At 40.8% G+C, this 72089-nt stretch overlaps 2 pseudogenes and 5 gene segments (V, D, J or C); all 7 read left to right on the top strand.

Annotated features, from left to right (window-relative positions):
• Positions 1–365, top strand: part of LOC129013261 (probable non-functional immunoglobulin heavy variable 3-35) — a 9403-nt pseudogene extending 9038 nt beyond the window's left edge.
• A 13470-nt stretch (positions 366–13835) lies between these two features.
• On the top strand, positions 13836–14312 carry LOC129012405 (immunoglobulin heavy variable 7-4-1-like; annotated as a pseudogene).
• Positions 14313–15276: 964 nt separating this feature from the next.
• LOC129013260 (immunoglobulin heavy variable 4-59-like) lies at positions 15277–20606 on the top strand. The segment is given in 2 exon segments: positions 15277–17523; positions 17607–20606. Coding segments are annotated over 2 exon segments (402 nt in total).
• Positions 20607–32803: 12197 nt separating this feature from the next.
• LOC129012403 (immunoglobulin heavy variable 3-33-like) lies at positions 32804–33535 on the top strand. The segment is given in 2 exon segments: positions 32804–32915; positions 33018–33535. Coding segments are annotated over 2 exon segments (564 nt in total).
• A 9855-nt stretch (positions 33536–43390) lies between these two features.
• On the top strand, positions 43391–43980 carry LOC129012402 (immunoglobulin heavy variable 4-30-4-like). The segment is given in 2 exon segments: positions 43391–43469; positions 43553–43980. Coding segments are annotated over 2 exon segments (495 nt in total).
• A 12657-nt stretch (positions 43981–56637) lies between these two features.
• Positions 56638–57085, top strand: LOC134738098 (immunoglobulin heavy variable 1-3-like). The segment is given in 2 exon segments: positions 56638–56683; positions 56769–57085. Coding segments are annotated over 2 exon segments (363 nt in total).
• A 7523-nt stretch (positions 57086–64608) lies between these two features.
• On the top strand, positions 64609–65088 carry LOC129012401 (immunoglobulin heavy variable 7-4-1-like). The segment is given in 2 exon segments: positions 64609–64654; positions 64739–65088. Coding segments are annotated over 2 exon segments (396 nt in total).
• Positions 65089–72089: the final 7001 nt, after the last annotated feature.

Genomic DNA, 72089 nt, shown 5'->3' with positions numbered 1-72089 from the left:
CAGTAACACTGACATGAACTGGGTCCGCGAGGCTTCAGGAAAGGGGCTGGAGTGGGTCTTGGGTATTAGTTGGAATGGTGGTAGGATGCACTATGCAGACTCTGTGAAGGGCCGATTCATCATCTCCAGAGACATTTCCAGGAACTTCCTGTATCTGCAAACGAATAGCCTGAGGGCCGAGGACACGGCTGTGTATTACTGTGTGAGAAACACTGTGAGAGGACAGAAGTGTGAGCCCAGACACAAACCTCCTGCAGGAACGTTGGGGGAAATCAGCTGCAGGGGGCGTTCAGGACCCACTCATCAGAGTCAACCCCAGAGCACGTGCCCATGGAGGCTGGGGTTTGCTTCCTGTCAGGATTTGGGACTTCCTCTGCTTCTGACAGTTTCTCTAGGGAAACTCTTTAATAGATTTCTGTGCCCACCAATGTCATCTCTACATTTTTTTAATCATTGTAATATAAGGACTCATTCTCACATGCACAATATGTATATTGCCACATACAGGAATGAAAGGTCCTCAACCATGGTCACCAGCATCAGAGTTGTGAGGAAGCTCAGGGGTGCCTGGTGAGTCTTCTCCAGTCAGACTCAGGACAGTAACCTCAATGGGATTCCCTTGTGAGAACTCACACACTTTCATGAGAACGGCACCAGGAGTCAGTTCTAAACCATTCATGAAAGACCCACTCCATGACCCAGTCACCTCCCACCAGGTCACCCCTTCACAGTTGAGGATTATAATACAACATGAGATTTGGGGCAGGACACAGATCCAAACCGTATCAGATACACATTGTGAAATACTCATGATGGTCAGGTAATTTGTATTTCTATCACCTCACAGCGTTACCATTGTATTATTTTTTTAATTTACTGCATGAGTGAGTGATGAGAACACCTAAGATCTACCCTTTCAGCAACAATCATTTTTGCAATACAGTATTAACTATAGGAACATTGCTGTACGTTAGATCTCCAGAACTCATCCAACCTGCACAACTGAAACTCTGTACGATTTAATACACATCACCCAATTTCCCTCTCCTCCCAGGTCCTGAGACCCACTGTTCTACTCTCTGCTTTCAAGAGCTTGGATATTTTAGATCCCACACGTAAATGAGATAATGCAGCATTTGTCTTTCTGCATCTGGCTTATTCCACTTAGCATCATGTCCTCCAGGTCCATTCGTGTTGTTGCAAATGTCAGAATTTCTCTCTTTTCAAAGCCAAATAAAATACAGATGTATGTATACACATTTTCTTTATACATTCATCCATTTACAGTCATTATTTTACAAATCTACACTATTATTAATAATCTTGCAATGAACATGTCTTTGGCAAAGTAATTTTATTTCCTTTGCATATATAACAAGAAGTGGGATCACCAGATTATATGATAGCTTTATTTTCAACTTATCGAGTAACCAATCCTACCACAGCATATTCCCTTTCCCCCACATTCTTGCCATCATTTGTCATCTGTTACATTTCTGATAATAGCCATATTAACTGGTGTGAGTTGATATTGCATTGGGCTTTTCATTTGAATTCCTCTGATAATTAGGAATGTTGAGAACCTTTTCATTTTCTGTTTGCCATGCATGTGTCTTCTGAAAAAAATTATCCAGGTTTTTGCCCTTTTTTATCAGTTCATTTGTTATTTGCTATTGAGGTGTATGGGTTATTTATACATTTGGATAGAACTTCTTGTCAGATACATAATTGCACATAGTTTTTCCTGTGCTTTGTTATTAAATTCAAAGAAATCAGTTCTGAATTAATGGCAGGAATTTTTTTTCCTCCATGTCATTTATGAGTTTATGGCTTCAGGTATTATGTCCATTTTTAGTTGATTTTTTTTTTTTTTTTGGAGACGGAGTCTTGCTCTGTAGCCCAGGCTGGAGTGCAGTGGCGCAATCTCGGCTCACTGCAAGCTCCGCCTCCAGGTTCACGCCATTCTCCTGCCTCAGCCTCCCAAGTAGCTGGGACTACAGGCACCAGCCACTGCACGCAGCTAATTTTTTTTGTATTTTTAGTAGAGACAGAGTTTTACTGTGGTCTCAATCTCCTGACCTTGTGATCTGCCCGCCTCGGCCTCCCAAAGTGCTGGGATTACGAGCATGAGCCACCGCACCCGGCCTATTAGTTGATTTTTTATATGGAGTTAGAGAAGGCCTAATTTTATTTCTTTTGCATATGAATGCCAGTTTTACACCATTATTGAAAAGACTGTCCTTTCCCTACTGTGTGCTCTTGGCACACAAAATCAGGAGAGACATAATGACAAAAGAAAATATGAGATCAATAGTCCTGCTGAACATAGACCTGAAAGTCCTCAACAAAATACCATCAAATAGAATCCAGAAGCACTTTAAAATGTAATACATCATGGTCAAGTGGGGTTTACCCCTGGGATGCAAGGCTAATTCAATATCCATAGTAACTCTGATTCACAATGTAAACAGAGTAAAAGCAAGAAGCATATGATTATGTCAATAGATGCTCAGAAAGCTTCTGATAGGATCTAACATCCACTCATGATAAAAACCCTCAACAGACTAGACATCAAAGAAACATACTTCAGAATAAGAGCCATCTACAACAAACCCACAGTTAACATCATACTAAATGAGCCAATTAAAACACTTGTCTTTATAAATGACCCAGTCTCAGGTGTTTCTTTACAGTGTGAGAATGGACTAAGACAGCATCAAAATAGGAAAGGAAGTCAATCCGTCCATCTTCACTGATGATATAATTCTATATCTAGAAAATCCTAAAAACTCTGCCAAAATAATTCTACAATAAACAACTTTAGTAAAGTGTCAGGATACAAAATCAATGGACAAAAATTACCAGCATTTCTATAAGCCAACCACATCCAAGCTGAGAGTATAATCAAGATCACAGTCCTATCCAACACAGTATCCACAAAGAAAATGAAATGCCCGGGAATACAGATAACAAGGTGAAAGATCCCTACAAGGAGAACTGTAAAACACAGCATAAATAAATCATAAATGATACAAATAAATGGGAAAACATTTCATGCTCATGGATTGGAAGAATCAATATTGTAAACATTGTCATAATGCCCAAAGGAATTCACAGATTCAATGCTATTTACATAAAACTATCATCATCATTCTTCACAGAATTAGAAAAAAATTATTCTAAAATTTATATGGAACCAAAAAAGACCCTGAATAGCCAAATAGTTCTTTTTCCTAAGGAAAAAGAACAATGCCAGAGGCATCATGATACTGACCTTAAACTACACCATAATGTCTTGCTAACAAAAGCAGCTTGTACTGGTATGAGAGCAGACCTGCAGAAAAAAAAAATAGATCAAAATAGAAGACAGAAATAAAGTTGCACACCTGCAACCCTTTGATCTTTGACAGAGCTGACAAAAACAAGCAATGGAAAAAAAATACTGTGTATTCAGTAAATGGTGCTGGGATAACTGGATTCTGGCAGATATGCAGAATGCAAGAATGAAGGAGCCTGTGCAGCTTCTACCTAGATTTCAGATGTGTAGAGAGCCCTGCGTGCCTAGGAAGAAGCCTGCTGCAGGAGTGGATCCACCACAGAAAGCCTCTGCTAGAGCAGTGCCAAAGATGGGGAGAGATGGAGGTGGAGCCCCCATTCAGAGTCCCCACTAGGGCGCTTCATAGTAAAGTTGTGGGAATGTGGCCACAACCCTCAAGACCCCAGAATGGCAGAGCTACAGGCAGCTTGCACCCTCAGCCTAGAAAAGCTTCCAGCACTTGACTCCCACTTGTGAAGGCAGCCCCGTGGTCTGTGCCTAGCAAAGCTATAGGGATTGGCGGCCTGAGGTTTTGGGGACCCAATCCTTGTTCCAGTGTGCCCTGGTTGAAGTACATAAAGTCAAGAGAGATTATTTTTTAGCGTTAGGATTTAATATCTGCAGTGCTGGGTTTTATATCTGTGTGGGGCCTGTTGGTTGTTCCTTTGGCCAATTTATCCCTTTGGGATTGGAATTATTTACCCAATGCCTGCATCATCATTGCACCTTGGAAGTAAACAACTTTCATTTTTTAAATTTGCAGGCTCACAGCTGGAGGGACATTGCCTTAAGACTCAGATGAGACTTTGGACATTTGAGTTGGAGGTTGATCAAGTTAAGCTTTTGGGAACTATTGAAAAAAGGTGATTATATTTTGCAATGTAAGAAGAATATGAGAACTTTGGGTCCGAGAGTGCAATGATATAATTTAGGGGTTTTCCCCTCCATATGTCATGGTGAAATGTGACCCACAATGTTGGAGGTGGGGCCAACTGGGTGGTTTTGGGTCATGGGGAAAGATTTTTCAGGACTGGCTTGGCATCCACCCCATGGTAATTAGTGAATTCTTGCTGTATTAGCTACTGTGAGATCTGATTGTTCAAAAGAGTCTTGGAATCCTGCCACCCTCTCATGTACCCCTCCTCACAATATGACACAGCCTCCTCCCCCTTTGCCTTCCACCATGACCGTAAGCTTCCTGAGGCCCTCACAAGAAGCAGATGCTGGTGCCATGCTTCTCACACAACCTGCAGATCTGTAAGCCAAATAAGCCTCTTGTCTTTGTAAATCACTTGGCCTCAGGTATTAATTTATAGCAGTGTAAAATAGACTAATACACTGCCCAAAGCAATATACAGAGTCTATGCAATTTCTATGGAGTAACTAATTAATTACGTATTTTTAAAAATCCTAAAATTCATATAGAACCGAAAAACAGTCTGAATAGCAAAAGCAATCCTAACCAAAAAGAACAAAGCTGGAAGTACCACATTCCCTGACTTCAAATTACACAACACAAATATAATAAGAAAGGCAGCATGGTATAGGTAGAAAAAAAATCAAGAGCCCAGACATATAGCCACATATCTGCAACCAACAGTTCTTTGACAAAACCGACAAAAATATACACTGGAGAAACAACCCTCTATTCAATAAGTAGTGCTGGGAGAATTAGATAGCCTTATGTAGAAGAATAAAATGAGACTTCTATATCATCATAGACACAAATTAACTGAATATAGATTCAGTGTTTAAATTTATAAACTCAAAATATAAAAATACTTGAAAAAAATCTAAAAAAAATCTTCTGGACGTTGGCCTAAGCAAATAAAATATGACTAAGACTTCAAAAGCAAATGCAATGAAAACAAAATTAGACAAACAGGATTAATTGAACCAAAGATCATCTACACATCAAAAGAAATAACCAATATGGTGAACAGACAACCTGTGAATGGTAAAAAAAAAAAATGTGCAGTCTATTCATCAAATATATAGAATCTACAAGTAACTCAAATAAGTCAACTAGAAATAACAACTTCATTAAAGAGTGAGCAAAAACAAGATATTTCTCAGAAGACACAGAAGTGTTCAACACAAATAAGAAAACATGCTCAGCATCACAAATCATCTGATAAATGTAAATTACAGACAACATGATATAGCATCTTCCACCAGTCAGAATGGCTATTAAAAATAAAACAGATGTTTGCAGAAAAGCATAGGAAAAATAATGCTTTTTATATGCTTGATGAGAATACAAATTGGTAAAACCTCTATGAAAAACAATACAGAAATTTCTCAAAGAACTAAAATTAGAATTACCATTTGACCCAGTAATCCCTCCTGGTGGGTATGTTTCTCTCAAAAGGAAACTTTTATATAAGAAAAAGTCGCCTGCATTCCTATTATTATTGCAACACTATTTTCAATAGAAAAGTCAAGTAATCTCTCTAAGTGTCAATCAGTGGATGATTAGATAAAATATGATAGATGTAAATCATGGAATACTATGCAGCCATAAAAAATGAAATTATGTCTTTCACAGCAACATGAATAGAGTTGAAGGACATTATCCTAAATAAAATAACTCAAAAAAATTCTCTCTTATAATTGGAAAGTAAACAATGGGTACACATGTACATAGAGAAAAACAATAGACACTGGGTACTGCAAAAGAAGGCAAGGTGAGAGGAAAGTGAGGGTTAAAAAATCAGCTATTGGCTCCAGTGTTCACTATGGGGTAACAGTTACATCAGAAGCACAAACCTCACCTTTATGAAATATGTTCATGTTACAGCTCTGCACATGTGCACCCTGATTCTATGAAAAACAGAAATAAAACATGAACAGAATTGTTAGACTGCTAGCTAGATTGACCAACAAACAAGAAAAATGCAAAAGTAGCACTTCTTTGTTTTGGAACCCTTTCTCATTTTCTGGTACTATAAGAAATTGTAGACTATCATCCTATATTCTTTTCCAAAGTGCTACCATTAGCCATTTTGCAAAGAAATTCTGGTTCCTTTTTTCTTCTTTCTTTTTTCTTTTCTTTTCTTTTCTTTCATTTTTTTTTTAGACAGAGTCTGCAATGTCCACCTCCCAAGTTCAAGCAATTCTCCTATCTCAGCCTCCCAAGTAGCTGGGATTACAGACATGAAACACCACACTGGGCTAATTTTTGTATTTTTAGTAGAGATGAGGTTTTGCCATGTTGGCCAGGCTGGTCTCGAACTCCTGACCTCAAATGATCTGCCCACCTCAGTCTCCTAAAGTGTTGGAATTATGGATGTGAGCCACTGCACCTGGCCGCTGGTTCCTTTTACAGAAGAATAGTATTAAAATTGTCCCTGTTTGCAGACAACATGATTGTATACCTAGAAAACCCAATTGTCTCAGCCCCAAATCTCCTTAAGCTGATAAGCAATTTCAGCAAAGTCTCAGGACACAAAATCAATGTACAAAAATCACAAGCATTCTTATACACCAATAACAGACAAATAGAGAGCCAAATCATGAGTGAACTCCCATTCACAATTGCTTCAAAGAGAATAAAATACTTAGGAATCCAACTTACAAGGGATGTGAAGGACCTCTTCAAGGAGAACTATAAACCACTGCTCAATGAAATAAAAGAGGATATAAACAAATGAAAGAACATTCCATGCTCATGGGTAGGAAGAATCAATATCGTGAAAATGGCCATACTGCCCAAGGTAATTTATAGATTCAATGCTATCCCCATCAAGCTACCATTGACTTTCTTCACAGAATTGGAAAAAACTACTTTTAAGTTCATATGGAACGAAAAAAAAAAGCCTGCATCGCCAAGTCAATCCTAAGCCAAAAGAACAAAGCTGGAGGCATCACGCTACCTGACTTCAAACTATATTACAAGGCTACAGTAACCAAAACAGCATGGTACTGGTACCAAAACAGAGATATAGATCAATGGAACGGAACAGAGCCCACAGAAATAATTCCGCATATCTACAACTATCTGATCTTTGACAAACCTGAGAAAAACAAGCAATGGGGAAAGGATTCCCTATTTAATAAATGGTGCTGAGAAAACTGGCTAGCCATATGTAGAAAGCTGAAACTGGATCCCTTCCTTACACCTTATACAAAAATTAATTCAAGATGGATTAAAAACTTAAACATTAGACCTAAAACCATAAAAACCCTAGAAGAAAACCTAGGCATTACCATTCAGGACATAGGCTTGGGCAAGGACTTCATGTCTAAAACACCAAAAGCAATGGCAACAAAAGCCAAAATTGACAAATGGGATCTAATTAAACTAAAGAGCTTCTGCACAGCAAAAGAAACTACCATCAGAGTGAACAGGCAACCTACTCATCTGACAAAGGGCTAATATCCAGAATCTACAATGAACTCAAACAAATTTACAAGAAAAAACAACCCCATCAAAAAGTGGGTGAAGATACGAACAGACACTTCTCAAAAGAAGACATTTATGCAGCCAAAAGACACATGAAAAAATGCTCATCATCACTGGCCATCAGAGAAATGCAAATCAAAACCACAATGAGATACCATTTCACACCAGTTAGAATGTCAATCATTAAAAAGTTAGGAAACAACAAGTGCTGGAGAGGATGTGGAGAAATAGGAACACTTTTACACTGTTGGTGGGACTGTAAACTAGTTCAACCATTGTGGAAGTCAGTGTGGCGATTCCTCAGGGATCTAGAACTAGAAATACCATTTGACCCAGCCATCGCATTACTGGGTATATACCCGAAGGATTATAAATCATGCTGCTATAAAGACACATGCACATGTATGTTTATTGTGGCACTATTCACAATAGCAAAGACTTGGAACCAACCCAAATGTCCAACAATGTTAGACTGGATTAAGAAAATGTGGCACATATACACCATGGAATACTATGCAGCCATAAAAAATGATGAGTTCACGTCCTTTGTAGAGACATGGATGAAATTGGAAATCATCATTCTCAGTAAACTATCGCAAGGACAAAAAACCAAACACTGCATGTTCTCACTCATCGATGGGAATTGAACAATGAGAACACATGGACACAGGAAGGGGAACATCACCCTCTGGGGACTGTTGTGGGGTGGGGGGAGGGGGGAGGGATAGCGTTAGGAGATATACCTAATGCTAAATGGCGTGCAGCACACCAGCATGGCACATGTATACATATGTAACTAACCTGCACATTGTGCACAGGTACCCTAAAACTTAAAGTATAATAAAAAAAAAGATAAGTAAAATTTATTTAAAAAAAACTCATATCTTGATTCTTGATGTATTTTTTGTTAATGTGCAGTAATTTCTTGTAGAACATCTCAGGTAATAAATACAGGAAGTGTGTGTTGTGTATTAACCCATATATATACCCACATCTAAACGATTTTTGTGTCCCTATATTATGCTAAACTTGCAAATCCACTGACATACCCTAAGTTAATACCACATCAATGATTTTCACCTTCCTTCTAGGCCTTTCCCTAACCTAGCACTCCAACCGTGGGGAACCCCCTCCCTCCACACACCATCCATTCCGTTTGTAGTCCATTTCCAGGATTCCTGTAGAGTGGAACCCGATTGTGTAAGTTGTGCTCTTTTGTGGAACATCGTCAAGTGGAGTCCAGTGCTGACGTGCAGTTTCTTTTTTCTTTAATCTTATGGACTACACTATTTCTGAACCTACTTAGTACCTCTTTTGATGTCATACATTTGTATAATGGCATAAGATATTTTCTATATAGTCTGCATTCCATCCTGGAATTCCTAATCACCTATTTTTTTTAAATTTCTTGTGAATTAAGATTGCATTAGTCAGTGTCCCCTAGAGGGACAGAACAAGTAGGATACACATACACACACACACACACACACACGGAGTTTATTAAAGAGTATTAACTCACACTATCACAAGGTCCACAATAAGCCATTTGCAAGCTGAGGAGCAAGCAAGCCAGTCCAAGTCCCAAAGCTGAAGAACTTGGAATCCGATGTTTGAGATGAGGAAGCATCCAGCAGGGGAGAAAGATGTAGGCTGGAAGGCAAAGCCAGTCTAATCTTTTCATGTTCTTCTGTTTACTTTTTATTCTGGCCACACTTGCAGCTGATTAGATTGTGCCACCCAGATTAAGGGTGTGTCTGCCTTTTTCAGCCCACTGGCTCAAAGGTTAATCTCCTTTGGCAACACAGACACACCCGGGATCAATGCTCTGCATCCTTCAATGAGATCAAGTTGGCACTCAGTATTTAGCATTACAAGTCCACCCTTTGTCAACTTGAACCCATACACATCTCCTGAGATTATACATAATCTTCGAATAAAGACAGGAATAAAGTCATAATTATGTCTAATAGTACAATTATTCTTCGTACAACTGGAAACACACCAATCCCCAATCCAAGTGGTACTACATATGGTCCACTCCCTCAAGGACAGAGCCAGGATCATCTGATGACTTGGTGTCTAGATGACTTAAGCACTTTTAATTTTACCTCCAATGTTAGACTCTACTTTATCAATGCAGACGTAGCAGAATATTTTAAGACATTGATATGCTGAAAAATTCAACAGTACATAAAAGTTGTCTTCCCACCACAGCCAGTGGTTACTACTGGATAAGGACCTGCCATCCTCTAGGGAGAAGCTATAATGGATGGTGTGCACTGTTAGTGGTTATGGAAATCGATCCATGGTGGCACATGGCAGCATCTTTCTTTGATTACATTAAATTATATTCTATTGTGCATATATACTACATTGTCTGTATTCATTTGTCTATCTACTGACAGATTGTTTCCATATCTTTGCTGTTATTAATAGTGTTTCAATAAACATAGGATGCAGATATCTTTACAAGGTGGTAACTTCATCTCCTTTGGGTATACTCCCAGAAACAGGATTCCTGGTCATACAATATTTCTGGCTTTAATTCATTTAGAAGGCTTCATACTGCTTTCCTTAATTGTGAAAATGTAGAATGGTATAGTCGTTATGAAAAACAGTTTCAGTTTTGAGGTCTGATCCGTAAACAAATAATGTTGGCTTATGGCTCTCAATGAGAGTTTCTACTAAATATGATGGAAGGTCAGGAAGGTTTCTCACCTTAAAGCAGGGATGGATTATGCCTCTTATTTCCTAAAAGCAAAAGATTGGAAGCATGCATGATGGAGGTGGTTGGCAGGTTTCAGGATGATCTCATAAGAGGAGAATCTGTTGGATAAAACTGTTGGGTTTTCAGTCATAGACACACCTACACTCAATATGAAATGATGAAATCAAGTGAGGATCTAGAATGTGTTCGCTTGAAGCAACAGCATATTCTCAAAGGCACCTATTGCTTCATCACAAGGGTGATGAACTTTTGAAACCAGTAAAGTGTGAGAGCACAGTAAGTGATAAAGTTATCATTTACATGAAGTTTGTTTAATGTGCCAAGGGCTTGCACAGATTAATCATAAACACAATGTATTTTAGCATACATAGATGTATAGAGAATAATCTTCTTAGAGAAACTTCTTCAGGTTACAGAAATCTGTGTAAGCTGTAGATCTAATGGAGAAGTGTCTCTTTATGAATACTGGTCTGTTTTTGAAGTGTGGAAAGATGATCTCTTTTGGAGTAGGCTTGCGATTGTGTTGATTTCTTAATTGCTTCTTCAGTTGTAACAAAAGAACCAAAAAAATGACTAACCGGAGTTTCATGGCTGTGTTGATAAAAATTTTTCATAAGCTTTCTGTCAATTATTTGAGACCAGATTTCCTGATTTTTTTCTCTAATAGATACATGTCCACAAGATCTCAGGAAACCACCTCTCAGGTGCTTTAGTTTAAAAGACTAGCTTCCTAGAAAAAGAAGCTTCTGTCTAACCATGACGAGTTCGTTTCATCTGCAAACCATCAAGTTTGAGACCTCATTGTCAAGAATCATAAAAATTTTAACTCCAATGTACTGAAAATCATAAATCTCGAATTTAATATTGATAGGTATTGACAAAATTGTTCATTCTTGGATGCGTCCTATGTTGCTGGCTCAACGTATCAGTTAACTGAGAATCCTCACTTAGCTCCCTCTGTTTGTAGCACTGAGTCGATTGTCAATCTTCAGAGTCATCCATGAAGAAGAGTCCTGAGGTTCATCGGATTCTTGTAGACACTCAGGAGAACAAAAGAAAGAAACAGAATTGAGGGCTGCCAGCCATTTCCACATCACTAGGAATAATTACCTTCTAAGTATAAAGGTCTACATCATTCAGAACACCCTGCATGACAGGCTGATGCAAAAAATCCAACTCCACAGAGGCTCCACAGCAACCCTTACAGTTCTTTCAGGGAAGAAATAATCTCCAAGTTAAGTGAGTCAGTAAAGCTGCTCTGAGCTACAGTAAAAATTGGATTGGGCCGATTTGTCTGAGTTCAATGTAATTATTATACTCAGCTGCTGCCCCAATATAGACTGAGGATGGATAATTTAAACGAGCCTGGCTGTGTGGTTTGTTATATATCTGAACTAAATAAACATGAAGGGCATGTCTGGACTAGCGTGAGGGTGAGAGATCCTGGGAGCCCCAGCCCCACATACTCTTATCTCCCTTCCTCCAGGAACCTCTAGGTTCTCAGGGTGAGAATCCACATAGATCCATTCATGGCTTTATTACCAGGAGACCAAAATCTCTGATAAATACACCCAGACCTTGTTCATACAGACAAACAGGCGAAGGACATTTTTAGATCCTTATCTATGTGGGGAAAGGCAATCTATCCCCATTACAAGCCTTACCAGCAACCTTCCTTTGTCATGAAAATGGGTAAAATTAGCCAATAGGAGTACATTTAAGAAAATTTTCCTGTGATGTTCCAGCCAGAAAAGAGCAAAAATCAGCTTCACACCTGGAGACTTCTTGCATCGGTCACAGCCCAGAGAAAGAAGATCACCACAGCATTAAAATGCAACTGTAAGAACATGTAATGCTTCTGTGTTCCACACATTACGTCTCACCAGTTTAGTCAATATGGATTAAATATGAGAGTGTGGCAATTCGCAAGCTCTATCTGAGGAGGAAAATAGGATAAAAAATGTTATGAAAAATAGAGCAATTTGAAGCCTCTGACTTCAGCAACTTCACCACTAATGAAATGATTTACCCCTCATTGGCCTCAAATTTAGTTTTCATGGGGCATCTGCAGGGTTCCAAAGTGAGACCAGGTGAATTCAATGTGCATGCACTTCCCAAGTATCCACTTGTATTCTGTTTTCTTCTGTTTGCACAAAGTAGACACATATTCAGTCTTAGTACCAGTGTAGGGAGCGCTTTCTATGAGATGGATACCAGAAAAAAATGGCAAACATGGGATCTGTTAATATAAAAATTAGCCACAATGTATATATATATGTATGTGTGTGTGTCTGTGTACATGCACGTGCACATGTGTGAGTTGAATAGCAGAGTTGGACTGGGCTTCTATCCACATGCACCTGCACCTGAAGGTTTTCTCAGGTGCAATAATCAACTGTAGGACCCTAAAGGAAATAAGAGTCTCCCCCAAGCCTCTGAAGAGTTTTTGGATTCACCGTGTGTCCAATGATTCAGTGCCTCTTGAGCTCCAGGAAAGGGCTCCCTGGTGATGCATGATATCTTTTCTTGGAGTCTCTCTGCAGAGTTCACTGGGTTTCCTAAATGCAATTCACTATTTCAAAAGATGGTGTGAGGAGCACGTGGTGTCCCTAAAGGAGAATTCTGAGCCAGGGCACAACCACTTTATACTGAGCTGGATACACTGGTAGGAATATACTCTCAGCTTAGATAAGATAGAAACCTCCCTGCATGGTGGGGGCTGGGCTGCAGGGGGCGCTCCGGATACACCCAGCACAGGCTCCCGCCCCAGAGCAGGTGCACAGGAGGCTGGGGAGAGGTTCCTCCCAGGGCCTGGGACTTCCTTTAAAAATATCTAAAATAAGTATTTCACAAAGTGCTGAAGTTTGTATAAATATCTATTCAATTGTGAGCATTTATCAAACTGGATGTTGTAATGAGAACCACTTTTACAATGGGGATTTCAAACTGCTGGAGGTCAGGAAGAGATCCTTTCTTATAAATAAGTGCAATGTTTGGATAAACACACTCATTCCCTAAATAACGCATTCACATATTATGGTCTAGAAATGATGCAAGTTGACCCTGAGACAGTCAAATGTGGTTTCAAAGTGAGGTGCTGTCCTCGAGGAGCTTGTTCTTCAGTGGGGGAAGCTCTGTCAACACAGAGTTCAGGGATGTGTAGGGGACGCATGGCCTCTAACAGGTTTGTGGCTTGAACCCTCAACTTCTACAGTTGTGTCATCCATGTGTCTGTTTCTCATACTGGGTCAGGAATTGGGCTATTAAATAGCATCCTTCATGAATATGCAAATAACTGAGGTGAATATAGTATCTCTGTTCCCTGAGAGCCTCACCCAACAACCACACCCCTCCTCTGGAGAAGCCCCTAGATCACAGCTCCTCCCATGGACTGGACCTGGAGGATCCTCTTCTTGATGGCAGCAGCAACAGGTAAGGGGCTCCCCAGTCTCAGGGATGAGGAAGAAACCAGGCCAGTCATGTGAGACTTCACCCACTCCTGTGTCCACTCCACAGGTGCCCACTCCCTGCAGCTGGTGCAGTCTGGGCCTGAGGTGAAGAAGCCTGGGGCCTCAGTGAAGGTCTCCTATAAGTCTTCTGGTTACACCTTCACCACTTATGGTATGAATTGGTTATGACAGACCCCTGGACAGGGCCTTGAGTGGATGGGATGGATCATCACCTAAACTGGGAACCCGACATATACCAACGGCTTCACAGGATGGTTTGTCTTCTCCATGGACACCTCTGTCAGCACGGCGTATCTTCAGATCAGCAGCCTAAAGGCTGAGGACACGGCTGAGTATTACTGTGCGAAGTACACAGTGTGGAAACCCACATCCCGAGAGTTTCAGAAAGCCTGAGGAAGGAGGCAGCTGTGCTGAGCTGAGGCAGTGGTACAGCAGTTTTCTTAACTTCCATAGTATCTCATTTTGCATTGAGTTCCGCTTTAATATTAGCCAAGAATATGGGATAGACGGGTGCTCCTAAGAGATCCTTAACTTGCCCATTTTGATGGGTTTTCCAGAAGACGTGAGAAGCCACTTTGTTAGCAAAGCATCCCAAAGCCATGCCCTGCTCCAGAACCATGTGTACCCATTTCCTGGTCTTTGGTTAACTGACAAGCTCTCATCACCGCACCTGGGCTAATTTCACATCAGGTAGAAATATGTGCTGTAAAGCAAGGCTAATGTTGTAATAGCAATTCCTGCTTAATAACCTTCAGCATCGTTGTTGTGTGCTCCATCAACCAATTACGTTAGTTCAAGGTTCTCACTGGGAGTTTCTAATAAATATAAGGGATGTATAGAAGTTCCCCTAATTAAAATAAAACAATTGTGAAGACAACCTCAGTGTTCAATCATATTTCCACCCTTCACCACAAAGGAACTTTCATCTCTCCTGGAAGTTGGATTCATTTTCAAATTAGTTATTTTTTTATTTTAATATCTCAAGATTATTGTATGTGATATTTTAGCAGAAAGTGAGTTATGGGAACTTGAACTAACCAACTGAAAATACATTCACAACTAATTAAACAAGATGCCAGAATGTGATTGGCTCCAGGCGTTTTAAATTCAACAGGTTATGTAACCAGGCTTCAAATTTACACATCTTCCTGTTACCTTCACGGCACAGTCAACTCCCATTATTTAAGAAATGGTGAGTGCATTCCCAAGGGTCTTGCACTGTTATAAAAATAGACTTGGTGAGGTGAGGAGGTGATTGTTTAAATTCCCCTCTGAAGAAGCAGCATCAACCCAACAAACCACTCTCTTCCCTCTGTGACTAGAGCTCTGTCACAGGCCACATGGACCTAAATCCTTGATGGAGATAACAGGACTACATAAATTGGACTGATCGTTTTTATGCTATAAAATTAATAGGTGAGTCTGCACTCCAGCCTGGGCAACAGAACAAGTCTTGTCTATAAAATACAAAAGAAAGATAAATTAGTAGATACTGACTTTGATACTTCAGATAATAATATTTTCGTAAACCGAATTTAATTATACCCACATTGTTACCTACATCTTCACTGAAAAGTTCCTAGTTATGTTGAGTTCCATCAACACTGCACGTGTTCAAATCTGGACATCCAAGAGAGTTTCTCCATGAGGGCAGTGAAACTGGTATGTATTCAGCATCTCTTAACTCAGGAGGACTCCATACACCCTGGAACACTCTGCTTTTCTGAATGGCTTACAATGACTCCGGCTCACTCTCCATCCTCCTCAAACATCTGGCCCCTGTTTGCCCTAAGTTCACTCTCTGCTCTTAGTCTATGTTCTGAAGTCTTCGCAGAGGTGAAAATGAGCTGTCAGACGGATCTTCCTTCTCACCACAACGTGGAATTTACTGTTTCATTTAGTGACCACTCTTTCCATAATGGTTGATTTCTTTTGGCCTGTTCATTACTGTTGATTTTCAAGGGAATCTCAGTTGAATCTTTACTCTTTTGCATTTTGTCTCCATGACAATGTTGGGAAGTTTTTCCTCTAGCATCATAACATGATCTAGTGACCTGAGACATTTGCAGCAAACAATACCTACAAATTCAGAAGCTCTTTGGTTTTCTTTCCATGAAAAGTAATTCTTGCTCTTCTGTGTATGAGCACATCCTAGCATCCCTGTACACACCCATGTAGATGTCTGCAAGCCTATGAAATATTCCTTGTAAATAAAAAAATTTATCTCAATTTCCCTCAATGTTCATAATTCTCCTCAGGGTGAGGAAGGTATTTCTGGATCTGTTCAAACACATGGCCCAGAGACCACCTGGTAGGTAGATAGAGAGCTCACCTCGCTCTGGATATTGAGTCTGTCTCTTTCCCTCTGTTGTCTCACAGAAGGTCAGCCCACTTGTTCAGCTCCTAAGAAGAGAGCCCAGGTTTATCCGGATTATACAACACAACCAGCTTCTGATGACTCTCCTGTTACAACATCCATGGAGATATTTTATGTATTATATAATACACCAAACTAATGTGAAATGCCCAAGTTTCAATACTGCACACCCTAGGGTATGTTCATGCAATTTAGCGGAGGAGAAAGTCTTTCAGAGACAGATGGATCTGAATTGGTAAATATGTGGGTACGAATTCTGGGCTTGAGTGTCATTGTCCAGCCATGTTTCACAGGTGTGACCTGTCAGGGAAGAACCAGAGTTCCTTGTTCTCTCAGAGGATAGAGCTCACAGAGGTCCTCTCTGGTTCCCAGGAAAGGTAATTTCACTAATCTTGGTGATGAGACTATCCTCCAGTGCTGATGTACCATAGAGTTTTCATCTGAAGCTGTCACTGGTATCCCCAATGTACATCTTTTCACACAGAAGTGTTTAGAGGTCAGGCCACATCTTCAGGATCCCACATTGAGAAGGATGGAGATATATTCCACTACCTTCTCCTGAGGTCTCACACAGAATCTCAAATTTCAAAAGGTCTCAGAAGGGCAGCTCTCAGGTGCTATTTAAAAATAACCCGCTTCCTGGGACAGGTAGCATCCTTCTAACCAAGATGGATGTTCTGAACTACAGTACACATTGCATGGATCCAGGTTTGTCTCAATTCACTGTGATTATTACACTCAGCAGCTGTTTCAATGTGTCTGAAGGGGTAAATGACAATTTAGGTGACCTGGGTGTATGGTTGGTGTTATATGAATCTTTAAAGGTAGAACAGTATTGACTGTATTCCAAAATCTGTCCTTGATCCATGATCACACTCATTTCTCAGACCAGCTCCTTCAGCACATTTCCTACCTGGAAGAAGAGGACTCTGGGGTTGGTGAGGGGAGGCCACAGGAAGAGAACTGAGTTCTCAGAGGGCACAGCCAGCATCCTCCTCCCAGGGTGAGCCCGAAAGACTGGCGCCTCCCTCATCCCTTTTCACCTCTCCATACAAAGGCACCACCCACATGCAAATCCTCACTTAGGCACCTACAGGAAGTGACTACACATTTCCTTAAATTCAAGGTCCAGCTCACATGGGAAATGCTTTCTGAGAGTCCTGGACCTCCTGCACAAGAACATGAAACACCTGTGGTTCTTCCTTCTCCTGGTGGCAGCTCCCAGATGTGAGTGTCTCAGGAATGCAGATATGAAGGTATGAGATGCTGCCTCTGATCCCAGGGCTCACTGTGGGTCTCTCTGTTCACAGGGGTCCTGTCCCAGGTGCAGCTACAGCAGTGGGGTGCAGGACTGGTGAAGCCTTCGGAGACCCTGTCCCTCACCTGCGCTGTCTATGGTGGGTCCTTCAGTGATTATGGCTGGAACTGGATCCGCCAGCCCCCAGGGAAGGGGCTGGAGTGGATTGGGTACATCGTTAGTAGTGGAAGAACCAACTACAACCCGTCCCTCAAGAGTCGAGTCACCATGTCAGTAGACACGTCCAAGAACCAGTTCTCCCTGAAGCTGAGCTCTGTGACCGCCGCGGACACGGCCGTGTATTACTGTGCGAGAGGCACAGTGAGGCGAGCTGAGTGGGAGCCCAGACAAAAACCTCCCTGCAGATAGGCAGAGGGGCCGGGCGCAGGTGCTGCTCAGGGCGTGTGCTACACGCCCACAGATCCCGAGGCCGGGTTAGGAGCAGGTGCAGGGAGGGCGGGGCTTCCTCATCAGCTCAGTGGTCTCCCTCCTCGCCAGCACCTCAGATGTCCCCAGGGTTCCTCTTTCTTTATTATCTGTGGTTCTACTTCCTCACATCCTTGTGGCAGGCAAGAAAGGAGGAAGACAATTTTTCTGTTTACTGTTGAGGTTTCACCAATTACTAGGAACTTTCCTACAAGTTCCTGCATGACTCATTTTACCATATATGGATTCGCACCATCTCTTGATTTGTGTCATCAATCGAATTGTGCCCTATTTGAAATTCATTTACTGAAACCTTAAATCCAATGGATCTATACTGTAATTTTAATTATGTAATTAAGGTTAAATGTGGTCAAAGTGTGAGACCCTAATGCAATACACTGTTGTCTTTATAAGAAGAGGAAGAGACACCAGAGACCTCTCACTTTTCACTTGCACACAGAGAAGAGGCCATGTGGAGATGTAGTGCACTAGAAGGTGGCCCTGTGCAAGCCGGGAAGAAGCCATACTACGAACCAATTTTGCCAGCTCCTTGATCTTCCACATTCAGACTGCAGAATTGTAAGAAAGTCAATATTTGTTGTTTAAGCCACCCACTCCTGTTGTCTTCTTATGAAGACCCAAACTGACTGATACCACATAACTCTGTTAGCTCTGTCTCCTGGAGGGAGAAGCAGTCCCCTGAGGCTGGGCACTGCATCTCTCAGATTTCCGCATGAAGTAGGCAAAAACAGTAGCTCTCACATAAAAATGTGTCATGGCCCTGTTGGCCATTTTTGAGCAAGGTCTCTGAAACCAGCCGTGGTGTGTGTGTGTAACAAATGTTGTCTTTTATCTTTTATTTGGACATAACAAATCAACAAGAGGTACCAGCTGGATGGAGACTGGCCACTGATCATCTTCTGTCGTCTCCTTAGTACGTCACAGAAAACCACACCAACATCACCAACATCACTGTTTTTCTTCAACCACCTCAAACAGATTATAGAAATGATCCCTGCAGTATAGTCTATTTCTTCAACTTTCTAAATTTGCACTGAATCTCTTCCAAAATGGGGAGCTACATGGGGTCTGAGTTTTGTTCCTTTCTTCCCAGTCTTCCCCAAGTACCAAGGACAGAATAGACTTAAAATAAAATTTGGCTGTCAATGCCCCCAACACCACATCACTTTCTAAAATCCACATCCTGCATCCATCCTTCTGTGGACAACCCTCATCGGGCTACCCAGGAATGGCCAGAAGCTGGTATCAGCTTATGGGCTGAGGCCACGAGCTATACACACGTGTGATTTCAGTCACACACACTCTATTGCAGGACCACACCTGTGTTCTGAGGAGCTCAGGCACATGCTGATCTCAGTAATTCTCTAATAAATCACACCTGTCTTATTAATAAAGGTCCGGATGGCCCCATCAGCTGCAGACCAGTGGAATAAAGCTCATGGGTGGGCCCGTCAGGCAGAAGTCAGACAATGGAAGGGATGGCTGGTCACTTCCATTTTCACTGATGTTCCTAATGAATTTCAATGGAATAAAACAATATTAACTACAAAGAGACAGAAAAGAAGACTGGCTCGTCAAGGTATTTAAGGACAAGAACTTTATTTGGGGGGAAAGTGAAAGACAATTCTAAATGGAAATCCCTAAAGCACATACAGCAGCTGACGGAGTGGCCACTGTGCACATGAGGACTGAGGAGACAGATGGTAGGGTCCGTTCCTCCAAGATGTCCCTGGGTGTGTGATGGTTGGACTCCTCATGCATATGAATATAAGAGCTGGACTCAGGGAGAAAAAAGGGCCATATCTCATAGGAAAGGAAGAAAAAAAAAGCAGAAGGGCATCCCTGGAGAGAGCTCATTAGATTTGGTGTGTTTAAGATGAAAATTTCTTCCAAAAATTGTAATTTTCTAACCTAAATATGAATCTCTTCAATAAACTGAAAATTAACAGGAGAATGGAGCTAGGACTTGAGAGAGGAAACAAATCTTGAGAGAGCAGAAAGCAAATCCACAAAAAACTGTCACATGACAGAGGCCAGAATGGAGCTGATGCAGCTACTTCACTATTCTGCAGACTTGTTGACCATGTGGAGAAGGGACTTGAACAAATGGGGACGTTCTCCAACCTTCCGAATCAGCCTCCTCCTTATGCATGAGTAGAAATCATAGTTCTGGGGGTGACCTTCCAAATTTTCCTCTCCATACCTCTTCCCCCAGGGGTAGTGTCTTTTCCCAACCACAATGGTTTCTCACCAGTGTCCTCAGCTTCTCCTCCATTGTACTTACCCTGCAGATTAAGAATTTCTTCTGGATGGAGATTTTTGAGAATTTTTTATTTTCTTTAGTTTCTTTTGGCTCCACCACACCCCATAGGATACAGGTTTTATTGGATTTCCCCTGGAAATAGTGGAGGTGGATCCAGGTGTTCAACAGTCCTCGCTGTTCTTCCCTTCCTGTCAGCACCACAGGACAGCAGATAAGGGAGATGACTGTGGATTTTTCAAATTCTTGGGCAAATCCTGCAAGGACTAGTAGATTAACACTCTAATACCATTAGCACATGCATCCAAAAAAAAAAAAACCTCACTAAATATTTCCAGGTTAGCCTGTTCCTCTCACAATGCCATCCAGTGGCACCTGCCCTGGGTTCACTAACATGTGGGCCCCATTCCTATCTGCTGGCATCTGTCTCCTCACATTTCAGTCTTCTTGTTAGCTCTGTGAAAGCAACTCAGATATGTTAAAAGGTTTTCTTCTTCGTTTGTTCAGTTTTTCAGGTTTGTTGTTAATGAGGTCAGAATAAGATCATAGTTTCCTCATTTTTCACATTTACACACTGAGTAGCCACTTTCTATATAAAAGCCAGAAACTGAGGGAACAAATCAAATATCCATGTCCACTACAGGTGAACGTTAAACAATTTGACATATGATTATGGACTAAAGTACAATGCAGAATTAGAATCAAGGCATCCTCATTCTCATAAAGTCATGGCTACATTCTCAAATAACTCTGCTGAGTGAAAGTAGCTGAAGAATTAAGAGTGCACGTCATAAACTTCTAATTGTATAAACTGCAGAAGATACAACTATTCTAAAGTAACAGAGCAGATTTGAAATTTGTGAGAAATGGGTGTTGAAAGTAATTGGGTGAGATGAAATTACAGAGAAGTGACAAAGATTTAGGGGTTAACTTAATTGTACACAACCTGATTAAAGTTTGCACACATACGTTACCATTTTCCAAATTGTGCAGTGTAGATTTGAATTAATTATTAATTGTACTTAAAGTAGTAACAAAGAAACGAATATATTGGTTGAGGAGGAGCAAAAAATAGATGGGTATGAACAGTCGAAACATCTCAGACTCTTGAAAGTACCCATGCTTGAACACTGGTTTTCTCTGTATACTTTAGGTAAAGAGCAGAATACACTAAAAGAAAACAGAGACGTCCTGGCAGGGGTGGAATCCTGCAAACCTCACTAGGTGTGTCCCACACTGCCCTGGAGTTGTCTCAGGGGAGCAGTCTCCTCTAGTGGTCAGAGGCACAGGCACGGATAATGGGGCTAATTCTGTCCAGCTGTGTGACCTTGAATGCATTGTATAAACACTCTGTATGTAATTTATCTTCCTTAAAATGTAACATTGACACTTACATTAAATGTATTCTACAAATATGTCAAAAAGAAGATGATGACTGCTAAATAATTATCAAGGCACAATCATATAACAATATTTTCCTGAGTGATGACTACCAATCTCCCCCAGGGCACTTTGTCTGCTCTGGGTCCTGCCCCTCCTCAGGATTCCCATCCCAGAGCTTGCTATACAGTAGCAGACATGCAAATAGGTTTCTCCCTCTGCTGATGAAAACTAGCCCAGTCCTGACCCTGCAGCTCTGGGAGAGAAGCGCCAGCCCTGGGATTCCCAGGGGTTTCTATTTGGTGATTAGGACTAAAGACAGAGGACCCACCATGGAGTTTGGGCTGAGCTGGGTTTTCACTGTTGCTGTTTTAAAAGGTGAACTAGAGAGATTGAGTGTGAGTGGATACACTTGAGAGAAACAGTGGATTATGTCAGGGAGTTTCTGAACAGGATGTCTATGAGTTTGCAGGTGTCCAGTGTGAGGTACAGCTAGTGGAGTCCGGAGAGGACCCAAGACAACCTGGGGGGTCCGTGAGACTCTCCTGTGCAGACTCTGGATTAACCTTCAGTAGCTACTGAATGAGCTCAGTTTCCCAGGCTCCAGGGAAGGGGCTGGAGTGAGTAGTAGATAAATAGTACGATAGAAGTCAGATATGTTATGCACAATCTGTGAAGAGCAGATTCACCATCTCCAAAGAAAATGCCAAGAACTCACTCCATTTGCAAATGAACGGTCTGAGAGCAGAGGGCACCCCTGTGTGTTACTGTATGTGAGGCACCAGGTAAGAAGACATCGGTGTGAACACAGACACAGAATTTCCTTCAATGATAAGGGAGGAGGCTGGGCTAAAAGGGGCCCTCAGAACCCACAGAAAACAGGGGCAGCTCTAGGGCAGGTGCAGATGGTCATCATGGGCTGCTTTCCTTCAGGGTCCGTGCCTTCCTCTGCATCTACCAGTTCCACTCGGAGCCTCTGTATATTTATGTTTCTGTGGCCACCCCTGAGGTCTCCGGATTAGAAAAGTTTATTACAGGAAGAGGAAACATTCTCATTTGTCCCAAAGCAGATGCAAGTAATGGAAGCAAAAAATGCACAGGAGGCCAGGTGGGGCTGTAGAAACTGTCACCCCAGAATGTCAATCTCACCGCTAGTGCTGGAGAGGAATGGGAGTTTGATGGAGCTACCCTAACAACCCTGTGGTCCAAGATAAATCCAGCGAGGCCATTGGTGCCTCCCAGAGCACAGTTGTCCATCAGGGATGTCCAAGGCGTTCCAGCAGCAGCCATACCTCAGTGTCTCCACTGTACACAGTCACTGTCTGGGAGGAGCTCCCAGGATGGGTGTCTTTGGCACACACCAGGTGGCGCGTGTTAGAGTGCAGTGCAGCAGCTGGCTGCCTGGTCTATTGCAGTGCAGTGCAGCAGCTGGCTCCCTGATGCTGGAGAGATGGGAGGTGCATTCTCAGGGCCAGCACCCTGTTTGTGAATTTTTATATAAAAACCCTGATTTTACTTCATTTTCTCGGAGGACATAGATAACTAAAAACAGAATCTGCCAAGAAATTGTAATTTTCATCTTTACCCCAAATTCATTGTTTCTTAATTCTGTGAAAGATCCAGATGTATTATTGCCTTCCTCATGAGAATTTATTCTATTTAAAACTGAAATCATTTTTTCTCCTATTCTTTGTTTCTGTTCAAGTACAGAGATCTTGAACAAAGTAAGTTGGGTTGTTTCCACACACTAACCCTCACCTTCCCCAGAGAATGAGCAGAGATTGTCCTCACTCTGAGTCTAAGGGAGGAGCTGTTCCTGCACAACTCAGAGCCTGCAGAGACCCCCAGGTGCAGCTTCAGTGAGTTAGATATTTCTCCATGTGGGCGACCTCCAATGCCTGTGACTGCTGATCAGGCCTAATTGTTGGTTAAGCATTAGGACACTCTTTAGGTGATCACATCTCAAACCTATTCTCAAAATCACCATGAACAGAGATAGTTCAATGGCCATTCTCCTGACATAAGTTTCTCTTTATTACTTGGTTCCAAGTATGGAGAAAAATGTGACCCTATATTTGTCTGAACCCAACATCAGAATCCACTGCATTACGCTAGGAGACTCACTAATTGAACACAAGTGAGCTCATTATTCTCATAGAAATGTAAGTATTTGGAAATTTCAACATGTTCTCCAGAACCTGTGCATGCCAACAACTGTATTTCTCAGTGCACTCTTGGCCTGGTGAAGCCCTCACAGACCCTCTCCCTCACCTGTGCCATCTCTGCATTCTCCATCACAACCAGTGTTTCCTGCTGGAGCTGCATCCCTCAGCGCCCCACGGGAGGTACTGGAGTGGATCGGGTGCATAGGTCAAGGAGGGAGCACAGATTACTCCCGTCTTCTCAAGAGTCCAGTCACCATCTCCAGATCCATGTCCAAAAAGTAGTTCCTCTTACAGCTGAACTATGTGAGCAACAAACACATAGCCACGTAGTTTAGAGCAAAAAACATAGTGAGGAAACCACAGTGTGAACTCATACCCAAGCCTCCCTGTGGGGGTGCATAGGACAGCCAGGGTTACTCAGGACACCAGGGTCCCTCAGGACACCAAGGGGCACTCAAGACCATAGTACAGGCACACAGGTAGCTGGGGGCTCTCAGGAACCATGGGGGAAAATCACGACACCAAAGTGTGCTTGGTACAGCAGGGGGCTCAGGATTATTGTGGGGATTGAGAAAGAGCAGGTTCAAGGCTCAGCCTCAGGGCAGGTGCAGCTGGTGTGAAAAGGGGCTGGATGAGGCGTTTTATGTCACCATCATGTTTCATCACCAGACACCCTCCACTACATCTATTCTAATGCATGTGAGTGTTTGTATGATTAGAAAATGATATTTATATAAATATATAACCATAGCCAGGTGTGTCAAGTTGTCCTCTCCATCTTATATCAGCCTTGTCCATAAGGACTAATTCCCCATAATTACTTGAGAACCTCATAAACTGTGGTCAATTATGTAGGATTCCTCTCTTTTTCTGCCTGCCTTCCTCCCTTCTTCTCTCTCTCTCACAAAGAAACTTACATGAACCCACCCCACAACACACATCAATCTATAACTTTTATTACCTGAGGTATTCAATAAACCTGATTAATGTGTAGCTTTTCCAGCTTCATTGTTTATGTCATTATGAAACACAATACGAACCATGTGTTTCCCATAAATTGTGGTCAATTATGTAGGATTCCTCTTTTTCTGCCTTCCTCCCTTCTCTCTCTCTCACACACAGAAACTTATATACACCCACCCCACAACACACATAAATCTATAACTTTTATTACCTGATGTATTGAAAAGTAATCTAAAGTTACATAAAAATCAGTAGTTCACTGTGAATATTGTAGGAGAAGGGAAGGTCTAGGAAGGAGGAATTACAGAACAAGAGGATATTTTGAGAGTAATTGACTTGTTATCCATGTTGATAATGATAATGTCTATGACCATATTTCTAAAATTGAACACTTCATGTGGAGATTATTATTTTTCAATTGAACCCCATGCCATTATTTTGCTGTATTCTAGCATTTCTCTTAAAATACAGAAATGTCCAACACTCATTCATGTGTATATTCAGGAGTCTCTGACTTTTCATGTATTTCATTTATCTCTGTCTAATTCCTTTGATACCAAATTTTACCTAGTATAATTAGTACTATCTTTAGCACTGATTATAAGTCTCACTCCTCCATCATCTCCTTTCTTGCCACACAAGCTGAATCTAGTTTGGACTCACAGGAGCTTCTTCATTCAATGCCAGTGGGAGTTTCAAACCCTATAAACCCCCCATAAACTGTCATTAAGAAAGTTTATCAAACTCCACCAGTCATGTGGTATTAGTTCGTTTTCACAGTGATATAAAGAACTACCTGAGACTGAGTAGTTTACAAAGAAAAGAGTTTAGTTGACTCACAGTTCTGCATGGCTGGGGAGGGCACAGGAAACTTACAATCATGGTGGAAGGTGAAGGCGAAGCAAGGCACATCTCACAGCGCAGCAGGAGAGAGACAGAGAGGGGGAAGTGACACACACTTTTAAACTATCAACTCTTGTGAGAACTCACTCACTGTGATGAGAGCAACATGGGAAAACTGCCCTCATGATCCAATCACCTCTCACCTGGTCCCTCCCTTGACATGTGGGGATTAGAATTTGAGATGATATTTAGGTGGTGACAAAAAACAAATCTATAACACATGTCGAGCTCTGTCCCGGAGTTGTTTCAGGGATCCGGTGTGTCCTGTTGATAGAAACAGTGATCGCCATTCTAACTGGCGTGGGATGGTATCTCATTGTGGTTTAGATTTGCATTTCTCTGATGGCCAGTGATGATGAGAATTTTTTCATGTGTCTTTTGGCTGCATGAATGTCTTCTTTTGAGAAGTGTCTGTGAAAAAAAAAGAAACAGTGACAGCAAGCTCACACCAACAGTTGTAGTTGACAACATGCAAAGCCAAGAGATCTCAACCGAGATTTAGTGTGTGTGTCATGTCTGATGAAGTCATAAGCTCAGAGCAAGTGAATATGGAAAAGTGGATTATCTGCACAGTATAGGTGTCTGCTGAGTGCCGGGCAGGTCTTGCAGGAAAATCTAAAATGGCTTGAAAGAAGATGAAAGGAGACTGGCTCAGGGTTTTTATAATGGTTTAGTGGTGGTGGCAGAGTGAGGCTTCCCACTCACAGATTGGGGTTTATAAGGTTTGAAACTCCCATTGGCATTGAATGAAGAAGCTCCTGTGAGTCCAAACTAGATTCACCTTGAGTGGCAAAAAAGGAGATGATGGAGGAGTGAGCCTTAAGTAATCAACAGTCATGCACCAAAAGATAGAGTGACAACTTATTCTAGGTAGCAAGAATAAAAATAATGAAAAAGAAATAAAATAAGGGTTCAGTATGGGTGGACAAGACCCAGATCTACAGAAATGAGATGAGTTTAGAAATATAAGGAAATAATAATGAGAAAAAGAAGGAGGGGATGGGGAATTAGACAGGGCCCTGGCCTAATGTCTTGGGTAGAAGCTTCTCACAATCAAGGACTATCAGCTTATTCTGCAGGTCTTAGGTCAGACGTCTGCTTAAAAACATCAGAAATGCCAGGCAATCAATGAGGATGCTCAGTTTAACATCTCCTGTTTGAGTAGCTTTACAGTTGTGTGGACTTCTTAATTGATTCTTTTTTGTTTGTTTTTAAAGGCAGGCTCTCGCACTGTTCCACAGCTTAAAGTACAGTTGTGTGATCATAGCTCATTGTAATTTTGAGCTCCGGACTCACGTAATCTTCCCATATTAGCCTCCTGAGTATCTAGAATTAAAGGGGAAGGCCACCCCTCACCTGCTTATCCTTTAAAATATTTTTTCATAGAAATAGCATCTCTTTATTTGCTCAGTTAGGCTTCGATTGTCTGGTCTCATGTGATTTCCCTCACTTTGCTTCTGAAAGTGGTGTGATTATAGGGAAGATCCACTGCATCTGTCCTGAATTGATTCTTTAGTTGTAAAACATGAAGCCAATAATTAACTGCCTGACTGTTTTGTGCAGTGAGATACTTAAAAGTTTCTGATAAGATTCCTTCCAATATAATTCAAGAGCAGTATTTTCTGCTGATATTCCTTTCAGTTTCCTTGTTGAAGATCAGAAGACACTGTGGAAAAGATGTAGTAAAAGGCAGTTTTAACTCTTCATGATTGGAGTGGATATCACACAGGAATCACTTTCAGTATTTCGTAACACAAGCATGCAATAGGACAAAGATGATCCCTTGGTGTAAAATCTATAAACGTATGGGCCTTTTAGCTACCAAGTCATAGGGTAATAACTGATGCACCCTGAGGAGTGAACCATGATTCCATAGTGTTAGTGGGAGAACCTTTGGCCAAGGGAGTTTACATTTTATTAAAATTGATGATTTTTATGTAGCGATGCCATTTTTTAAACATTCCCAGAAGATTGTGAGTGGTATTGACTCTGTCTTCTATGAACAATGACAATGCCCTCCATGGTTAGATAATATTTTAAACTAGATTGAGCTAGAGTGATTGCTGTATTGAATCACTATATTTTTTTAGCTTCGTGTTAGCTTTTTGTGTTAGCATTTCCTTTAAAATGATATTAATCAGCTCTCTAGTAGATAGAAATTCATCTGAGAGTTTCTTCCCTTGTTGTCCATCTCAATAGGATTTCCAGAAGACGGAAGAACCCTCTCTGTTTCTAAAAACATTCCAGGCCATGCGCTGTGGCTCATGCCTGTAAACCCAGAACTTTGGGAGACCAAGGTGGGCGGACCCCTTGAGGTTAGGAGTTTGAGACCAGCCTGGTCAGTATAGTGAAACCTCATCTCTACTAAAAATACAAAAGTTCACCAGGCATGGTGGTGTACACTCGTAATCCCAGATACTTGAGAGGCTGAGGTGATAGGATTGCTTGAACCCGGGAGGCGGGGGTTGCAGTGAGCCGAGATTGTGCCACTGCACTTCAGCCTGGGTGACACAGCGAGACTCCGTCTCAAACAAAACAAAACAAAAAATTCAAAGTTGTGCACCCTCTAAAAGCATATGTACTTAATTCTCATTTTTAATTTATTAAAAAGCTCTAATAAGTTCAATGTTTCCTGCCTTCTCAGTTGATTTCACAACACATAGAAGAATATATCCTAAATGAAAGTTTGTGTTTTTAATACAAATTTCTGGTTAATAAACTTTAGTTTTACTATTGAGGTATTATCCATCAATGTTAATGAATGCTGTCAGTGGGACTCTTATCTAAAGAATATACAAAATATTTTCCTGATCATGGCATAAAATAGATGTGAACACATTCTTATCATTCAGCCATGTCTCCTGTCTATCATATTATAAACCACATGCTAACTTTGATTTTATTGGGGAATTTTTCTAATTTCAAACTAGTTATTTTTTATCTTCATGCAGCTAGCTTATTATGTGTGGCTATTTATACAGAGAGTGATAAAGACAACATTAACAATTTTCACTGCAAGCATGTCTAGGCAACCCCCTGTGCACAATGACCTTGGTGCGTTGCAGATTCTACGGGGACTCTTCCCTACCTGCCTAGGAGAGTTCTCTGCCTCCTACCTCTACCATTTTCCTCTTTGAAGAAGTACATCTAACTGTCATTAGAATAGAGACAAAGACAAATCTTAACGGCTTCCAGCTGACAGGGGATGCTGTTTGGGAAGATCTCCCTTGGAGGCCTGTCTAAGGGACCCCAGGAAAAGGGAGCCATTATCCCAGGCTTCAGTTGCATGACCATTTGGAGTTTGATGGCCTGAAAATGAGAAAAGGCAAATTGGATTATTAGAAGACATGTATCCAAACCTAACAAGGTGGCAAGGACAGCTTGAAAGAAAATTCCAAGGCTGCTGACATGCCCAGATAACTGCGGCTGTAGTTATGCCTGCTAAGGCTTGGGTGCATGGGGCTTGGCTTTTGATAGCTCCCTGGGATTTATTTTCCCAAACAAAGAAACCTCCAGGTTAGAGGCACCCTATTCATTCCCACCACCTGGCATGATTTGCAGGATAATTGCTTAGAATTAAAATATTGATACAGATTTTTTATATTCCCCATCGCTTTTTGTTTCTTCTGGGCTGTAGCCAGAGATCATTGATTGGCGCTCAGGAATAAGCAGAGTTAGTCTAAAATGCATGCCAATACTTAAACAACTGAGGAGATTAGAATTTAAAGACAAGAGAATAAAATACTTAGGAATCCAACGTACAAGGGACGTGAAGGACCTCTTCAAGGAGAACTACAAACCACTGCTCAATGAAATAAAAGAGGATATAAAGAAATGGAAGAACATTCCATGCTCATGGGTAGGAAGAATCAATACTGTGAAAATGGCCATACTGCCCAAGGTAATTTACAGATTCAATGCCATCCCCATCAAGCTACCAATGACTTTCTTCACAGAATTGGAAAAAACTACTTTAAGGTTCATATGGAACCAAAAAAGAGCCCACATCGCCAAGTCAATCCTAAGCCAAAAGAACAAAGCTGGAGGCATCATGCTACCTGACTTCAAACTATACTACAAGGCTACAGTAATCAAAACAGCATGGTACTGGTACCAAAACAGAGATATAGATCAATGGAACAGAACAGAGCCCTCAGAAATAACGCCGCATATCTACAACTATCTGATCTTTGACAAACCTGGAAAAACAAGCAATGGGGAAAGGATTCCCTATTTAATAAATGGTGCTGGGAAAACAGGCTAGCCATATGTAGAAAGCTGAAACTGGATCCCTTCCTTACACCTTATACAAACATTAATTCAAGATGGATTAAAGACTTACATGTTAGACCTAAAACCATAAAAACCCAGAAGAAAACCTAGGCATTAACATTCAGGACATAGGCATGGGCAAGGACTTCATGTCTAAAACACCAAAAGCAATGGCAACAAAAGCCAAAATTGACAAATGGGATCTAATTAAACTAAAGAGCTTCTGCACGGCAAAAGAAACTACCATCAGAGTGAACAGGCAACCTACAAAATGGGAGAAAATTTTCGCAACCTACTCATCTGACAAAGGGCTAATATCCAGAACCTACAATGAACTCCAACAAATTTACAAGAAAAAAACAAACAACCCCATCAAAAAGTGGGCAAAGGATATGAACAGACACTTCTCAAAAGAAGACATTTATGCAGCCAAAAGACACATGAAAAAATGCTCATCATCACTGGCCATCAGAGAAATGCAAATCAAAACCACAATGAGATACCATCTCACACCAGTTAGAATGGCAATCATTAAAATGTCAGGAAACAACAGGTGCTGGAGAGGATGTGGAGAAATAGGAACACTTTTACACTGTTGGTGGGACTGTAAAGTAGTTCAACCATTGTGGAGGTCAGTGTGGCGATTCCTCAGGGATCTTGAACTAGAAATACCATTTGACCCAGCCATCCCGTTACTGGGTATATACCCAAAGGACTATAAATCATGCTGCTATAAAGACACATGCACACGTATGTTTATTGAGGGACTATTCACAATAGCAAAGACTTGGAACCAACCCAAATGTCCAACAATGATAGACTGGATTAAGAAAATGTGGCACATATGCACCATGGAATACTATACAGCCATAAAAAATGATGAGTTCATGTCCTTTGTAGGGACATAGATGAAATTGGAAATCATCATTCTCAGTAAACTATCGCAAGGACAAAAAACCAAACACCGCATGTTCTCACTCATCGATGGGAAGTGAACAATGAGAACACATGGACACAGGAAGGGGAACATCACACTCTGGGGACTGTTGTGGGGTGAGGGGAGGCAGGAGGGATAGCATTAGGAGATATACCTAATGCTAAATGACGAGTTAATGGGTGCAGCACACCAGCATGGCACATGTATACATATGTAACTAACCTGCACATTGTGCACATGTACCCTAAAACTTAAAGTATAAGAATAATAAAAAATTAAAAAAATAAATAAAGACAAGTGTATGATATGTTTTGAAATATAATGTTTCTCTTTCCAGTTTTGGTTTTTGTCAGAAACAAATAATGATAAGACTGAGTTGTTTGCATAATAAACTTTAGTCTTAAAGTTGGCCTGATTATTTGCATAAAGTGCAGCAAGAATATTAATAATAATTCTGTAGGAAAAGCCTGCAAGCACCAGGAGCTTCCCAGTCTAACACTATGAACACATGCGTCCTCACGCAACTCACTGAATATTTCCAAGCCAGGCTGTTCCAATCTTAAATGCCATCCGGTGGTATCTGCCCCAGGTACACTAATACATGGGTCCTGCTTCTGTCTGCAGCCTCCTCTCTCCTCAGATTGCAGGTTTTGTTTATTGTTTGTTTTCTCTCTGATATCAACACAGATAAGTTGAATGTTTTCTTTTTTTTATTTGTAGTTGTTAAGGTTTGTTGTTAAAGAGGTCAGAATAAGATCATAGTTTACACATTTTTACATTCCCATGCCAAGTAGCTGCTTTTCTCTATGAAATCCATTAACTGAGAGAACAAATTACATTTCGTTACAGGTGAACAATTAAATAGTTTGGCATATATTTATGTACTGGACTCTAATGCAGCTTGAAATCAAGTCATGCCTCACTCATTGAAAAAAACATGGCTAAATTCTCAAAGAATTGTGCTGAATGAAAGAAACTAAGGAATTTAAAAAACAGAGTAAATTTTACATGATACATTTGTAGAAATTTTAGAAGATGCCACTATTATAGATTAACATAGAGAAGATTTAAACATTTCTGAGAATATGCTATTGGGAGTAATGCGGATGTGAGTTAAATTTCAGAGGAATAAGAGAAAGATTTAGGGATTGATTTATTCAAAATTTGATTGAAGTGCTGAGTAAATGGTTGCAAACATAGGTCTACATTTTTCAAATCATTCACCATAAATTTGAATTAATTATTAATTACACTCGAATAAAGCAATAACAAAGAAACTGATGAGATAATATTTGACTGAATTGCAGCAATAAATAGATCAATATTAACACAAGGAATATAACTGACTTCCAAAAACATGCACATGAACCGTGGTTCACTCTGCATAGTTAGGTAAATTACAGAAAGTTGTCATAACAGATGGGGAATCCTGCAGACTTCACTAGGCATGGTCCATGCCGCCCTGCAGGTATCTCAGGGGAGCTGCCTCGTCCAGTGGTTAGAGCACAGGCCCAGATAATAGGACTAATTGTTTTTAGATGTGTAATCTTAGACACACTGCACAACTGCTGTGTTCTCTATGTAAATTATCTCCTGTAAAATAAAACATTGAAGCCTGCATTAAATATATTGTGTAAATATGTAAGAATAAAAGTTATGAGAGCTAAATGTTAATCAAGGCACAATCATATAATATATAACTATATTTTCCTGAATGATGGAATTATTACCAATCTCCCCCAGGACACTTGATCTGCCCTAAGCCCAGCCTCTCCTCAGATTCCCCACCCCAGAGCTTGCTTTATAGTGGGGGACATGCAAATAGTGGCCTCCCTCTGCTGATGAAAACCAGCCCAGCCCTGACCCTGCAGCTCTGGGAGAGGAGCCCCAGCACTGGAAGTCGGCGGTGTTTCCATTCGGTGATCAGCACTGAACACAGAGGACTCACTATGGAGTTTGGGCTGAGCTGGGTTTTCCTTGTTGCTATTTTAAGAGGTGATTCATGGAGAAATAGAGAGATTGAGTGTGAGTGAACATGAGTGAGAAAACAGTGGATTTGTGTGGCAGTTTCTGATAACGGTGTCCTTCTGTTTGCAGGTGTCCAGTGTGAAGTGCAGCTGGTGGAGTCTGCGGGAGGCTTGGTCCAGCCTGGGGGGTCCCTGAGACTCTCCTGTGCAGCCTCTGGATTCACCTTCAGTAGCTATGACATGCACTGGGTCCGCCAGGCTCCAGGGAAGGGGCTGGAGTGGGTGGCAGTTATATGGTATGATGGAAGTAATAAATACTGTGCAGACTCCGTGAAGGGCCGATTCACCATCTCCAGAGACAATTCCAAGAACACGCTGTATCTTCAAATGAACAGCCTGAGAGTGGAAGACACGGCTGTGTATTACTGTGCGAAAGACAGTGAGGGGAAGTCATTGTGCGCCCAGACACAAACCTCCCTGCAGGAACGCTGGGGGGAATCAGCTGCAGGGGGCGCTCAGGAGCCACTGATCAGAGTCAGCCCCGGAGGCAGGTGCAGATGGAAGCTGATTTCCTGTCAGGATGTGGGACTTCATCTTCTTCTGACAGTTTCCCCAGGGAACCTCTTAAATTTAGAAATCTGTGCCTAACAATGTCTTCTCTATTCATTTGAAAGAAATTATTTTAATATGAGGACCTTTTCTCCCTGGCACAAAATGAAGATTGACGCTTACACGGATGAAAATTCCTCAACCATGGTCACAACGATCAGAGTCCTGAGTAACCTCAGGGCTTCCCGGTGAATCTTCTCCAATCAGACCCAGGACAGGGACCTCAGTGAGATTCCCTGACTGGAACAGTCTTTACGGATCCTGGTCACAGACAATAGAGAGGCTGAACCAGGGTCAGCGTCATGTAGAACCTCACAGATTTCACGTCTGACCCTTCTCCTGACACAAAGTATGCAAATCAGTATCAGCACTGGTGCTGATCTGGTGCCTCTTTTGTTCCTAATCCATTTACTTTCTTTTTTAGTCGTTGTTCCCCTTTTTCCATTTGTTTTTCCCGCTTTTTGAAAAAGCGAGATGTTTTCCCTGTGAGATGTAAGGGATGACAGTTTTGGGGGATGGCTGGAACATCCAATATCCTCAGGGCCGGCCATCAGTAAGTGCAGGCTGGAAGTCTCAGAAAGAGCTGAAGCTGCTTAATCACCATGGAGTTTTACCTTCTCCAGTTCTGCTCTGATGGAATCAGGGCCAAGCAGGTTATCAATGGTAATCTAACTAACATAGAATCAACCGATTCCAGTTTTAATAACGTCTGTTAAAAATTCACACCACCACATGGATTAGTGTTTTGTCAAATCAATACACAGTATTGTCCAGCCAAGTAGACTGAAAGACGGACCGTTACACATGGAGAAAAACACTAACCTGAGTTCTAGGTTCTTACAGTGTTAAAGGTGTAAAACTGATTATTTAAAAGCGAGGCTATTTTTCTATTTGCTATTGAGTTGTAAAAGTTTCTTTTACATTTGAACATTAAAACTTTTTCAGATGGCATAGTATCCAATTCTGTAAGTTGTAGTTATTTTGTTGCTTTGCAGAATCTTCTTTATAATCTATTCCCACTTGTTCAATTCTGCTTTTTTTTGTAGCTGATTTGAATGTAAAATCCAGAAAAAGATTGCTAATTTTTTGAGGGTTAGGAGTTTTACAATTATAGGTATTACATTTAAATATTTAAAGCATTTAGAGTGAATTTTTGTGTTCATTCTAACCTAAAATTCTTAATTCTTTTCATGGGAAAATCCAGTTTTCATAACACCTTCTTTGGAAGACACTATAATTTAGCCATGTTATATTGATGGTTCTCATGCTGAAAATCAGTTTGTCATCAATATGTAGGTTTATATCTAAGCTCTCTAAAGGTATTTATACCAAAACTTTCTATGTTTTTCATAAATGTTGAGGCCTGGAAGTGAAATGCCTAAAGCTTTATTATTTCCTTCTTACAGATATTAGACCAAAATATTCTAACCTTTTACTATTGAGTGTAATAATAGCTGTGGCCTTTCTTAATGGCTTTTATTATGTTCAAGTTGTTTTCTTGTCTTCCTACTTTGTTCATAGTTTTTATAATAAAACTCTGATTTTTTATCAAATTCTTTTTCTCTGATGAAATGTTACTGAGATATTTTTTATTTAGTTGTTTAATATGGTGTACTGAATTGATTGATTTGAGAATGTTGAATCAAGTATGCATCTCAGGAAGAAATTTGAATTGGTCATGGTGTATGGTCTTCTAAAAAACTTTGGAGCTTAGTTTACTATTGTTGGGGATTAATTTATGTCTACCAATGATATTGGTCTGTAGTTTTCTTTTATTGTGGTGCCTTTGTCTATTACTGGTAATACTATAATGGTAGCCTCATAGAAAGAGTTTAGAAGGTACATGGCAGACTACCTTTAAAATAGATTTTATCAATGGAGAAATGGTGATAGTTTTTTCTTCACTTTTCTGTAGGGAAGAATTTTATGTTGTTTAAAAGATATTTAGAATGACTTAACCTGGTTTATGAGCTTTCATTATATTCCTTTCTTCCATTCTTTTTGAAGAACTGCTTACCTTTCCTATTTGTTTTTAGGTTTGTTTTTAGACTTGTGCAATACATTTTGAGGTGAAACTTGGTGGAATTTTTTCTAATAAATTAGAAAAAATAAATCATTTAATTGTTTATTTTATTCAGGTTGATTTGTTTAATATTTGCTAGAGGCCAGTTCTTTAAGCTATGACACATAATAAATCCCAAAGGGCAGTACCTCATTGTTTACTTAGCTTTTGTACTTATATTTTTCAGAGGAAGAACCACTACTGTAAATTGTAAATAGCCAGTACATAATTGTATTGTATGCAAATTTGTGACTGTTTACAGTGTCGTCTCTGAGAAACAGATACAGTTTATTTACTATATATATATATAAAGAGTTTGGAAGGTGGACTCCTCACCAATTTTTGAAAGAGTTACAGAAGGGCTGGCATTAGTTCTTTAAATGTTAAGGTTCATTTTATGATGTAACGTGTAACCTATCATGGGGAATGTTCAACGTGTGCTTGAGAATGATGTGTATTACGTGACTCTTGGCTGGAAGGTTCTGTAAATATCATTCAGATAAATTCGTTCAATAGTGTTGTTCAAGTTCAGAGGCACATTAAGAATTTTCTTTCTGGATTTGCTATACATTATGGTCATGAGGTATTAAGGTCTTCTCTTATTTTTGTATTGTTTTCTATTTCTTTATATCTCTTACAGTTTGCTTAATGCAGTTATATTTGTAATTGTACACACGTGTAAAAACAAAAATCATAATTGCTAAATGAGTTTTATGGCACAGTCACATTATAAGTAATATTTTTTCAAATGCTACCATTGCCACTAAACACCTCCTGGAGCCTGACATCTGCTCTGGGCACTTCCTTCTTCTCAGGTGTCCCACACTGGAGCTTGCTTTAGAGGAGGAGGCATGAAAAGAGGGCCCTCCCTCTCCTGGTGAAAACAAGCCCAGACCCGGCCCTTCACCTCTGGGAGAAGAGCCACAGCCCTGGGATTCCCAGGGGTCTCCATTTGGTAATCAGGACTGAACACAAAGGACTCACTATGGGGTGTGAATTAAGCTGAATTTTTCTTGTTGGTATTTTAAAAGGTGACTCATAGAGAACTAGAGTGAGTGAGAGTGAGTGGATATGAGTGAGAGAAACAGCGGATATGTTTGGCAGTTTCTGACCAGGATGTGTGTGTATTTTCAGGTGTGAGGTGTGAGGTGCAGCTGATAGAGTCCGTAGAGGACCTGAGACAACCTGGGAAGTTCCTGAGACTCTCCTGTGTAGCCTCTAGATTCGCCTTCAGTAGCTTCTGAATGATCTGAGTTCACCAGTCTCCAGGCAAGGGGCTGGAGTGAGTAATAAATATAAAGGATGATGGAAGTCAGATACACCATGCAGACTCTGTGAAGGGCAGATTCTCCATCTCCAAAGACAATGCTAAGAACTCTCTGTATCTGCAAATGAACAGTCAGAGAGCTGAGGACATGGCCATGTATGGCTGTACATAAGGTCCCAAGTGAGGAAACATCGGTGTGAATCCAGACACAAAATTTCCTGCAAAAAGAAGAAAGGAGTCTGGGCTGAAGGGGACACTCAGCACTCACAAAACAGGTGCAGCCCCAGGGCAGGTGCAGATGGAGGGAGGGCAAGGGCTGCTTTCCTTCAGTGTCTGTGGTTTCCTCTGCTCTAACGTTTCCCCTCTGAGCCTCTGTACATTTATGTTTTGTGCCCACCATGAGGTCACTGGATTAGAAAACTAATTTAAAAGAGGAAATATTCTCATATGTCCCAAAAACAGATGTAAGTATTGGAGGCATAAAAATGCACAGGAGCTGGGTGAGTCTGTAGACACCGCCACCCCACAATGCCAGACTAACCACTCGTGCTGGAGAAGGGTGGGAGTTTGATGGAGCTTCCCGTGGTCCAAGCTAAGTCCAGCAAGGCCATTGGTGCCTTGCTGAGCACAGTCGTCCATCAGGGATCTCCCATGTGTCCCAGCAGCAACCATGCCTCAATATCTCCACTGTGCACAGCCATTGTCTGGGAGGAGCTCCCAGGATGGGTGTCTTTGGCATACACAGGTGATGGGTGTTAGAGTGCAGTGCAGCAGCTGGCTGCCCGGTCTATTGGGCTCCTGGATATTGGAGGGATTGGAGGTGCATTCTCAGGGCCAGCACGCTGTTTGTTAATTTTTATATAAAAACCATGTGATTTAATTCATTTTCTCAGATGACATAGATAATTAATAACACAATCTGCAAACAATTGTAATTTTCAACTTTACCAGAACTTCATTGTTTCTTAATTCTGTGCAGGATCCAGACATGGTATTGCCCTTCTCATGAGAAATTGTTCGACCTAAACTGAAACCAGTTGTTTCTCATATACTTTGGTTTCTTCCCATGTGCAAAGATCTTGATTAGAGTAAGTTTGGTACTTTCCACACACTCACCCTCACCTCCCTTGTCAAAGAGCAGAAATTGTCCTTAATCTGAGTCTGAGGGGGGAGCTGTTCCTGTACCACTCAGGGCCTGCAGAGACCCCCAGATGCAGCTTCACTGAGTCAGGTGTTTCAATCCCTGAGATTGCTGCTCAGGTCTAATTGTGGGCTCAGAATTAGGACAGTCTTTAGGTTATCACAGGTCAATCCTATTCTGAAAATCATCCTTATCACACACCGTGGTAATAATTCAATGTTGATTTTTCTAAAAAGCAGTTTCTCTTTTTTATTTGGTTGCAAGTTTGAGGAAAGGAACATGTGATAATACTTTCTAATCTAACCTCAAAATCTACTGAATTGTTCTAGGAGACTCACAAATTGGACAAGAGCTCTTTATTCTCATTAAAAATGCATGTATTTGGGAATTTCACCATGTTGTCCAGAACCTGTTAACATCAACAACTGTGTTTCGCAGTGCACTTCTGGCTTCAGACATCCTTGCAGACCCTCTCCCTCACCTGCACTGTCTCTGGATTCCCCATCATAACCAGTGTTTCCCGCTAGAATTGTATCTGCTTGCCCCTAGAAGATGGACAGGAGTGGATCAGGTGCATGGGTTGTGAAGGGAGCACAAATTACAACCACTTCTCAAGAGTCCATATCCAAGAAACAGTTCTTACAGCTGAGCTCTGTGCCCAGTGAACACACAACTATGCATTTTTAAGCAAAAGAGGCAATGAGAGAACTTCATTATGAGCCTAGACACAAACCTCCCTGCAGGGGTGCATAGGACCAGCAGGAGGCACTCGGGGCAGCACGGGGGCTTAGGATGATTGTTGGGGGTCAGGAAGAGCAGGATCAAGGCTTAGCATCAGGGCAAGTGCAACAGGGGCTGTAGATGTGGGTTGTTCTCACCATCATATTTCACCACCAGACACCCTCCACTACATCTCTCCTAATGTGTCTGAGTGTTGATATGATTAGAAAATGGCATTTATGTAAATACTACTATATATCTACATTGAGGTGTATCCAGTTGTCCTCTCCATCTTATGTGGACCTTGTCCATCAAGCACTAAGTCCCTGTATTTACTTGAGTATCTCATACATTATGGTCAAAACATGTAGGGTCTCTTTTTGGCATGGTCTCTCCTCCTCCCTTCTCTCTCTGTCACACAAAATCACATGAACTGACACACACACAGAGCTTCCCAACTTTAATTATCTGATGTATTGAAGCAAATTGATTAGTGTGAAGCTTTTCTGCTTTGCCTGCTATTCATGTTATGTAAAAATAAGAACCATGTGTTTCTCAGCTTGTTACTTCTCTAAGCTAAGTAGCATCTTTGTTTATTATACCCAGAGACCAAAAGCGATCCAACTGTTATTCAGCAGCTTAACTGGTAAACAAATTGTGGAAAATTCATTTACTGGAATAATACCCACTGCTACAATCAAGTACTGCTGGATACACTCAACACCATGCTTAAAATAACAAGTACCTGAATAAGTAAAATAAGTCAAACAAATAAAAGTGCATACACATAATTCCACTTCTATAATTTCTATGAAGTAAAAATGAACTTAAAGTTACATACAAATATCTGTAGTTGACTGGGGACATGGTACAAGAAGAGAAGGTATAGAAAGGAGAAACGACAGGAGAGCAAAAGGAAATTTCTAGGATAATTGACTTTTTCTCTGTTAGTAAAAGTGAGGATTATGTCAATATTTGTAAAACTGTACACTTTATGTAAAGATTCTTATTTGCTAATTTCACCTCATTAAAATATTGCAAATTTTAAAATGTCTAATTTGGTAGAAAAGGTAGTAGAGAGAGATGAATAAAATACATAAAAATCAGAGAGTTCTGAATACACACATGAATGGACCCTGGGTCTCACTGTACTTTTAGGGAGACACTAGAATACAAAAACATAATGACAGGATTCCAGTACGTGAAAGGAGCTTTTCAAACCCCAGGAGGCATGTCCAACTGCATCTTGGAGTTCACTCAGGGAACAGGCATGTCCTTGGAAGGAGCCGTGACACCAAGCTCCCAGCATCCATTGTAGTTGACACCATGCCAATGCCTAGAGATCTCGACTAAAATTTTCTGTGGATGTTGAGTCTGATTATGCCACACACTCACACCAAGTGAGTATGGAAAGGATAGTTACCTGCATCCTTAAAGTGTCTGCTGAGAGCAGGGCAGGTCTCTCATTAAGGTCCAAAGTGGCTTGATAGAGCAGGGAAGGAGACTGGCTCAGGGTTGTTATCATGGTTTGGTGGGGAGCGAGGGAGAGCATCCTATTTGCAGGAAGGGTTTTGTGGGGCTCCAAGGTCAAATTGGCATCAAATGAGGGAGCTCCTGTGATTTCTAACTAGATTTACCTTGTATGCTTAAAAAAAGAGATGATGGAGGAAAGAGCCTTAAGTTATCAGCAGTCAGGCCTAAACATAGAGTCTGATGACTTACTCTAAATAGCAAGTATACAAATGGTGAGTAAGAAAAGAGACAAGACTCCAATATGGATGGACAACAGCCAGGTCTGCAGAAAATGAGAAGACTGTTTATAAGCAAAGAATAATGAGTAGGAGGAGGATATGGAGGAGGATTCTGGTCCAATGTCTTGTGTGGAATCTTTTCATGATTTGAGATCATCAGCTTATTCTGAAGGTCTTAGATCACCTGTCTTCTTCAAAATATCAGAAGTGCCAGAGGATATGTGAGGATGCACAGTTTGACTTCCTCTATTTGAGTAGTTTACAATTGTGTGAAATTCTTAATTAATTAATTCTTTTTTTTTGTTTGTTTGAGACGGAGTCTCACTCTTTGCAGGTTGGACTGCAGTGTTGTGATCATAACATAGCTCATGGTGATTTTAAATTCCTGGCTCACAGAATCCTCCCACCTCAACGTCTTGACTAGCAAGTAGCTAAGTTTCCAGGGCACTTCATCTACACTTGGCCGGTTCTTTTCATTCTTTTTTTTTTTTTTTTTTTTTTTTTTTTTTTAGGTGGAGTTTCCCTCTTCTTGCCCAGACTGGAGTGCAATGGCGCCATCTCAGCTCACTGCAATCTCCCCCTCCCGGATTCAGGTGATTCTCCTACCTCAGCCTCCGGAGTAGCTGGGATCACAGGCATGTGACACCATGCCCGCTAATTTTGTATTTTTAGTAGAGATGACGTTTCTCCATATTGGTCAGGCTGGTCTCAAACTCCCTACCTCAGGTGATCCTTCCACCTCAGCCTCCCAAAGGGCTGGGATTACAGGAGTGAGGCACCGCACCTGGCCTTTTCATTTTTATTCATATGTTCCTTCAGCAGCCACTATGTCTTTCCACTGATTTCTTCAGTTTCTGCCTTTTCCTTTTGAATAAGGCTGTTATACCTAAGGGGAGATGGGAGGTGGGCCTGGACAGGGATTGGTTTCTCCAGTGTGTCTAGAACAGTGGTTTTGGCGGCTTTACCTCTGCAGATAATTTCTCTTGCAATGTCGTGGTGACCGGGAGGTGTGTCTGGATGCATTTCAGCTGCAGTTGCTGTTTTGCTTTCCCAGACAGCACTGTCCCAAGGGGTAGAGGGTGGAGCATTTTGTGATGTATCCCCAGTACTGAAGAAAAAGTCTTCAATAGCAGGAGGAATTCCTCAACTGTATGCACTCTGAGAATTTAAACAATAACTTCTCTGTCACACTCATATTTAAACCATCCAATGAATATGTCTACTTTAACCTTGTGCTAACTTAAATGACATTTGGCAGCCTCTGTCCCAGAAAAGATTATCATCTGCTCCTGTTTATTTCCCTGCAAGTCTTTATGTCTCTTGAGATTTCAGATATATTGTTTGTCCTATAACATCAAAAATTTGATGTATACGTGCTAATTTGCAGATCAGTAAGTTTAGCAGTTGTTGTAAGAATAATAACATATTTTTATGGGATGCTTAAATCTCCAAGCTGAGAAGCACCTCTATGTGTAATACTAAGAAACTAGAAATGGTACAAATATCAAGAAGATATGTAGATAAACATAAATTAGCATTTATTATGCTAATAATACATTAGCATTTACTGTAATAACATCCATCATTAGAACTAATACATTGTTGATGCTCAACATGTTTGCATCATAAGTAGTTATGTGCGAGAAGCCACACAAATAAAACACATACTATATAATTCCCGTATAATAAATTCTTGAAACTCAAAACTAAAGTATTAAATGTGAAGGACTGACTTGGAATATGGTGGGGGAAGAAAATAATTGGGAAGGAGGAATTGTAGAGGAACACACGGAAACTTTTAAGTGTAATTTGTTTATTCATTATTTGGATGGCTTTTGGGGATGCACAGGTGAGCACTAGTGCAATAACATTTTGCTTTTCGTTTGTTTTTTTTTTTTTCTGAAGAGATGTGGTCCTACTCTGTGACCCAGGCTGGAGTGTAGTGGTGGGATTACAGTTCAATGTAGCCTCCAACTTCTGGTCTCCAACAATACTCCTGCATCTGCCATCTAAGTAGCTGAAACTACCATTGTGTGCCACCAGGCTTGGCTTGAGTACTTATTAAACCACACACTTTGCAATATTTAATGTATAGTAATAATGTCTCAATAAGACTATTACAAATCAGTGAATGAATAATTTGTTCAGTACAGATTCATGGAAAAATAGACACTAACATGACGAATGTCTGACATTTATGAAAATACAACTGCATGAAATGTTCTTCTCTTTACATTCATTAGGTAAACACAATAGTGCATACACATCACACCGTGCTTTTATTACAGGAAGAAAGTTCTGAAAATATCACTGGGGTGAACCACATTGTGCTGGGCTTGGTTCAGGGAGCAGTCAGGCTCAGTGATGTGACCTTCAACCACAGAATCCTAAAAAAAAAAAAAAAAAAAGAGGCTGCCCCAAAGTCCCCATCAGTTCCTGGACTCGCCATGTGTCTGGACCATATCAGTGCATCTGGAGCTCCAGGGAAGGGGCTCCCTGGTGGCTTTAGTGATTCCTTGCTTGCTGTGCTGAGATCTCACTGTAGATTATGTTGGGTTTTCTAAGGCCGTTTTGCTATTTAAGATCCACTCCCGGGGACAGAGCGATTCCCTCAAAACCTGATGGAGGTTCTGAACTACAAATAACATTAAGTGAATCCTGGTGTGTCTGAACTCATGCGATTGTTACATTAAGCTGCTGTTCCAATCTGTTTCCTCACCTGGGAAAAGAGGAGCCAGGACATAGTGAGTTGAGGCCCCAGGAAGATAACTGAATTCTCAGAGGGCACAGCCAGCATCCTCCTCCCAGGGAGAGCCTAAAAGACTGGGGCCTCCCTCCTCCCTTTTCACCTCTCCATACAGAGGCACCACCCACATGCAAATGTCACTTAGGCACCCACAGGAAACCACCACACATTTCCTTAAATTCAGGGTCCATCTCACATGGGAAATGCTTTCTGAGAGTCATGGACCTCCTGCACAAGAACATGAAACACCTGTGGTTCTTCCTCCTGCTGGTGGCAGCTCCCAGATGTGAGTGTCTCAAGGCTGCAGACATGGAGATATGGGAGGCTGCCTCTGATCCCAGGGCTCACTGTGGGTCTCTCTGTTCACAGGGGTCCTGTCCCAGGTGCAGCTGCAGGAGTCGGGCCCAGGACTGGTGAAGCCTTCGGAGACCCTGTCCCTCACCTGCGCTGTCTCTGGTGGCTCCATCAGCAGTGGTGGTTACTACTGGGGCTGGATCCGCCAGCCCCCAGGGAAGGGCCTGGAGTGGATTGGGCATATCAGTTATGGTGGGAGCACCTACTACAACCCATCCCTCAAGAGTCGAGTCACCTTGTCAGTAGACACGTCCAAGAACCAGTTCTCCCTGAAGCTGAGCTCTGTGACCGCCGCGGACACGGCCGTGTATTACTGTGCGAGAGACACAGTGAGGGGAGGTGAGTGTGAGCCCAGACAAAAACCTCCCTGCAGGGAGGCGGAGGGGGCGGACGCAGGTGCTGTTCAGGACCAGCAGGGGGCGCGCGGGGCCCACAGAGCATGAGGCCGGGTCAGGAGCAGGTGCAGGGAGGGCGGGGCTTCCTCATCAGCTCAGTGGTCTCCCTCCTCCCCAGCACCTCAGCTGTCCCCAGGCCTCCTCTTTCTTTATTATCTGTAGCTCAACTTCCTCACATCCTTGCTGCAAGATTTAACAGTCACTGGCACCCTTTTTCAACAAATTCCCACAAGGCCCATTTTACCTTCTTGACAAGCAAAATATTCTAAGGCTTCTCACCATGCCTTGATTGGCGTCATCTACTGCATCGTGTCTTTCTCTTAAATTCATGTGATGAAACCCCAATCCCAGTGGCTCTGTATTGGACAGAGGGATTTTAAGAGGGCAAATAAGTTAACTGTGGCCATAAATGTGGGACCCTAATCCAGTAGGACTCTTGTCCTTATGAGAAGTGGAAGACATCAGAGACCTCTCTCTCTCCACATGCACATAGAGGAGAGGCCATGTGGGGACGCACTGCACGAGAAGGTGGCCCTTTGGAAGCCTGGAAGAGGCCTCTCAAAAAACTAACCCTTTCTGCACCCAGATCATGGACGTCGAGACTCCAGAACAATAAGAAAATTAATATTTGTTATTTGAAATAACCTAGTCTGTGGTATCTTCTGACGGAAAGCCAAGTAGACTCAGAGATTCAATTGTGTTCGCTCCATCTCCTGGATGGAGAAGCAGCCCACCGAGGCTGGACACATCTCTCAAATTATTTTCATAAAGAAAAATAGATCCAAGATGAAAACCCCACCACATTTCTGCTGAGTCATTCACTTAGCAGCAGTCTCTGAGATCAGCCCTGGGGGTGTGTTCTAGGTCGTGTATTTCACTTTCCACTAGGAGAATCCATGTAGATAATGAGAACCAGCCAGATGGAGTCCTGATCCCTGCCTGCCTTCTGCTTCCCCCCAAGTGACCCACGGTCACAGAAAACCACTCCAGCATCACCCCTGTGTCTTCTACTCTCTAAAATCCCACTAAAGCTGACCCTAAACTAGGAGCTATTTGGGGCTGGACTCATTCTGTTCTTAGTCTTCCGTAAGGTCCAGGTGCTGAGTAGAGCCTCAGTAAAGATTGAGCTTCAATTCCCCTAACCCACATCATTCCCTTACATCCTTGTCATGCACCTGTCCTCTGCAGGCACCCAGGGCAGGTTACACAGGAATTGCCTGAAGCTGGTCTCAGGTGCCCTGCTGAGACCACTGGTCATGCACAGGTATAATTTCAGGTCATGCAGGCTCTACTGCAGGACACACCTGTATCCTGTGGAGCACAGACACCTAGTGACCCAGGGCCTCCTCTAATAACTCATACATCTTTTGTCAGTGTATATCCAGGTGGCCCCTCAGTGCAGCACACTAGGGTGATTACCCTCACAGGTGGCTTTTTCAGGCGGTGGACAGAAAATGGGATGGGCACGCTGGTCATTCCCATCATCGGTGATATCCATGTGAATTTTAAATAAATGAAACAAAACTAACAACAAAGGCGAAGGATATGTGCCTGTATCTAGGAGATATACTGGGTCCCAGAACTGTACTGGGAGTGGGTGTGAAAGGCCCTTTTGGGTGGGAAGTGCTCCAGCATGAGTGAAAGCTGAAGGAATGATCGCTGTAGGTGGAGGCTGATGGGGAAGCTGGCAGGGTACATTTCCTGAAGCTGTTCCTGGGTGCGTGATGGTTGGATGGCCCATGTGCATGAAGAGGAGGGCTGGACTCATGTAGGATCAAGGAAACTATCCCATGGGAATGGAAGAAAAGAAAATGGAGATGGACACCCCTGGAGGCAGCTTATTAGATCTGGTAGAGGAACGATGGGAATTTATTCCAGTGACCCCAGCATTTTCAGCTAAATATGAGTTGCATTATCAGACAGAATTATGAAGGGAAGGGAGAAGGAGTTTATAGAGGGAAAAAGCAGAACAGAAAAAAAGAACTATGCAAGTCTATCAAATGGCAGATGACAGAGTGGAGCTGATGCAGCTACTTCATTATTCCCGGAACCTACCAGAGACACTTGGCATTCCTGTAAGGCAGGTCTAGTGGTGATGAACTTGTCCACTTTTTGCTTTTTGGAGAAACGTTTCAAACATCCTACATTACTGAAAAAAGCTTTTATTAGTGTAATATTTTTACTTAACAGTTTTATTGGTTTTGTTTTATTTTCAGCAACTTGAATAGAATCATGCACATCATGATATTTGGGTGAACAACAGGCCACATACACGATAATGATCTCATTAAATTATAATACTGTATTTTCACTGCATTTCTTCCATGCTTAGATATGTTCATATATATACATACCTACCATGGTGATTCAACTGCCCACAGTATTCACTACATTTACATGATGTACAGATTTGTTACTTAGGAGCATTATGCTATCCCACACAGCCTGGGTGTAGCAGGGTATTTCATGTAGGTTTGTGTAAACACACTCTGTGACCCTCGCACGATGACAAATTGCCTAAGGACACATTGCTCAGATGTATCCCTACTGTTAAGCTATACATCATTGTATCTCATCTCTCTCCATTTTTGGTCTCTGTTAAAATTCTCGTGTTGTTTTTGCATTCTTCTCTGAGCTCATTGAACACATTTATAAGGTTTCCTTTGAATTTTCTGCCAGGTAATCAATATACCTCCTTTTAATTTGTGTCAGTTCCTAGTGCTTTGTTTTGTTACAGAATTTGGACTGCTTTTTTTCTCTTTCATTATTATTATCACTTTGTACATTCTCTGTTGCTTTCTGCTCATTAGAAGGAAAAGCCACCGTAACCACCCTTCACAGAATGTGCTCAGGGCAAATGCCATCACCTATTAGCCCAGTCCATGATTGTGGTGTCTCTTAAAATTTCATACTGGTCCAAACTTTTAGTTGTTGTTGTTAGTGGCACTCAGACCTATAGAGGATTTTAAGTTTTGCCCATACTCTAAATTAGGTGGCATTGAAATTCATCCTGCAGGCAGTCTCTGATAAAGTGGAGGAATTGGACAAAGTTTTAGCATGTATATGGTTCATAAAAATAATATGAGTTTAAGGTTTTCTCAGCCAGTTGCTACATATTGATATTTTATAATCACTTCTTTGAATGTCTCTTGTGTTTATCTTTTGAAAATTTAGATCAGAATGCATACCAGGTTTGAGGCTTCTTGTCTGGCTTAAGGATCTCCTATAGATAGGTCAGTGTGTGAAAAGGCACAGAGTCTATCTGAAGAGGAGAACTCAGGGAAGCCCCAAAAAACAGAGGAGACAAAACTGAGGACTTTGAGGTATCTAAAGCTTCTGGGACCTGCAGCCTCCAGACATGCTCAGCACCCTCTTGTTATCCACGGACTAATTTCTTTCTCTTTTCTGAGTGGTATTTGCCAAGGTTCCTGTCCTCCACTTTGACACTTTGGTATATTCATGTGTGTCCATTGTGTTTCAGCCAGGGACACAGAACCAGGAAAACATCATGGCTTTTCTAGAGGGAGCTGACCTGGGTAATCAACGGTTGGAGTAGAAAGTGCCTTTGTCCATGTGTCACAGGCCTGAGGGCCACGGGCAGGAGATCAGGAAGAGAGGATGACCAGACGGCTGGGGAAACCAGGATGAACAAAGCCACTCTCCTTCCTGGTGAGGAGGGGCATGTGGAGGCCTGGTGTCCCTGTAGGGCTGAACCACACTCACCTGCCCACTGCTACCTGCCAACGAGGTGACCCGCAGAGCAGCAGCGGCTCCTGAGTCACTGACAGAGGCTGCCTCCTCCTCCAAACCCTCCAGTATCTGTGCTTCCATGAGTGTGAGCCCCAGCAGATCCCCAAGTTTTCAATGGGTTCACCTAGCTAGTGTCTGTCCGCTGCCCCGTCCCCAGGCTCCTGCCCTGGTTGTGTCCACAGTGTCCCAGCAGTGGTGACAGTGACAGCCGGTGCCTGCAATTTCCAGACCAATAAGTTTGGAAGAATCAAGTACCAGAACCAGCCTAGATTTGGGGCAAACACACAAATTTCACTCTGTGGGGAAGTGCTGGAAAGCAGCCTTGAGTCTTCCTCAGCTCACATGTGGCTGATCCTCTGCATCCCATCAGGTACACATGAGCCCTCCCCATCTCCAGCGTGGAGCTGTTTCAATCACACCAGGATGGGAATGTTTCTTCTCTATGGGGGCTTTTTAAGTACAGCTCTTCTGTTCCTGAGGTTTGAGAATTATGAAGACGAGTCAGTCACCCACAGAGTGGACCTGCACAAGTAAGACAGGGACAGGATCCCCAGGAGAGACATCCTATATGAGAAGGCACAGGCAGGTCCCATCAGAGACGCTGGTCTTCAGAAACCCTGACCAGCTACTCACCTTCCCAGGTCCCCTGTTCCTGATCAGTGCCTGTGTCTGCTCATGAGAAGATCCTCATCAAGGGTCCTCAGGGTTTTGCACCCTTCTTTGATGTGCCTCTGGGAGTGGGGCTGGCTGTGCTGTGGGTCTGCTGTGACTCTCCCCACAGGTCAGCGGCTCAGTGCAGGCTGCACTGACTTGATGGGGCTGGGCTGTGACTGACCCTCCCAGGGGGAGCCTGGATGCTTCTCGGGGGCATCTGCAGGATCCCAGGTTCTGGGAGAACAGGGAAGCCACAGTGCAGGGCCCCATCTCCGGGTGTAACGTGTTTGCTGTTGCTCTGCATGACAATAAACATAAATGCAGGCATCTATCTAACATGGTAGTTTATTTTCCTTTGACTCAATACCCAGTAGTGGGATTGCCGAATCAAATATTAGTTCTATTATTAGTTCTTTGAGAAATTTCCATACTGTTTTCCATATAGCTTTTACTAATTTACGTTTTCTTCAACAGTGTATAAGCACTCCCATTTCTCTGCATCTTTACCAACATCTGTTTTTTTTTGTTTGGTTTGGTTTGGTTTTTGTTTTTGACTTTTTAATAATAGCTATGCTGACTGGTTTAAGATGGTATCTCGTGACTTTAAATTGCGTTTTTCAGATGATAAATGCCATTGATCATTTTTTCATATGCTTGTTGATTATTTTTATGTCCTCTTTTGAAAAATAAATATCTGTTACTTGCTCACTTTTTAAGGTGGTTATTTGTGGGGTTTTTTGTTGTTTTTGTTTCTTAGTAGATTCTAAATATTAGCTCTTTGTAAGATATAGAGTTTAAAAATATTTTCCTTCATTCTGTAGGTCTTCTCTTAACTTTGTTGATTATTTATTTTGCTGTTCAGATGCTTGCTTCTTATTTGTATTAAGTCAAAATTGTCTATTTTGGTTTAGTTCTGTTTACTTTTAAGGTCTTAGTCATGAATTCTTTGCCGAGGACAATCTCCAGAAAAGCATTTCTTAGAATTTCATCTATGGCTTTCAGACTCTCAGGTCTCCCAGTTAAGTCTTTTATCAATATTGGGCTTATCTTTTGTATACAGTGAGAGAGATGGGTCCAGTTGAATTCTTCTGAAAATAGCTTCAGTTTTTCCTGCACAATTTATTGAACAAGGTGACATTTTTCCCAGTGCATGCTTTTTATCTAGTTTATCAGAGTCAGTTGGCTGCAAGCATGTGGCTTTATTTCTGCAATTTCTATTATGTTCTACACATCTATGTGTCTATTTTAACAACAGCACCATGCTGTATTTGTTACAGGACAGTAGTACAATTAGAAATCAGGCAATGTATTTGTATCAACTTTTTCTTTTTGATTTGGATTTTTATGGCTAGTGAGGCTCTTTTAAGTTTTCATATGAATTTTACTGTTTTCTAATTCTGTTGAAAATGATGTTAGTATTTTGATAGGGACTACTCTGATGCTGTAACTTGCTTTGGGCAATATGATCATTTTAACCTTTCAATCTATGGCCATTAATTATTTCCATCTATGATAATGGGATGTTTTTCAATATTTTGTGTCATCAAAAATTTCCATTATAAGTGTTTTGTGGTTCTTCTTGTGGAGACGTCTTTCACCTCCTTGGTCAAATTAATGCCCAAATATTTTCTTTTTTATGGCTATGGTAAATAGTAGTGTTTTTAATATGGTTCTTTGCTTGATTGTTACTTGTGTACAAAATTACTACTGGCATTTGTATGTTTTTTTTCTTCATTCTAAAACTTTACTGAATTAACTTATCAATTCTAGGAGTATTTTGAAAGGATATTAGTTTTCTAAGTACAAAATCATATTATTAGCCAACACAGAAAATTTGACTTCCTCTTTTCTAATTTGGGTCTCTTTATTTCTTTCTCTTGCCTAATCTCTCTGGCTAGGATTTCAAGTTCTATATTGATTAAAAGTGGTGAAAGTGGGCATCCTTGATGTGTTCTGAGTCTCAGAAGGAATACTTTCAACATATTCCTATACAGTATAATGCTGTGTGTGAGTTTGTCGTATATGGTTTTTATTAATTTGAGGTATGTTTTCCTTCTAGTTTTTGGAGGGTTTTATCATAAAGAAACGTTAAATGTTATCAAACGTTTTTTTTCTGCACCTGTTGGTATGATTGTATGTTCTTTGTTTTGAATTCTATTTATGTGATGAATCACAGTTAGTGATTTGTGCATGTTGAACAATCCTTGCATCCCTGAAATAAAACTTAGTAGATTGTGGCCTATTATCTTTTTGATATGTGGTTGGATTCAGTTTTCTTGTGTCTTTTTGAGGATTTTTCCATCTATAGCCAGCAGTGATACTGATCTGTAGTATTCTTTTTTGTGTCCTTGCATGGATGTGGTATCAGGTTGTTAGTGGCTTTGTGGAATGAGTTAGGGAGAAACACCCTCTCCTCAATGTTTTGAAACAGGTTCAGTAGAATTGTTAGCTGTTCTTTTTGTATATTGGGCAGAATTCAGCTTTTAAATCCATCCATTTTAGGGCATTTTTGTTGAGATTTTGTTTTTAATTACTGCTTCAATATCACTACTTTTTGATGGCCTCTTCAGGATTTTTATTTCTTCCTGTTTCAATCTTGGGTGATTTCATGTTTCCAGACATTTATCTGTTTACTCTAAATTGTCTAGTTTGTGAGACTGGAGATGTTCAGAGTAGTCTATGTTGATCATTTATATTTCTGTGGCATCAGTTGTCATGTTTTATTTTCGTTTCTCATTCTGCTTACTTAAATTGCCTCTCTACTTTAGTTGCCTAGTCTAGCTAGTGGTCTGTAAGTTTTGTTTATCATCTCAAAAACCCAGTCTTTTATTTTGTTGGTTCTTTGTATTTCCTGGTCCTTCACTTTATTTCGTTCTGTTCTGGTATTTGTTATTCGTTTTCTTCGCTGCAGTTTGGTTTGTTGTCATATTTCTAGTTCTTTGATATGTAATGTTAGGTTGTTAATTTGTGATCTTTGTATCTTTTTGATGTAGGCATTTAACACTACAGTCTTCCCCTTTAGCACAGCTTTTGCTGTAAACTGGAGGTTTTGGTATGCTGTTTCTCTGTTTTTATTCATTTCAAACATGTTACAATATCCTTCTTAATTTTATCATTGACCCAAAGTTCACTCAGCAGCAAGTTGTTGAATTTTCATGTGTGTGTGTAGTTTTGAGTACTCTTCTAGGGTTTAATTTCTAGCTTTACATTACTGTGGTCTGAGAAGATATTTCATTTTTAAGAAGTTATGGAGACTTTTATTTCTGTCATAGTATATAATCTATCTTAGAAAATATTTCCTGCTAATGGGAATAATGTATATTCTGCAGTCATTAGGTAGAATGTTCTGTTAATATCTGTTAGGTTCATTTGGTCTAGAGTCCAATTTAAGTCTAGTGTTTCTTTGTTGATTTTCTGTCTCAATGATTTGCCTAGTATTGTCAGATGGGCATTGAAGTCAATCACAATTGTATTGCCATCCATGTTTTTCCTTAGGTCTAATACCATTTGTTTTATGAACATGGGCTTTCTGGTGTAGAGTGCATATAGATTTAGTATTGTTATTTTTACTCAATCATTTTATCATTATATAATGAGTTTCTTTGTCTTTACTTCCTGGTGTTTATTTAAAGTTTGTTTTATATGACATATGCATAGATACTCATGCTTGCTTTTGGTTTCCATTTGCATGAAATATCTTTTTTCACCCCTTGAACTTGAATCTATATGTTTTTACCAATTAAGTGAGTTTCCTGTTGGTGGCATAAATTAGGAACCTCTTTTTTATTCATTCCACCAATCTATATATTTTAAGTTAACAATTTAACTCATTTATATTCAAACAATACTGATATGTGAGGTTTTGCTGCTGTTGTCATGTTAATCATTAACTAGTGGCTTTGTGGTCATTATTGTACAGTAGTGTTATGAGTGAGTTTTATAATTTCGTGTGTTTTATGATGGTGAGTATTGTCCTATTGCTTCCATGTTTATGTCTCCCTTGAGTATTTCTTGTAGGTCCGGTCTAGTGTACATAAATGTCCTTAGCATTTGCTTACTTTAGAAATACTTTATTTCTTCTTCATTTATGAGGCTTAGTTTAGCAGGATTCAAAATTAATTATTGACATATACTTTTTTTCTTTGCTTTTCTTTAAGAAGTCTAAAATTGGGAGTCCAATCTCTTCTATCTTATAAGCTTATGCTGAGAAGTACACTGTCAGCATAATAGAATTTCTTATAGATTATTAAACACTTTTCTATTGTGAATTTTAGAATTTTTTTCTTCCTATTTACTTTAGATAGTCTGAGGACTATAGATCTTGGTAATGTTTGTCTTCCAGTGTCTTGTCATGGAGTTTTCTGTGCCTCTTTTATCTGCATGTGCAAATCTCTAGCAAGACTAGAGATATTTACTTCAATTATTTCATCAAATTTGTCTTCTAAGACTTTTTACTAGTTTCCTCCCTCAGGAATAGCCAGGGTTCATTGGTTCAGTTGTTTTACATAATCCTATACTTACCAATGAGTTCGTTCATTTTTTTTCTTATTTTTATTGGACTGGGTTAATTTGAAATATCTGTCTCTTAGGTTTGATGTTCTTTCTTCTTTTTAGTGTATTTTATTGTTAAAGTTTTAAACAGTATTTTGTAATTAATTCAATCAAGTTTTTATTCCCTGAAGATTATTTTTTAAAACTAAAACTCTTAGGTAAATCTTGAATTGTTCTGATTTATTCATGTTGGTTCCCAACTTTCTTTTGGATTTAATTGAGCTTCTTTAAAAATCAACATTTTGAATTATTTATCTGCCATTACAAACATATCATGTTGTTTAGACTCTATTGCTGGAGAGCTAAGGTGATATTTGCAGTGTTGCAGTTGTGTTTTTCTCATACTTCTAGAATTGCTTATCTGTTTTTTTTCATTGGCTAAACTATCTCTTCTTATTATTTGTGAATTCATTTTGATTTTCATGAAAATTTCATTCCATTTAGAATGTGAATATAATGTATATTGTGTGGGTCTTTTGAGTTGGTTCTTTTTACTCAGTGGCAAAGACTCTGTAAGAGTTCCTTGTCTATACGTAGGCATTATTTAGTGGCTTTCAGAAATTACGGTTGTAGTAAAAATGTTCTGGGCCTGCGAGCAGGCTCACTGACTCCTGGAGGTCCTAGATGTTGGAGGCCTAAGGAACCATTTCTCATTTGGAATGCATTTGTTTCAGCAGATATTGTATTGGATTGTTAAGTTCACCCTTTGCATTAGTAGATGGCCTTACAGAGTTGAGCTGACTATGGCAGAAGCAGATGAGTACATGCTTGATATCTGTGCACAGGGAGAAGCTCTCCATTGCCTCAGGCAATGGACTGATCTATGAAATGTACAGTGACCTGAGTTCTCTGCTCAGCCATTGAGAAGGGGACAAAGCTGGGCAGAGATGAACCTCCGAGCCTGGCAAGCAAAAGCACCAGCCTTGATGGGAATAGCCAGGTGAGGAGCATATACCCTGTATGATTTCTTTTGTTATTAATAGCTTTAGTGTGGTGGCTTGTTTGAATTCTAGTTGTAGTAGTAACATAGTGGGCGTGTTAGTTGCCCCATGGTCATTTCCGGAGCTGGAATTACAGAAATATTGAGAATCTAATCTCATTTTCAAGTGCTGTACTCCTGTCTTAGTGATTTTGTATTAGGTCATGCAGTTCAAACACGAGGCCAGTAGGTGGTGCTTGCAGATAAGAGCCGGCTATGGTGGCAGCAGAAGGGTTCATGCTTTAATCGTGGTTAAAGTGGGAAATTTGTCATGTTCCAGGTATTAGAGAAAATACTTTTAGTGTTTTTCTTATTCAATATGATACCACCGGAAATCTCTCGAATACAACTTTTTGTTTGTTTGTTTTTTGTTTTTGATGGAGTCTCACTCTGTTGCCAGGCTGGAGTGCTGTGGCTCAATCTCAACTCACTGCAAAGTCCGCCTCCCGGGTTCAAGTGATTCTCCTGCCTCAGCCTCCCGAGTAGCTGGGATTATAGGCACGCACCACCAGGCCGGGCTAATTTTTGTACTTTTAATAGAGTCGGGTTTCACTATGTTGGCCAGGCTGGTCTTGTACTCCTGATCTTGTGATCCTCCCGTCTCGAACTCCCAAAGTGCTTGGATTACAGGCGTGAGCCACCGCGCCCGGCAGAATATAAGTTTTGTTATGTTGAAATGTGTTCTTTCTATACCCAGCTTGTAAAGATTGATTTTTTTTCATGAAAGAATGTTTAGTTTGATCAAATGCTTTTTCAGCATCAATTGAAAAAAATTATATTTGGATTAAAGGTCTAAATGTAAAACCTAAGACTATAAAAACTCTAGATAATAACCTAGGAAATACAATTTAGGACATCAGAACTGGTAAAGACTTTATGATGAAAATGCTAGAAGCAATGGACAACCTATAAATTGGGAAAAAATATTTGCAACCTCTACATCTGACAAAAGTCTAACATTTAGAATCTAGATGGAACTCAAACAAACATACAAGACAAAAAAAAGCGGCCAAAGGACATGAAAAGACACTTTAAAAAAAGACCTTCATGTGGCCAACAAACACAAGAAAAAGTGCTGACTATCACTGTCGTTAGAGAAATACATATCAAAACCACAATGAGGTACCATCTCACACCAGTCAGAATGGCTAATCTTAAAAAAAAAAAATAACGGATGCTGCTAAGTTTGCAGGAAACTTATACACTTCTAGTGGGAATATTAATTAGTTCAACCATTGTGGAAAGCAGTGTGGTGATCCCTCCAATAACCTAAAACAGAAGTTTCATTTGACCCAACAATCTCACAACTGGATGTATACCAAAAGGAATATAAACATGTAGGTTCATTGCAGCACTATGCACAATAGCATCAACATGGAGTTAACCTAAATGCCTGTCACTGGCAGAATGGATAGTGGAAAATGTGGTACATACAACCATGGAATACTATGCAGAAGGAAAGAATGAAATTATGTCCTTTGTAGGAACATGATGGAACTGGAGGTCATTAGTCTCAGCAAACTAATTCAGGAACAGAAAACCAGATACTATATATTCTCACTTATTTGTGGGAGACAAATAATGAGAATTATTCTCTCAGGGTCTGAGCCTTCCTTATTCAAAAAATCATTCTAAAATAAGTGTTCAACAAGTTGCCAATATGCCTTTAAATATCCTATTTCATCTGGACCACTTATATCACTCAATAAAGCAATAAGAACTATATTTAAAAGTGGGATTTCAGGATAATAAATATCTTAATAGTGAGAATAGGAAGGATATGGATGGTTTCACTAATTCAATTGGTATGTAACTGTGGGAGACACTATATTCCTAGGAATAAGATATTCAGAATTCAGAGCTAAGTAATGTTTCCTACACTGTGTGTGTGACTTGGCAGTGGTGGATTTGAGAGTGTGGCAGGTGCACAGATCAAGTGGATCAGAAATCAATCAATATGTAAAGATGACAATCTATGGATATGAACTAAAAGTATGTAAATACTTTAAATAATTATATTTAATGGAGTATGAAATAAAAGCCAAACTTATTCAAAACACAAATTACTTGGTAATTATTTTGGGAGGTATGAGTTTATCAAGAAACTCAAATTCCTTTTCTTATTTTAACCTCTGATTCCTACTGTCAGTGGGAGGGAAAACTCAGAACCAATCACACGTCACAGGGCAAATCTGTAAACCAAGAGTCTTTCCATTGAAGGACCTGGGAGCTGAGGACTCTCAGTCAGGTGCCGGGGACTCTGTCTTGGGAGGACCCGGCAGATCTCAGAACTGTCCATGGGGACTGCTGGACCCTCATGTGGGATAACTAGTGGCCACTTATTCAGAGTTACCAGTGAGCTCTGACTGTTTCTAATGGGAACAGGATGGAGTCACAGTCCCTCCTCAATGTCAGAGACAATGATGGTCCCAGAAACAACCCATGTAATCCCTATGCCAATAAAATGTGGGTTCACTGTGAGAAGCAAATCCTGGCAGTGGGGTTTGTTCTTCAGTGGGAAGAGTACTGTCCACAGAAAGCTTAGATATGGGGCAAGGGATGAATTTCCTAAAGCAGGATTAGGACTCGGTCTCTCAGCATCCCACTCTTGCATGGCTGATGTGGCATCTATGTTCTCTTTCTCATCCTAGATGAGACTTTGAGCTGTGAAATACCCTGACTCATGAATATGCAAAAAACCTGAGGTCTCAGCATCACCCAACAACTGCATCCCTCCTCTAAGGAAGCCCCTGGGAGCATAGTTCATCACCATGGACTGGACCTGGAGGATACTGTTCTTGATGGCAGCAGCTACAGGTAAGGGGCTTCCAAGTTCTATAGCTGACAAGGGGACCTGGTTCAGTCAAAGAGAATTTTATTCATTCCTGTGTCCTCTCCATAGGTGCCCACTCCCATGTCCAATTGGTGCAGTCTGGGGATGAGGTGAGGAAGCCTGGGGCCTCAGTGAAGGTCTCCTGCAAGGCTTCTGGATACACCTTCACCAACCACAACATGGACTGGGTGCGACAGGCCCCTGGACAAGGGTTTGAGTGGATGGGAGGGATCAACACTAACACTGGTGGTACAAGCTATGCACAGACTTTCCAGGGCAGAGTCATCATGACGAGGGACACGTCCACAAACACAGCCTTCATGGAGCTGAGCAGCCTGAGATCTGAGGACATGACTGTGTATTACTGTGCAAGAGACACAGTGTGAAAACCCACATCCTGAGAGTGTCAGAAACCCCAGGGAGGAGGCAGCTGTGCTGGACCGAAGAGATGACAGGGGCTGTTAGATTGAAGACTTTCTTAGGAATAGAGGTCAAGTCATTGAAGAAAAAGAACAATAAAATTTGTATGCACTCTTAATTATTTAGGAAATTTTTCGTACGCTATTTATTTTGTATGCAAAATTCAGGGAGTGGAGAATAAATCAAATTAATAAAACTGATACAAGAGTACCTCTAAAATATTAGTGTGAACAACAGTTTTTGAATTGGTATTGTAAATATTTTGAAGTGCAGCTGCTAGATTACATTTTAAGTCTATTTTTATCTTCATTATATGAAGTGTCAAAATATTTTAACATTTTTTCATTGTGTGTAGTGATAATTTTAAGTTTATACCAGAAATGCATGAGAGATCATGTTCTTCCACATCCTCATTGCCATTTGGCATTATGAGAATTGTGGATTTTAACCATTCTACTAGATGAGTAGTTGTATCTCGTTGTTTAAATGCACATGTCCCTAATTAAAATTTTATATTTAATTATTTTTATATAATGTGGATGAAGTATCTGTTCTGATATTTGGCTCATTTTGTTGCATCCTTTTCTTTTGATCAGTTGTAAGTTTCCTTCACACTCATTATAAAAGTCATTTACCAAGGTAACAAAAAGTCATTTAATAAATATGTGATCTGCAAGTGTATTCTCCAAGTCTGTATTTGTCTTTTCGCTCCCTTATCAGTGTTTTTGGCACAAAGATATTTATATAAATACGTGTGTGTGTGTGTGTGTGTGTGTGTGTAAACTTGTAGCAAATAATTTTAGTTTTTCATAGATCATGTTTTTGGCATTATATGTAAAAACTCACTATGAAACTCACTAACAGAATTTTTTCCCTGTCTCTAATCTCAGGCCACAAAACAGCATTGGTGTCTAAATTTCACCTACTTCACGGGAGGATAATTAACTTAAGATATTTGAAATTCTTCTCCATGGGAGGTGTATTTTTTCCAATTTTCTTTATTTAATAAAATATTAATATTAGTATTAGTTCATGGATGTTTACTTTATACTCTGGAGAAGACACAATGCTACATTATTCCTTCTATTTCTGAAATCACCACAGCTTTTTTAAGTGCTGTGAGCTCTTTTATTTTGGATTTGGTTTCCTTAGAGCACACCCCTTCCTGTTGTTTTTGAACACTTGTCTATTTCCTGGTATTACAAAAAATTCTAAGCTTATCTTCTCTATTATCTTTTCAATACATAGTCAGTTCTTTCTCCAAGGATTACTGGGTTCCTAGTACTAAATAATTACATTAAAATACATAATTGTGGTATTGGCTGTGTGTGTTGTTAATGTTGTATCAGTGTTTCTAGCATCTCTAAGCTAACAGGCCTAGAAAATGTGCATGGATATATTAACCCATTTTTACAGACACATCTAAATGATTTAAGTACCTAATATTCTGTTCCTTTATGACATCAAACTTTAGAAAACACTGGTGCTACACTCTACTATGACACCACGTGGATTTTTCTAGCCTTCCTTCCTTGCCTGTCCGTAACCACCCACTGCAAAGGGAGGAACCCCTTCCACCATATGCCATTCATTGAAATCTTTATACAGTTTCATTATTTATGCACAGTGCTATCAGAATTGTTAAACTGTACCACTTTAAGAAGAATGTTTATCTACTAGGATACAGTGTTAAGTTCAGGTTCCTTTATATTTTACATTTACAGAATCCCCTCATTTCCAAAATTATTTAGGTGAGAGACTTTATGTGCCACCAGCTTCAGTGAGGTTATTTCAAATATGCTGTATAAGTTTTATTTGGCAGTCTGTAAAAGACAAAACTGTGGAATATGTGACTATATGAGGATTTTCTACAAATATATAGAGAGGGTATAAATTAGGAGAAGCAGGCACTGTTTACCAACAGAGAAAATTTCTTTATTATATGCAGTAGTGGACACATGACACAATTTGTCAAACCTCACAATTTTATGATGCAAAATGTTAAACTAAATATATACAAGTTACAAAATTATTCAGCATGTCATGAACCCCAGGATAAAATGCAGACTCTATAAAAATGTCTCAGCCGGGCACAGTGGCTCATGCCTGTAATTCCAGCACTTTGAGAGGCTGAGGCAGGTGAACCACTTGAGTCTAGGAGTTCAAGACCAGCCTGGCCGACACGGTGAATCCCCAGCTCTACTAAAAGTACAAAAAATTAGCAGAGGCATGAGAGGATTCCTGAGGGAAATCCTCTGAGAAGGCTGAAGCTTGAGAATCATTTTAACTCAAAAGGCGGAGGTTGCAGTGAGCCGAGATCATGCCATTGCACTCCAGCCTGGGCTACAGAGCGAGACTCTGTCTCAAAAAATAAAAAGAAACAATCTTATGACTTTACACGATGTGGGCATAAGACGCAGGCAACATAGAATGAAGTAACTTTCCCCGTCTGCATATAGGATATATCCACTCACAAGAGACTTTCCTTTTCTCAGATTCATGTGCAACCAGGTTTCCTTCCTGACAAGCAAGTAATCCAGAGGGTTCTTATCTACTCTTGACTAAAAAAGATTTCCCTGTAACTCCAGCTCAGTCCAGAAACTCACCGCCTCTGAGTGGGCATTTACCATCAGACAATACACACACCTGTCCCCACACAAACCTTTCCCTCAGACAAACACATACATCGGCAGGTTGACTCCTGCCTCAGACAAGCACACCTGTCCTCACTTGAAATCTTCCCTCAGATAAGCACATATGTCCCCGCCTTTTCTCTCAGACAAGCACATATGTCTGACACTGAACAGTTGTGTGGCAAAATGAGCTCAGGATAGAGGTAATTATAGACTCCAGCTCTGACATGTGTAGATGTGCGTTTTTAAAATTCTAACTGAAGACTTTGCATTATTGTCAAGGACAGTGGTTTATAGCTCTAAATACACAGACTACAGGCAGTTGTCTGTTTCCTCCAGGAAAGATTTATTTTCATTTGTTTACTGTACTTACATGTTAATATACATTGATACTATAAAGGTACCCAAACAGGGTCCACCTTAGAGAAAAAGCGTGATGGGCAAATTAAGTCTGAATATCCAGTCCCAGGAATCCTTTGACCCTGCCCTCCCTGGAATCCGGAGGCAGAGATGGGAAGATCCCTGCTGAGCAGCACACACATGTCCACAATGAGAAAGACATGAAAATGAGGCCCCTCCACTGCTAATGAAAAGCAGCTCACCCTATGTCCCTGCAGGTCCTGGTGAAAAGCCATCCCAAATTCGTGCCCTTCCTCAATGTCCACATCATGGAGTCAGGCTGATCTGGGCTTCCCTTCTCATCACTCTCAATATCCAGTTTCCCTGTTGTGGCTGCTCCACATGAAGCTGTTCTCCTTCTGTTCCCTCTGTGTTTGCAGAAGTCCTGTGTGAAGTTGTCTGATGAAGTCAGGAGGAGAAATGCTACAGCCCTGGGGTTCTCAGATTTTTCTGCAAAGCCTCCGGATTACTTTCATGGAAAACAGCATAAGCTTGGTCCAGCAGGCTTCATAACAGGCTTCATGGTGTGGTGGTAACATAAATAATTCGAGTGGAAGTTCTCCCTGGTACCCTCCTTGAGTAAGAAGAAGATTAACAGTCCTCAAGGACACTCTTTCCAGAAGATTCTCCCTTAAGATGACCAACCTGAGAGCCAAGGACAAGGACACATATTACTGTGAGAGAGGCAGTTAGGGTCAACGGTGTGAGCCCACTCACAAACCTCCATGTAGGGAGGTGGGAGGGAATTGCATTGTAAATGCTGCTGAGAACGACCAGGGGTTTCTCAGGACTCCATGGGGCACACTCAGGACACCAGGGGGTGCTCAGAACCCCTAGGAGACACTTAGAATTACCAAGGGGCACCGAGGACACCATGGGAGCTCAGGACACCAGAGGGCACTCAGGACATAAGAATGTGCCCAGGACAACACAGAGGGCTAAGAACCACCAGGGGGCACTCAGAATCACCAGGAGGCACCCAGGAAACCAGGGGGTTCTCAGAATTCAAGAGGATGTTCAGGAAACATGAGGGTGCTCAGGATAGCAGAGGGTGCTCAGAACCCTGGGGTTGCTCAGAACACCAGGGGCACTCAGAATAGAAGGGTGTGCTCAGATCACCAGGGGGAGCTCAGGACACCAGAGGGCACTGAGGACATCAGGATGTGCTCAAGACACCAGGGGGGGTCTCAGAATACAAGAAGTGCTCAGATGACCAGGAGGCACTCAGGAAACCAGGGGAAATTCAGGACACCAGGGTGCGCTCAGAACCACCAGGGGGCGCTCAGGACAACAGGGAGCGCTCAGAACCACCAGGGGGCGCTAAGGAAACCCTGGGGCACTCAGGACACCAGGGGACACTCAGCACACCAGGGGGCACTCAGAATCACCAGGGGTCGCTCAGGTCACAGGGGGCACTCAGGATACCAGGGGGCTCAGAACCCCTGGGAGGGGGGAGGCACTCAGGACAGCAGGAGGCGCTCAGATCAGCAGGGGGCACTCAGGACACCAGGGGGCGCTCAGGACACCAGAGGGCACTCAGGACACCAGAGGGGCTCAGAACCACCAGGGGACGCTCAGGACAGCAGGGGGCGCTCAGACACAAGGGCTCCCTTAGGAGGCAGCTCCACATTAGGTCCCCGGGCAGGGTGGGTTTTCCTTTTTAAACCTGGTATTTTTTGACCTTGTAAAGCAAAGATCTTCCCCAGGATCTCTTAGCACTTCTTCCTTGTAACTCATGTTTTGTTTTGTTTTTGTTTTTTGGTTTTGGTCACCTACAAAAACTTTAACTTAGATCAGAGATTCAATTCAATTTATAATCCTACATATTTTCACAGTAATACTAGCAATGATTGATCAGTATAATTTTACTAATAAGAATTGTGTATCCTCAATCCAAACTGTATTTGCATGCAAAGTTTTTGTTTTCTTAGTTCTGTCAGCCACACAACTATAAATGCTTTTCTATCAATAACTCAGCATATGCGTGGTGTTGACTTTCTTTTACTTTCCTCAGCTGCTTGTGGAGATGAAACACCACTTAAAGGACTGGTTTTATCTATTTTGGTTGTTCCTGTTGATCTGTTCCTCAGACTATTTATCCACCTTCCCTTCTTCTGTCAAAGCCTTTTATTTTCTTCAGTCTTTATGTAAGGAAGCAGCAAGTGCCTTTCCTTTATCTCTTCTATATCTGGGGTATCAGTTCGCTTCTGATGGTCAGTTCAACCAATCATGCTTACAAAGGTAATAGTTCTTTTTAGAAGATACTTATTCAGCTTCAGTCTCTCTTCCTTCCTCACTGTTTTCTAGGGTCCTGCAGACATCATCCCTATCCCACTTTGTTTTAATCTGTTTCTGTTGACCCCAACAGTGCCCATAGAACACAGATTTAGGTGGGTTTGACTCCTGGAAATAATGGGGGAGGATTCAATAATTCAGCAGTGCCTCTTGTTCTTCTCCCCAAGTAAACACAAAAGGACAGCAATGAGGAAATTGTGAATTTTCCCCAATTCTGTAGAAACAGCCTACAAGCACTAGGAGCTTCACACTCTAACACCATTAGCACATAAAACCTCAAGTAACTTATTAAAATTTCCAGATTAGTCTTTTTCTATTAAAAATGCCATCCAGTGGCAACAACCCATGATATATGGGTCTTGGTTCTCCCTGCAGGCCCCTGACACCTCAGATGGCAGTTTTTTCATTGCCCTGTGACGTTAACTCAGATACGTAGATGTCTTATTTCCTTTATTAGTAGTTGTTCAAGTTTATTTTCAATGAGGTAGAATATAGTTGTATTTTTCTCACATTTTTACTTTTCCTTACTGAGTAGTTGTTTCCTATATAAAAAGGAGCTACTGAGAGAACAAATCAAATACTTATTATAGGTGAATAATTAAACAGTTTCAGATATATTCACGTAGTGGAATACAACTCAGTCAAGGCATGCCTGAGTCACAGAATAACATGACTATATTCTCAATACGTGTGCCAATAAAAGAGGCTAAAGAATTATAAATATAATACATAGCATACAACTCCATTTGTATAGATTAAAGATAATGCAACTATTCTAAAGTAACATGGAGAAAATTTGAATTTATTTGAGAATAGGGTGGCAGGAGTAATGGAATCGTGAGATAAAATTACAGAAAATTCAGAGAAATTTTAAGCGGTTAATTGAATTTGTCACACCTTGCTTGATGTCCTGATTAAAAGATTGGACACCTAGTTCAACATTTCCAAATTACACAGTACAAATTTGAATTTATTATTAATTAATTATACTTAAATGAATCAATAATAAAAAGAAGTTAATATATTTGCTGAAAATGAGCAATAAAAATGGATAATGACACTTGAAACATTACCAACTCCTCAAAACTCACATGCATGAACTCTGATTATTTCTATATATTTCAGGTGAACACCCAATACAGGAAAATCACAAACAATTGTCATGAGATGTGTGGACTTTTGCAAACCTCAAAAGGTAAGTCTCACACTGCCCTGGAGTTGTCTCAGAGGACCACCCTCCTCAGTGGTTAAAATCACAGGCACAGATGATGGGACTAACTCTGTCCTGGTATGAGGTCTTGGACACATTGCACAACTGCTCTCTTCTGTAAGTATTTTGGTTTCTGTAAAATGTAGCATTAAAACATATATTAAATATATATTTGGCAAATAAGTGGAATTAAATCAGATAGTGACTTCTAAGTGTTAATCAATGTACAATTACATAATATAAAATTATGTTTTCCTGAAGGATAGTATTACTACTCATCTCACCTAAGACCTTCTCTGGGACCTGCCCTCTCCTAAGGCATCCCATCGCAGAGCTTGCTATATAGTGAGCCTGCAGCTCTGGGAGAGGAGACCCAGTCCCAGCATTCCTATGTGTTTCTATTTGGTGTTCAGGACTGAACACAAATGACTCACATTAGAGTTTGGGCTGAGTTGGGTTTCTCTTGTTCCGTTTTTAAAAGGTGATTGCAGGAGATGGAGCATATCTTAATAGTAAGCAGCTGGAGGTCAAGGAAGCTTTTCTTTTATATAAATAAGTGCAACTTTTGAAGAAACCCACTCATCCCCATAATAACACATTCATGTATTAAAGCCTAGAAATACTTTAAATTACCTCTGAGCCATTCAAGTGTGGGTTCACAGTGAAGTCCTGTTCTGGGGAAAACTGTCCTCCATTGGGAGCAGCTCTGTCAACATAGAGCTTAGGGATCTGTCAGGGTGCATAAGGGATTACAGCTTGAACCCTTAACATCCTCCTGTTGGTTAATCCACGTGTCATTTCTCTGCTCTTTCTCATGCTGTGTCAGGTATGAAATAGCATTGCTCATGAATATGCAAGTAACAGGTAAATATACCTACATTTGAGCCCTGAGAGCATCACCCAACAACCACTCTCCTCCTCAGAAGAAATCCATAGAGCACAGCTCCTCACCATGGACTGGACCTGGAGGATCCTCTTCTTGGTGGCAGCAGCAACAGGTAAGAAAGTCCCCAGTCCCAGGCCTGAGGAAGAAACCGGGCCAGTCAAGTGAGACTTCATGCGCTCCTGTGTCCTCTCCACAGGTGCTCACTCCCAGGTGCAGCTGGTGCAGTCTGAGCCTGAGATGAAGCAGCCTGGGGCCTCAGTGAAGTTCTCCTGCAAGGCTACTGGTTACACCTTCACTAGCTATGTTATGAACTGGGTGCGACAGGCCCCTGGACAAGGGCTTGAGTGGGTGGGATGGATCAACACCAACACTGGGAACCCAATGTATGCCCAGGGCTTCACAGGACAGTTTGTCTTCTCCATGGACACCTCTGTCAGTACAGTATATCTGCAGATCAGTAGCCTAAAGGCTGAGGACATGGCTGTGTATTACTGTTTGAGAGACACAGTGTGGAAACCCACATCCCAAGACAGTCAGAAACCCTGAGGGATGAGGCAGCTGTGCTGAACTGAGGCAGTGACAGGGAGAACGGGGCTGCACCCTTTGTTGACTTAGGGTTATAAACATACATACATATGCACCCAACACTGGAGCACCCAGATATACCAAACAAATATTATTAGAGCTAAACGGAGACATAGACCCCAATACAATAATAGTTGAGACTTTAACACCCCACTCTCAGCATTGGACAGATGTTCCAGACAGAAAATTAAGAACAAAATCTTAGACTAAATATACATGACAGACCAAACGGATGTAATGGATATTGACGGAACATTTCACTCAATGGCTACAGAGTACCCAATCTTTTCCTAAGCACATGGATCATTCTGAAGGATAGATCATATACTAGACCACAAAATTCGTCATTGTTTTAATTTGAAAATATATAAGTATCCTTTCTGATTATAATGGAAGAAAACTAAAAATCAATAAGCGGAATTTTAAAAATTATGCAAACACCCAGTAATGGGATGGCTGGGTCAAATGGTATTTCTAGTTCTAGATCCCTGAGGAATCGCCACACTGACTTCCACAGTGGTGGAACTAGTTTACAGTCCCACCAACAGTGTAAAATTATTCCTATTTCTCCACATTCTCTCCAGCACCTGTTGCTTCCTGACTTTTTAATGATTGCCATTCTAACTGGTGTGAGATGGTATCTCATTGTGGTTTTGATTTGCATTTCCCTGATGGCCAGTGATGATGCGCATTTTATCATGTGTTTTTTGGCTGCATAAATGTCTTCTTTTGAGAAGCATCTGTTCATATCCTTCACCCATTTTTGATGGGGTTGTTTGTTTTTTTCTTGTAAATTTGTTTGAGTTCGTTGTAGATTCTGGATATTAGCCCTTTGTCAGATGAGTAGGTTGTGAAAATTTTCTCCCATTTTGTAGGTTGCCTGTTCATTCTGATGGTAGTTGCTTTTGCTGTGCAGAAGCTCTTTAGTTTAATTAGATGCCATTTGTCAATTTTGGCTTTTGTTGCCATTGCTTTTGGTGTTTTAGACATGAAGTCCTTGCCCATGCCTATGTCCTGGATGGTATTGCCTAGGTTTTCTTCTAGGGTTTTTATGGTTTTAGGTCTAACATGTAAGTCTTTAATCCATCTTGAATTAATTTTTGTGTAAGGTGTAAGGAAGGGATCCAGTTTCAGCTTTCTGCATATGGCTAGCCAGTTTTCCCAGCACCATTTATTAAATAGGGAATCCTTTCCCCATTGCTTGTTTTTCTCAGGTTTGTCAAAGATCAGATGATTGTAGATATGTGGCATTATTTCTGAGGGCTCTGTTCTGTTCCATTGATCTATATCTCTGTTTTGGTACCAGTACCATGCTGTTTTGGTTGCTGTAGCCTTGTAGTATAGTTTGAAGTCAGGTAGCGTGATGCCTCCAGCTTCGTTCTTTTGGCTTAGGATGACTTGGTGATTCGGGCTCTTTTTTTGGTGCCATATGAACTTTAAAGTAGTTTTTTCCAATTCTGTGAAGAAAGTCATTGGTAGCTTGATGGGGATGGCATTGAATCTATAAATTACCTTGAGCAGTATGGCCAATTTTCACGATATTGATTCTTCCTACCCATGAGCATGGAATGTTCTTCCATTTGTTTGTATCCTCTTTTATTTCATTGAGCAGTGGTTTGTAGTTCTCCTTGAAGAGGTCCTTCACATCGCTTGTAAGTTGGATTCCTAGGTATTTTATTCTCTTTGAAGCAACAAAATTGATAGACCACTAGGAAGACTAATAAAGAAGAAAAGAGAGAAGAATCAAATAGGGGCAATAAAAATGATAAAGGGGATATCACCACCGATCCCAGAGAAATACAAACTACCATCAGAGAATACTACAAACACCTCTACACAAATAAACTAGAAAATTTGGAAGAAATGGATAAATTCATGGACAGATACACCCTTCCAAGACCAAATCAGGAATAAATTGAATCTCTGAACAGACCAAAAACAGGCTCTGAAATTGAGGCAATAATTAATAGCCTACCAACCAAAAAAAAGTCCAGGACCAGATGGAATCACAGCCGAATTCTACCAGAGGTACAAAGAGGAGGTGGTGCCCTTCCTTCTGAAACTATTCTAATCAATAGAAAAAGAAGGAATCTTCCCTAACTGATTTTATGAGGCCAGCATAATCCTGATACCAAAGCTTGGCAGACACACAACAAAAAAAGAGAATTTTAGACGAATATTGCTGATGAACATTGATGCAAAAATCCTCCATAAAATACTGGCAAACCGAATCCAGCAGCACATCAAAAAGCTTATCCACCATGATGAAGTTGGCTTCATCCTTGGGATGCAAGGGTGGTTCAACATATGCAAATCAATAAACGTAATCCCTCACATAAACAGAACCAACGACAAAAAACACATTATTATCTCAATAGATGCAGAAAAGGCCTTTGACAAAATTCAACAGCCCTTCATGCTAAAAATTCTCAGTAAACTATGTATTGATGGAACATATCTCAAAATAATAAGAGCTATGTATGTCAAACCCACAGCCAATATCATACTGAATGGGCAAAAACTGGAAGGATTCCCTTTGAAAACCTGCACAAGACAAGGATGCCCTCTCTCACCACTCCTATTCAACATAGTGTTGGAAGTTCTGCCCAGGGCAATCAGGCAAGAGAAAGAAATAAAGGGTATTCAATTAGGAAAAGAGGAAGTCAAATTTTCCCTGTTTGCAGATGGCATGATTGCATATTTAGAAAACCCCATCATCTCACCTAAAATCTCCTTAAGCTGATAAGCAACTTCAACAAAGTCTCAGGATAAAAAATAAATGTGCAAAAATCACAAGCATTCCTATACACCAATAACAGACAAGCAGAGAGCAAAATCATGAGTGAACCCCCATTCACAATTGCTATAAAGAGAATAAAATACCTGGGAATCCAACTTACAAGGGATGTGCAGGACCTCTTCAAGGAGAACTACAAACCACTGCTCATTGAAATAAAAGAGGACACAAACAAACGGAAGAACATTCCATGCTCATGGACAGGAAGAGTCAATATTGTGAAAATGGCCATACTGCCCAAGGTAATTTATAGATTCAATGCCATCCTCATCAAGCTGCCAATGACTTTATTCACAGAATTGGAAAAAACTACTTTTAAGTTCATAAGGAACCAAAAAAGAGCCCACATTGCCAAGACAATCCTAAGCAAAAGAACAAAGCTGGAGGCATCACGTTACCTTACTTCAAACTACATTATGAGGCTACAGTAAGCAAAACAGCATGTTACTGGTACCAAAACAGATATATAGAGCAATGGAACAGAATATAGGCCTCAGAAATAACACCACACATCTACAAGCATCTGATCTTTGACAAACTTGACAAAAACAAGCAATGGGGAAAGGATTTCCTATTTAATTAATGGTGCTGGGAAAACTGGCTAGCCATATGTAGAAAGCTGAAAGTGGATCCCTTCCTTACATCTTATACAAAAATTAATTCAAGATGGATTAAAGACTTAAATGTTAGATCTAAAACCATAAAATCCCTAGAAGAAAACCTAGGCAATACCATTCAGGACATAGGCATGGGCAAGGACTTCATGACTAAAACACCAAAAGTAATGGCAACAAAAGCCGAAATAGACAAATGGGATCTAATTAAACTAAAGAGCTTCTACACGCAAAAGCAACTACTATCAGAGTGAACAAGCAACCTACAAAATGGGAGAAAATTTTTACAATCTACCCATCTGACAAAGGGCTAATATCCAGAATCTACAAAGAACTTAAACACATTTACAAGAAAAAAACCAACAACCCCATAAAAAGTGGGCAAAGGATATAAACAGACACTTCTCAAAAGAAGACATTTATGCATCAAACAGACACATGAAAAAATGCTCATCATCACTGGCCATCAGAGAAATGCAAATCAAAACCACAATGAGATACCATCTCACACCAGTTAGAATGGGAATCATTAAAAAATCAGGAATCTAAAGATGCTGGAGAGGATGTGGTGAAATAGAAACATTTTTACACTGTTGGTGGGAGTGTAAATTAGTTCAACCACTGTGGAAGACAGTGTGGCAATTCCTCAAGGATCTAGAACTAGAAATACCATTTGACCCAACAATCCCATTATTGCGTATATACCCAAAGAATTTTAAATCATGCTACTATAAAGACACATGCATACATGTGTTTACTGTGGCACTATTCACAAAGGCAAAGACTTGGAACCAACCCAAATTCCCATCAATGATAGAGTGCATTAAGAAAATATGGCACATATTCACCATGGAAGACTATGCAGCCATAAAAAAGATGAGTTCATGTCCTTTGCAGGGACATGGATGAAGCTGGAAACCATCATTCTCAGCAAACTATCACAAGGACAGAAAACCGAACACAGCATGTTCTCATAGTTGGAAATTGAACAATGAGAACACTTGGACACAGGGCAGGGAACATCACACACTGGGGCTTGTTGGGGTGTAGGGGCCTGGGGGAGGGATAGCTTTAGGAGAAACACCTAATGTAAGTGACGAGTTAATGGGTGCAGCACACCAACATGGCACATGTATATCTATGTACAAACCTGTATGTTGTGCACAGGTACCCTAGAACTTAAAGTATAATAATAATAATAAAAAAACCCTGACAAGTGGAACTATGAATGACCATGAAGGAGGGTTCTTAGGCACATACTGCTGATAACAAGAACTATCATAAATAGACTTGGCTTAACCACAATCTTGGATAGAAGACACCACAACCTTATAAAAAATTACTTTTGCAAGGACATAATCCCAGACGCTGCCTGTTCAACCTTACATTGATGACACCCTTCATATTGATTCTACAACTACAGACAAATTTTCTCAACCTTTGTAACCCACCTCAGCTTCACTTCATAAACTTATGGATTGACATCCTGGAGTTGCCGCTGCATTTGTAGATAATGTTAAATAATAGGGCCATTTAACAATGTTTGAAGCTGCTATTCTCTTGTGTCTCTTCTAAAATAAAGAATTTTAAAGTTGTTGACAATAAAAAGATGATTAGAAAGATTTGGTGGGAATGCATCTTTAACTTCCTGTTGAATGTTTCTGCACAGCACATAAATCCCCTAAAATACTTTGCTATATCTGCATTTCATGAATCAGAGTCTAACATTGAAGGTGCAGTTGAAAATCCATGGGCTTTTCATGAATTAGGTAATATGGTGATACCGTTCGTGTCCTTGAGAAAGCAGACCCTGCATTGTAAGTTTTAGCAGATGTACCTTTGGCAAAGAAAGTTCATGTGTTTCTGAAAGTTATGCGACTTTTAACTTATAGATGCAATATATGATTTAGTTTTACTTAAAACTTCCCAGAAGATTTTTGGCAGTAAGGACAGTGTAGTACGTGAATAACACTAAGGAGCTAGAAAGAGTTATTTTTAATTGCTCCTGTGAGGTATGCTCTTCTCTCACTTAATATGGAAATTCAAATGCCCCAGATAGGAAAATCAGAATAAAGCAAATTTTATGAACTGTCATGGCTGTAGTTTTTGTCAAGCAAGTAATTCATGTCAGCAAGAAAACAGACACAACAATAAAACATATCAAAGCCAGGGGGAGTCTGACCACTGCCCTTTCTCTTGTAAGTACAAGGTGGTGCCATATCCAAATTATTTTTCAAGCTCCAGGGTATAAAATGCTTTTGGACTGTGAAAGCTAATAGCTCTCCCCTCAGGCAGGGCTGAGGTATCTGGGGAATGCACAGTTGTGTTCATTAAGATGATGACATTATTGTGTCTCTCCTGTGCCTGGTGACAGCTCCCCAGGGTGAGTGTCTCAGATGTCAGACATGGGTCTATGGGGTGAGTGTAGGCACACGTAATTGACAGGGACTGATTCTACATGTACTCATATGCCCTGTCCCAGGAGCAGCTTCAGGAGTCAGCCCTGAAACTGAAGAGCTCGCACTGATGCTCTGCCTCACCTTCACTGTCTCTGGCCACACCATCATAACCAGTGCTCACTACTTGACTTGGATCTGCCAGATCCCTGGGAGGGGCTGCAATGGATAGAATGCATTGGTAGTGATTGTGGGAATCCACTCGCCTTGTTGAAAATGTTATATTATATACACATGCCACATGGTCTTTATCCATTTGTACATCGACAGACACTCAGTTTCCATACCTAGGCTGTTGTGAATAGTGCTGCAATAAGCACAGGAGAGCAGGTATTTTCACAAGGTGCTAATTTCATCCCCTTTGGGTATATTTCCATAAGCTGGATTGCTGGTCATATGGCATTTCTGTTTTAGTTTATTTGGAGCCTCCATACCGCTTTGCATGATTGTGGGAATATAGAAAGACATAGCCATCATGAAAAAGAATTTTAGCTTTGAGGTATAATCCAAAAACAAACAATGTTTTATCATGGTTCTTCATATGAGGCTCTAATAAAACTGGTATAAGTCCAGAGCGTTTTCCCACCTTGGGCAAGGATGAGTTTGCCCCTAATTATCTTTGAGGCAGAATATTGGCAGAATCTGAGATGGAGGCTGTTGGCAGGATTCAGGATGATTCACCAAAAATAGTATTGACAGAGAAAGATAGAGAGATAGACACGTGGAGAAAAAGAGAGAGAGGGAATATGAGTCTCCTAAGAGGAAAATCTGCTGAATATCAGTGTTGGGTTTCCAGTAACAGACACATCTGTATGAGCGAGGAACCATGAAGTCAAGTGAGGAGTGGAGAACATGTTCAGTCCAAAAATCAGCATATTCTCAGGGGCACCCATTGCCCCATCACACGGGTGACAGGTTTTTGAAACCAGTGAAGTGTGAGTTCACAGTAAGTGATGCAGTTATATTTCTATGCACTTTCGTTAAGAAGACAAGGACTTCTCTAGATCACTCATGCACAAATATACAAAATGTGTTTTTGCATTTGCAGATGTCTAGAGAAAAAGAATCTGTTGAGAAAACTTCAGGTTACAGAGA

The sequence above is a fragment of the Pongo pygmaeus genome, chromosome 15 (genome assembly GCF_028885625.2).
Source record: "Pongo pygmaeus isolate AG05252 chromosome 15, NHGRI_mPonPyg2-v2.0_pri, whole genome shotgun sequence".
In the NCBI taxonomy this organism is placed as follows: domain Eukaryota; kingdom Metazoa; phylum Chordata; class Mammalia; order Primates; family Hominidae; genus Pongo; species Pongo pygmaeus.
This window is presented reverse-complemented; position numbering and strand designations above follow the sequence as displayed.